Source organism: Neoarius graeffei, chromosome 28 (assembly GCF_027579695.1).
Source record: "Neoarius graeffei isolate fNeoGra1 chromosome 28, fNeoGra1.pri, whole genome shotgun sequence".
NCBI lineage: Eukaryota > Metazoa > Chordata > Actinopteri > Siluriformes > Ariidae > Neoarius > Neoarius graeffei.
In genome coordinates, this window is record NC_083596.1 from 24,865,918 (window position 1) to 24,938,006 (window position 72,089).

Sequence of the window (72,089 nt, forward strand, 5' to 3'; positions counted from 1 at the left end):
TACACCCTGGACAAGTCGCCAGATCATCACAAGGCTGACATATAGAGACAAACAACCATTCACACTCACATTCACACCTACGGTCAATTTAGAGCCACCAATTAGCCTAACCTGCATGTCTTTGGACTGTGGGGGAAACCGGAGCACCCAGAGGAAACCCACACAGACACGGGGAGAACATGCAAACTCCACACAGAAAGGCCCCCATCAGCCACTGGGCTCGAACCCAGAACCTTCTTGCTGTGAGGCAACAGTGCCACCCACTTTAAGACATGAAGTGATTTTTAATTTATAAAAGTAGAAAGCCCAATAAGAAAAACCATTGATTTAGCAGGTGTGTCCAAACATTTTACCAGCACTGTAGATACACATCATCAAATGAATCACTGAAATTGCATTTCAGTTGCACAAGTGTGAATCAACAAGTGTGCACCTGAGCTTAAAATGTGAGGTCAAATCTCTCTTCTGTGCCTTAAAACATGCGAAACTCTAGGTGTTTCAAATGCATTTTAGATGCATGTAATTATACAGTCCTAAAAAATTGTTTTGCATTTTTACATTTAGTTTTAATTAGTGTTGCTCTCAAACTTGTAAATGCTTACAAAATCATGCACATTTTAAAAACATTTTTATCTATTAATCTGTATTGTTATAAAGTGTTCATTATATAATGTACAAATATATGTTCACACTTCAAGTGAAGTGAAAAAGCTCTCCCTCATTTTTATCTCTTCATCTTTTTTCTTCCTTCACACAACATGAGGTGAGGAAACAATGCAATTACACCAATTTGCATGTGTCAATTTGTTTAATTAGTGAATTTGAAGAAAACTGGAAGAAAGACATACAGTTCCAAAAAAAGAGGACATCTTGTAGCATACCTGAAAGAAAAGTTCTTCTTTGCTCTGCTCTCAGGCAAAGCAGCTCGACACAGAGCTGCTTCCCAACACTGTTAATTGGCTTTCGAATATGTCAAGCTAATTAGTAATGCACAGTTGAGGCTTGATTAGTCTGAATGTGAGGTGTAACTTGTATTGCCAGGGGATTTTTTTTGAGACCCTTCCATCACCACCCTTCCCTTATCAAGATATGGAGATAATTGCAATTAGGATCATTTGCATACGTAAATTAATTTGTCTACTGCTTTTTTTGCAATCCCAGGCTGTGAAATAAATCACTGATAGCGTATCAGCACAGGCACATGTGTGGAGGATGGAAAGCTGCCAAGCTGCAGATGAGTGTGACAATCAGAATTAAAACTAAAAAAAAAATTGTTTTAAATTTGCATTTGCAACTCAAATTTTTCGCAACTAAAATACTGAGGGGAAACAGGAAATATTGTCCAATGTGGCTGTGCTTTATGTGATGCTGTAATTGAGTTGTGTTTCAAGTTAAAATATTCACAGACTGAGACAGTAAAATTGATTTTGCGGTTTGTCAGAAAGGAATCCATTTTTAAAACAGACTGTAGCAAGTGTTCTAGGTGGGTGGAGCACAGAGGCACGGCAGGCCAGAACTGAGTTCTCAAAAACTCGTTTATTGTAGCAGACCATCTTTGTAAATGTACAAGATGTAAGCTTTGCCCTGAGAGTCAATGGAGTAGGGGTGTAATGCAATGCCACTATTTGTATCTATATTCATTTAATGCTCAAAATATTCAAGTCTGTTTTTGTATTCAGATTTAAACCAGAAGTGGGCATGGTTTAGGATGGGCTAATGGAGCAAACCAGATGAAAGGAAAATTAATTGTACACCTCTTATTTGTGGGCGGCACGGTGGTGTAGTGGTTAGCGCTGTCGCCTCACAGCAAGAAGGTCCGGGTTTGAGCTCCGTGGCCAGCGAGGGCCTTTCTGTGCGGAGTTTGCATGTTCTCCCAGTGTCCACGTGGGTTTCCTCCGGGTGCTCCGGTTTCCCCCACAGTCCAAAGACATGCAGGTTAGGTTAACTGGTGACTCTAAATTGACCGTAGGTGTGAATGTGAGTGTGAATGGTTGTCTGTGTCCGTGTCAGCCCTGTGATGACCTGGTGACTTGTCCAGGGTGTACCCCGTCTTTCACCCGTAGTCAGCTGGGATAGGCTCCAGCTTGCCTGCGACCCTGTAGAACAGGATAAAGCGGATAGAGATAATAAGATGAGATAAGACCTCTTATTTGTATCATGTTAATGAACGCAACCTTTGTCCGGAGAGCAGGGTTGCCAGGTTCTGTGTATAATGTCCACATATTGCAGATACTGTAAATCAGAAATGCATGCACATGACTGTTGAATTAGGGGGAAAAAGCATCTACCTTTTCTTATTTATAATCATTTGGGACTAGTTACAAGACTTTTGTGTAGTTTTTAAAGTGTTGTTGGTGAGGGATCCTGACAACCCTCTCCACAAGCTTTTACAAGCTGTGCTCATGTGATGTTTTCGTTTTGTCCTGCAGGATCCTAGTCCCAACCCTCCCAGTCTCCCTAGTCACATATCTAGTCTTAGGCTTTGTGGCAAGATTTCAAAAAAAAAATTTTTTGAAAGTGGCTACTATTAATATCTGCATTTGTATTCATTTGACACACATTATCTGTGCAATCCAAATAATCTATATAATAAGCGGCAAAGTTTGTTTGTTTGTCTTGAGCTAACATCGCCATTTCTTGACGGAGTTTCACCAAATTTGACAAGTCGGTCCAGGAATGACCCGGAATTTTGCAGATATGAACAAAATTCATGTATGGGCCCCGGGGAGGTCCCTGGGGGGCACAACATCCACCCACCCCCTCCCTCAATGCTTTTCACGTTACATTCATCAACATACACTCTCGACAGATCTTCACTAAACTTGGCACATAGGTACAGGAGATAGCCACAATTTGGCAGAACTCAGAAATTCCATATTTGGGCCCCAGGGGGTCCCTGGTGGGCCCCTGGGTGGTGGATGTTTGGATTTTTGTTTGTCTTAGGTTAACATCATTTCTCAACGGATCTTCACCAAATTTGACATGGAAGTCTGGGGGCAACCCAGAATTTTGCAAAACCTGGGCAACGCTGGGTAACCTGCTAGTGCATTTATATTCAGTAACAGCTCTACCATGGAATACAATCTCAACACTTAGTTTATTATTTTTTTTTAAATCACCATACTACCTCTTTTGGATTAAGAAATTATTCAGTTTAACCCCCACTCTTCAGAGAAGAATGTAAAACAGAACTTGATTTATGTAAGAAATCACAGCTGGCGTTTACCCCTTGCCCAAACACATACACAGACCTAATGAGCTACACTTGGAACCCATTTCAGTCTGAATAAACTTTTTTTTTCTAATCATAAAATGAAATTGGAAATGAACACCTTGTGATTGTGGGCCAAATGTAGCAGTAAAAAAGTAAGGATGTTTTATCTAGCTAATTAAATAAACAAGATATAGGGGGAGGTTAATGCCAAAAAGCAATTAGAGAAACACCATAGTGAGCAAACTTCTCAAAGCTCAGCAAATCAGCTTTAATGAATGAAGGGGAATAAAGAGTGGCTGTAGATGAAGTTATGGCAACGGGGCTGAGAAGGATGAAAAAAGCTGGATTATGTCATTAGCTTTTGGAGCAGGGATAACAATGCTGCAGTAGAGAGCTTTTTTTTGTGAGCATCAGATTAAAGTCAAATTAGGTAGAAGGAAAGAAAGGAGCAGAATCCAAGCCTGGAGCACATCGCGCTCTTAATTGCATTCTGTAATGACTGAGGCTTGAGTGTTTGAATTCCATTCCTGAGGGTAATCGACCATGCTTTTCAGACCGGAGAGGTGCCCTACCTTTCTCTCTCTCTCTCTCTCTCTCTCTCTCACACACACACACACACACGTTTGTCTTACTTTCCTTGTGAGGGCCTTCTACTGACATACTTATTAATGCAGCTAATTAATGCTATACTTACACCTAAATCTAACCCTAATTTTAACCTTCACAACCAAAAGCGAACCTTTTGGCTCTTTTAGTTTTTAAGTAATAGCTGCAGGCAAATGTGTCCACAGTGTCAGTTACCTCCTACCCCCTGCCTACCACCACCACCACCCACACCCACCCACACCCATCTGTCCATAGCCTCATCAGACTCAAAAAAGCCTCATCACTTTAATAGAACAGATTTCACAAGACTGGACATATTGGTTATAGTTATTTAATAAGTACTTTTTTAACTATACAGATATATAATTTTAAATGGACTTCTGCTCAGAAACACAAAATTCAGCTGCTGAGCACACAATACAACAGTAAAAGACAATATATATATATATATATATATATATATATATATATATATATATATATATATATATATATACACATTTGTATTCTATTCTTTTTGTCTGATGTCCTAAGCAAGACATCAGTACATCAGGCCCACAGACCCACAGAAACATGAACTCCTGCCAATGATGTTAAACAGGCAAATACCAGCAATACAAAACTCACACAATCATAAGTTACGCAAACTGTGTTTTTACAGAGTATAAGCCACAAAATGTCAGGTCTCTCTCTGTTGAAAGGAAAAACAATCGGCATCATCTGTTAGAAGTAACAGCATCCTCCACTGCATTTCACTGTCAGGACTGTTTCACGTAACATCCAAGGTGTCCTCAAAAAGTGTCTTAATATCAAATGTTAAAAACAGAATTGGAAACATGGGCCTCCTTTCCTCATCCTCTGTGTTTAGGGCTTATCAGCAGGGTTCAGCTAATGCCATCCCACAGCCAACATTAACAGTAACTTGAATCTTCTCTGCTCACTCATCTTACCCTGAACATGAAGGAGGAAGCTTTTCCAGCCTCAGAGAATTTTGTTTGAAAAGACAAACTTCTATTTTCAAGCAAAGCTTTCAAGAGTCCGGTAATGTGTTCACCCACAAATGGAGGGACATCAGTGCCTCTGAAGCAAGGTAAAGATGAAGAAGATGGAGAAAAGGTGAACAGAAAAAGAAGGACAAATAGAAGGCACGCTGTGCTGTGCTGAGTCCTTGTCCCTTTAGCATACCTACAGAGAGAGAGAGAGAGAGAGAGACTTGATAGTCAGATATGTTTTAGCATTCAAATGAAATATATCTTTCATAGTCCCTTGTTTTATTGACTAGAGATATGCTAGTACATAAACAGCATCCTGTATTGCAGATGATTTGCCAACAAATAACCAATTTAAAAGGCAAAAACACTTTGAAAAGCCAATCGAATTAAAGGACCAAATGTTTTATTTCACTACCAAGTTGCTTATTTGTATAAAATGAAAAACTCCAGCATGGTCAAAGTATCTGTAATATCCATATTGTCCCTGCTGGCCACAGTAAACATATGTATAGTAACTCACTATGATGCCTCAATTTGTGCCAATATACGGTAATACACCTGAACATTTTCACACTTTAGAATAAGAGCCTCTGATTAGCTGTGATGCCTTTATCAAAGGAAAACAAATTCATGCAGTAGTTTGAAGGAAAGGAAATGTAAGCCCAATGTCTCTAGTTTCACAAGAAAGCAGAGAAGTACTGTACATTTTCTAGAGACTTTCTGCAAATAAGGTGTGCCGGCGGAGGCTCAGTTACTACTAAATACTTTAACTTCATGCCACTGTGTAAAGGAAGAAAAGAAAGTGAAAGAATATTATGTTTGTTACTGCACATTACCACATATTCACTAGCCACTGGTGGAGCTTTATACATAGTTTTCACTGACGTCACGGCATTCAACACCCTCCAGCCGCCATCTTGTGGGGCAAACAAAACGGACCATCGCTATTACCGGCTACGTTATCTCGGACGAATTTATGAAGTTATATAGTCAGTTTTCTAAAATAAAGATCAATGTCGGCAAAATCAAGCAAACGGAAGTATATAGATACATTGGACGACATCTCACGACAACGGTATGCAGCCAAACTGGCCTTGATTGGGGGAATTGACCCCTACGAAGTGGACAAAGATGCATTTTCAAGTGACTATGCAGGGCTACCATCCATATCGTACCCTGATATTGTGAACTATTTCGTGAATAGTAAAAGTGCCTACACACTTGACAACCTCAAAGCATACAAGTCGCTGGAGTCATACAATTATTTTGTCTGTGGCTGGGTCCGTTAAGTCCACCATATAAAAACAAGTGACAGTCATGTCCTAATTACAGCCAAGGTATGTAAACATTGGAATTTTAGAGCTCTCAACACTGCATATAAATATATGTGTGTATAATATCGAGTTGGTTTAAATCGGAATTGATTTAAATCGGAAAGCTGCGCACATTTGCGCGAAGCTGCGCAAATGTGCGCAGCTTTCCGATTCACTGTTTTTTTTCTCATCCTTATACTTCCTATGTTTCATGGACTGTAACGGATTTGCAATTGATTGTTTATTTAAACAACTTACCACTTATAAAATGATTGGAGCAGACTTTGCTGTGTTTGGAAGGCTGATAATCCTTGCGGTTGATTCTCGCAAGCCATAGATTTCTCCTTTGTATGCTGAGTTTCTTTGTTTGCTTGCCTTCATGCTCCTGTACAGTGGGAATTCCATAAAAGCTCCGCTTGACGTCATCATCTGGCCTATTACGACAGCCATGAATACAACAGGTGTGCACCATTGCTAGCTTTAAATAGCCTGCTTGGGTTCTTTTGAAGACTTTGTACTCGCGCGTTACAATGTGTGCTCAGTGACCCGTATGGTAAGCTTGACCCGCAAGATGGCCGCCACTAGGGAATCCCCGACTCTGTGACGTCATGTGAAAACTATCCATTCATCCCTGCTACATACAACTAGAGACCTGTGCAGGTCTGAGCTCAGCCTTTTACGTTGACGCCAGGATTTGAACCGACGTTGCAAAATCTGTTCCTTTCCTAGACAGCTCAACCATGGAGGATTACATGGTGAACTGAGGTTATGTAAAATGGCACTTACATAGTGTAGCAAAGCAAGAGAGCAGTCACCTTATCCTGCCTCGAATCCAGGTCTGCAGGGTGCCAAACCTGGGAGACCACCAAAGAGCCTGGCTCGTTGGTATGGCAGTCAAAGCACGTACTCAACTGTAGTGACGGGCACTCTGTCACACTGCCGTCCCCTTCGGGAGGCACACATGCACGCTTCACGCACACAGGTGTCCCTCACACATCCATACTTCTCCCATACCAGGGTGCCCCACACATTCATGCTTCACCTATCTCTGGGGTTTCTCGCACAGGGGCCACCTATCCTGGGGGATACCCTCATACAGCTCACACACAGGGCACACCTTTAATGGCCTCCCAGCAAGCCATCCCACTTCTGGCACCATCTGTAGCAAAGTAAGAGAACAGTCACCTTATCCTGCCTTGAACCCAGGTGTACAGGGTGCCAAACCTGCACCCTGACCACAACACCAAAGAGCCAGGCTCATTGGTATGGCAGTCAGAGCACATACTCAACTATAGTGACAGGTACTCCATCACACATAGTCAGTACACAGTGGTGCCAGACCATGACTGTGGAATCGCTACCTGAGGCTGGCATGCCAATGACCATCTTACATTCTTAAACATGCTCGAACTCGGTGAAACATACACATACAGACAGGTGTCTCTATAGGCTTCAGCCAAAGGTTAAGCCAAAAATGCTCTACAGCCACTTTGTACTTTTCAAAGTTCCCAAATTTAATCTGAGAAAGAGCAAAACATCCAGTTTAGAATTCAAAAGCCACATTTTAGCAAGTAGTTACAGTGGTGCTTGAAAGTTTGTGAACCCTTTAAAATTCTCTATATTTCTGCATAAATATGACCTAAAACATCAGATTTTCACACAAGTCCTAAAAGTAGATAAAGAGAACCCAGTTAAACAGTTTCTGGTGTGACCCCCTTGTGCAGCAATAACTGCAACAAAACATTTCTGGTAACTGTTGATCAGTCCTGCACACCGGCTTGGAGGAATTTTAGCCCATTCCTCCATACAGGACAACTTCAACTCTGGGATGTTGGTGGGTTTCCTCACATGAACTGCTCGCTTCAGGTCCTTCCACAACATTTCGATTGGATTAAGGTCAGGACTTTGACTTGGCCATTCCAAAACATTAACTTCTTTCTTCTTTAACCATTCTTTGGCAGAACGACTTGTGTGCTTAGGGTCGTTGTCTTGCTGCATGACCCACCTTCTCTTGAGATTCAGGCTACATCCACACGACAACGGCAACGAGATGTTATTTAAAAATATATCGCGTCCAAATGGGCAACGATCAGTAAAATATCAGGTCCATATGGCAACGCAATGCTTGCTGAAAACGATGCAATACACATGCCACACCTCTAGGGGCGCTGTAAGATGGTCCCTTCGGAGACACCAGAACAATAGAAGAAGTAAGGACGCATGCACATAAACTATTATGCGCGAGACTTCATATTAGCCACAAAGTCAGGAAAATCTGTTCGTAAAATTACATTATAATGACCAAATACAATGAAAAGTATTTTTCCAGTCTCACCTGTGAAAGGTAATCCCATGTGATCTCGTTTGGACGGCAAACCTGTTGGTACAGTTAAACGCAGCTAATCTTTATTCTCCGCTTTGACCTTTCCAATATGGCGGCGAGGATGACGTATGATTCTACGCGGAAGGCGGCGTCTTTAATGGTCCGGAATAAATTGAATACTACACGTTGATGGATTAATTTGTTGTTTCTCACCTGTGAAAGGTAATCCCATGTGATCTCGTTTGGACGGTAAACCTGTTGGTACAGTTAAAGGCAGCGCATGAATCTTTATTCTCCGCTTTGACCTATCCAATATGGCGGCGAGGATGACGTATGATTCTACACGGAAGGCGGCGTCTTTAATGGTCCGGAATAAATTGAATACTACACGTTGATGGATTAATTTGCTCCTCTACGCCCTTTTTGAGGAATGTACTGTAGGACTAAAACCAACATCTGAAGAGGTGAGATCGCTCCTTTTTTCCCCTATTTTTGCTGGCGGGATTGACTCTGCCCTAAGGGCAGAGTCTCTCTCTCTCTCTCTCTCTCTCTCTCTCTCACTTTGCACCATTACACAATAAATATTCACAGTGAAAATATTTTGTAAGCGCGTTTCATGAACCAAGTTATAGGATTTGTTGACAAATCGCATCGTAATGAGAAGATCATTGGCACTACTGGTGTTAAGAATCAGACCATTTCATAAATGAATATTTTGCTGTAGAGCTGCAGTGTTTGTACAATTGCATGTTTTTGCTTCAGTATTACTGTCACTATTCTGCTTCTTGCATTACTACTGTGAACTAACACTGAACATAATAATAATAATATCCAAGCTCGTGTTTCACTCTCACTAGTGCTCTGTAAGGCTTTTTCCTGGTGATATCCTGGTGATATTCGTTACACTTCTACCCGGTGTGAAGCACTCACAGTCATGTGGTTGTGACGTCATCGTAAACAAATCCGTTCTACTCATCCAGACGACTTCACAACGGCAATGTTGCCAGATCTTTCCACTCTGGAACCCGTTCTCAAAAAGATTGCGTTTTGGGCACCCAAAACGCCGGTGCCGTGTGGACGCCAGGCCTAAACGATAAGCAATTGTATCGGAGCCACCTGAATCCGTTGCCGTGTGGACAGGGCCTCAGTTCATGGACAGATGTCCTGACATTTTCCTTTAGAATTCGCTCGTATAATTCAGAATTCATTGTTCAATCAATGATGGCAAGCCGTCCTGGCCTAGATGCAGCAAAACAGGCCCAAACCATGATACTACCACCACAATGTTTCACAGATGGGATAAGATTCTTATTCTGGAATGCAGTGTTTTCCTTTCTCCAAACATAATGCTTCTCATTTAAACCAAAAAGTTCTATTTTGGTCTCGTCCATTCACAAAACATTTTTCCAATAGCCTTCTGGCTTGTCCACATGATCTTTAGCAAACTGCAGATGAGCAACAACGTTCTTTTTGGAGAGCAGTGGTTTACTCCTTGCAACCCTGCCATGCACACCATTGTTGTTCAGTGTTCTCCTGATGGTGAACTCATGAACATTAACATTAGCCAATGTGGGAGAGGCCTTTAGTTGCTTAGAAGTTACCCTGGGGTCCTTTGTGACCTCACTGACTATTAAACGCTTTGCTCTTGGAGTGATCTTTGTTGGTCAACCACTCCTGGGGAGGGTAACAATGGTCTTGAATTTCCTCCATTTGTACACAATCTGTCTGACTGTGGACTGGTGGAGTCCACACTCTTTAGAGATGGTTTTGTAACCTTTTTCCGCCTGATGAGCATCAACCACACTTTTTCTGAGGTCATCAGAAATCTCCTTTGTTCGTGCCATGATACACTTCCACAAACATATGTTGTGAAGATCAGACTTTGGTAGATCCCTGTTCTTTAAATAAAACAGGGTGCCCACTCACACCTGATTGCCATCCCATTGATTGAAAACACCTGACTCTAATTTCACCTTCAAATGAACTACTAATTCTAGAGGTTCGCATACTTTTGCCACTCACAGATATGTAATATTGGATCATTTTCCTCAATAAATAAATGACCAAGTATAATATTTTGTCTCATTTGTTTAACTGGGTTCTCTTTATCTACTTTTAGGACTTGTGTGGAAATCTGATGATGTTTTAGGTCATATTTTTGCAAAAATACAGAAAATTCTAAAGGGTTGACAAACTTTCAAGCACCACTGTATTTACCTCTTTCCAGTTTACTTCCTGTTTTTTTTTCCACTCATACCAGGTTTATGTAAAGACTTTTCTCTCTAATGTCTTACAGAAGTTTGTGACTCATCAATTCACTGCAGTTCTTGAGAGGTACAGTATCAGTGATAAGTTTTAGTCGGGATTCTAGAACCAACTGCTCTTCCAGCTTGTCCCACTTATATGTGTGGGGTCGCTGCCATGTGGACCCTATTGATCCACATGTCATATTAATTGGAGCATAGTTTTACACCGGATGCCCTCCCTGCCGCAACCCTCCCATTTCTGGCCTTGGGAAACAATCTATTCACACCTATGGACAATTTAGAGTAGCCAGTTAGCCTAACTGCATGTCTTTGGACGTGGAGAGAACATGCAAACTCCACACAGAAAGGCCCCTGCCAGCCACTGGGCCTGAACCCAGAACCGTCTTGTTGTGAGGCAACAGTGCTAAGTACTGCACCACCATGCCATCCCACCAAAATGCTCTTCTGAGGGCTTAAAATGACATTCTAATGTCCCCTGACTCAGGTGATTTCTCTGTGCTGGTATGACTTGACCTCAGATCTGCATTTGACACAGTAAATCATCATATCCTGATAAAGAGACTACATGACTAGGTGGACGTATCAGACTGCTTTAGACTGGTTGACATCTCACTGACTGAAGTTTCACAGGGGAAAATTGGTGATTTTGTGTCTGACTCCTCCCCACTATCTTGTGGTGTCCCCCATGGCTCAGTCCTAGGACTGTTACTTTTTCTCATTTACATGCTGCCACTGATTATTAACAGCTTCCACATTTCATCTCATTTATTTGCCGATGACCTCCAACTCCACTTTTCATTTTAGCCCTGTGAGGCTGATAAATTATCTATACTTCTTGATTGTCTCAGTGTCATCAGGGACTGGGCAGCAGGAAACATTTTACAGCTAAATGCAGATAAGACAGAGGTTCTGGTTGTACATCCCCGATTCCAAAAAAGTTGGGACAAAGTACAAATTGTAAATAAAAACAGAATGCAATAATTTACAAATCTCAAAAACTGATATTGTATTCACAATAGAACATATACAACATATCAAATGTCGAAAGTGAGACATTTTGAAATTTCATGCCAAATATTGGCTCATTTGAAATTTCATGACAGCAACAGATCTCAAAAAAGTTGGGACAGGGGCAATAAGAGGCTGGAAAAGTTAAAGGTACAAAAAAGAAACAGCTGGAGGACCAAATTGCAACTCATTAGGTCAATTGGCAATAGGTCATTAACATGACTGGGTATAAAAAGAGCATCTTGGAGTGGCAGCGGCTCTCAGAAGTAAAGATGGGAAGAGGATCACCAATCCCCCTAATTCTGCACTGACAAATAGTGGAGCAATATCAGAAAGGAGTTCGACAGTGTAAAATTGCAAAGAGTTTGAACATATCATCATCTACAGTGCATAATATCATCAAAAGATTCAGAGAATCTGGAAGAATCTCTGTGCGTAAGGGTCAAGGCCGGAAAACCATACTGGGTGCCCATGATCTTCGGGCCCTTAGACGGCACTGCATCACATACAGGCATGCTTCTGTATTGGAAATCACAAAATGGGCTCAGGAATATTTCCAGAGAACATTATCTGTGAACACAATTCACCGTGCCATCCGCCGTTGCCAGCTAAAACTCTATAGTTCAAAGAAGAAGCCATATCTAAACATGATCGAGAAGCGCAGACGTCTTCTCTGGGCCAAGGCTCATTTAAAATGGACTGTGGCAAAGTGGAAAACTGTTCTGTGGTCAGACGAATCAAAATTTGAAGTTCTTTATGGAAATCAGGGACACCGTGTCATTCGGACTAAAGAGGAGAAGGACAACCCAAGTTGTTATCAGCGCTCAGTTCAGAAGCCTGTATCTCTGATGGTATGGGGTTGCATTAGTGCATGTGGCATGGGCAGCTTACACATCTGGAAAGACACCATCAATGCTGAAAGGTATATCCAGGTTCTAGAGCAACATATGCTCCCATCCAGATGACGTCTCTTTCAAGGAAGACCTTGCATTTTCCAACATGACAATGCCAAACCATATACTGCATCAATTACAGCATCATGGCTGCGTAGAAGAAGGGTCCAGGTACTGAACTGGCCAGCCTGCAGTCCAGATCTTTCACCCATACAAAACATTTGGCGCATCATAAAATGGAAGATACGACAAAAAAGACCTAAGACAGTTGAGCAACTAGAATCCTACATTAGACAAGAATGGGTTAACATTCCTATCCCTAAACTTGAGCAACTTGTCTCCTCAGTCCCCAGACGTTTACAGACTGTTGTAAAGAGAAAAGGGGATGTCTCACAGTGGTAAACATGGCCTTGTCCCAACTTTTTTGAGATTTGGTGTTGTCATGAAATTTAAAATCACCTAATTTTTCTCTTTAAATTATACATTTTCTCAGTTTAAACATTTGATATGTCATCTATGTTCTATTCTGAATAAAATATGGAATTTTAAAACTTCCACATCATTGCATTCCATTTTTATTTACAATTTGTACTTTGTACCAACTTTTTTGGAATCGGGGTTGTAGCTCCTGAAAGTCATATCCCCACTATCTGTAAAAAAAAAATGGGATTTCTTTCTTCTGATGCCCACCCAAGCCTGCGAAACCTAGGGGTTATATTCGACCAGTCATCATGATTTGATAGCCATGTAAAGCAGCTGACTAGGCCGTGCTTTTTCCTTCCAAGGAACATCAGTAAAGTGAGAGCAGTAGTTTCATATACTGAGCTAGAGATGCTCGTACATGCTTTCATCTCCTCCCATTTAGACTACTGTAATTCACTGTTTTTATCACTGAAGTCTGCTCTAGATTGTCTACAGGCTATTCAAAATGCGACTGCAAGACTGCTGAAACCGACAGTCCCCTCTACTATGTTTCTTCACTGGCCCCCAGTTACTTTCAGGATCCAATTTAAAATTTTCATACAGAGCACTCCATAGTCAGGCCTCTGTTTATGTGACTGACATCCTCCGCCACTACTCAGCAGCTCGCTCCCTAAGGTCAATGTTCTACCTCTAGTCATCAGGCTTTCTGACACCATTGACTCTTTTAAGAAACTACTGAAAACACACTTGCTCAATATGTCATTTGGGTAACTGTTACATTTTTTGTCTTTTATGTATAACCCCGGGCGGCACGGTGGTGTAGTGGTTAGCGCTGTCGCCTCACAGCAAGAAGGTCCGGGTTCGAGCCCCGTGGCCGGCGAGGGCCTTTCTGTGCGGAGTTTGCATGTTGTCCGCGTGGGTTTCCTCCGGGTGCTCCGGTTTCCCCCACAGTCCAAAGACATGCAGGTTAGGTTAACTGGTGACTCTAAATTGACCGTAGGTGTGAATGGTTGTCTGTGTCTGTGCCAGCCCTGTGATGACCTGGCGACTTGTCCAGGGTGTACCCCGCCTTTCGCCCGTAGTCAGCTGGGATAGGCTCCAGCTTGCCTGCGACCCTGTAGAACAGGATAAAGCGGCTAGAGATAATGAGATGAGATGAGATGTATAACCCCAACTCCACAAATTTGGGACACTGTAAAATGTAAATAAAAAACAAAATATGACAATTTGCACATCTTGGAACCCCAATATTTTATTGAAAATAGTACAAAGAAAACATATCAAAAGTTGAACCTGAGAAATTTTATTGTTTTTTGAAAAATATATGCTTATTTTGAATTTGATGTCGGCAAAACGTTTCAGAGGCGGCATGGTGGTGTAGTGGTTAGCACTGTCGCCTCACAGCAAGAACATCCTGGGTTCGAGTCCAGCGGCCGGCAAGGGCCTTTCTGTGTGGAGTTTGCATGTTCTCCTTGTGTCTGCGTGGGTTTCTTCTGGGTGCTCTGATTTCCCCCACAGTCCAAAGACATGCAGGTTAGGCTAATTGGTGGCTCTAAATTGACCATAGGTGTGAATGGTTTTTTGTCTTTGTATTAGCCCTGCGATAACCTGGTGACTTGTCCAGGGTGTACCCTGCCTCTCACCCATAGTCAGCTGGGATAGGCTCCAGCTTGCCTGCGACCCTGTAGAACAGGATAAGTGGCTAGAGATAATGGATGGATGGAAAACATTTCAGAAAAGTTGGGACAAGAGCAACAAAAGACTGAAAAAGTTGTGTAATGCTAAAAAAAAACTTGTTTAGTTAATTGGCAACAGGTCAGTAATATGAGTGGGTATAAAAAGAGCATCCCACAGAGGCGGAGTCTCTCAGAAGTAAAGATGGGGAGGGGTTCACCGTTCTGTGAAAGACTGCATGGGCAAACAGTGCAACAATTTAAGAATAACTTTCCTCAATGTAAAATTGCAAAGAATTTGGGGATGATGTCATCTATGGTACATAATATCATTAAAATATTCAGAGAATCTGGAGGAATCTTTGTATACAAGAAACAAGGCTGCAAACTGACATTGGATGCCTGTGATCTTCAGGTGACACTGCATTAAAAGCAGATACGTGTCTGTAGTAGAAATCACTGTATGGGCTCAGGAACACTTCAGAAAACCATCGTCTGTGAAAACAGTTCATTACTGCATCCACAAATACAAGTTCAAACCAGATATAAACAATATCCAGAAACACCGCCACCTTCTCTGGGCCCGAGCTCTTTTATGATGGACTGAGGCGAAGTGGAAAACTGTCCTGAGGTCTGAAGAATCAAAAGTAGAAATTCTTTTTAGAAATCATGGACACCATGTCCTCCAGACTAAAGTGGAAAAGGTCCATCTGGCTTGTTATCAGTGCACAGTTCAAAAGCCAGCATCTGTGATGGTATGAGGGTGTATTAGTGTACATGACATGGGTAGCTTGTACATCTGGGAAGGCATCATTAATGCTGAATGATATATACATGTTTCAGAGCAATATGCTGCCATCCAGACAAACTTTTCAGCGAAAGCCTTCTTTCTTTCAGCAAGACAACACCAAACCACTTTCGGCACATATTAAAATCGCATGGCTCCATAGTAAAAGAGTCCAGGTGCTAAAGTGGCCTGCCTGAAATCCAGACCTGTCTCCCATTTCAAACATTTGGCACTTTATGAAGCACAAAATACAACAAAGGAGACCCCGAACTGTTGAGCAAAAGTGTCCCAAATTTATGGAACTGGGGTTGTATCATGGGGTGGCATGGTAGAGTAGTGGTTAGCACTGTCACCTCACAGCAAGAAGGTTCTGGGTTTGAGCCCAGTGGCCAACGGGGACCTTTCTGTGTAGGTTTCCTCCAGGTGCTCCAGTTTCCCCCACAGTCCAAAGACATGCAGGTTAGGTTAAATGGTGGCTCTAAATTGACCATAGGTGTAAATAGTTGTTTGTCCCTGTGATGATCATCTGGCGGCTTATCCCACCTCTCGCCCATAGTCAGCTGGGATAGGCTCCAGCTTGCATGTGACCCTGCACAGGATAAGCGGTTACGGATAATGGATGGATGGGTTGTATCATTGTATTTCAGTGCATTGTGCTTCATGGATTTTATATATTGTGTCTGTATCTAATGTTTCTTGTATTTTGTGTTTCTGTTTTCTTGTTTCTTGTACAGTATATTGTGACTCCTATCCTACATGTTTCATTTTATTTATTCCCTGTACAGCACTTTGTGACATTTGTCTGTGAAAAGTGCCAAATAAATAAACTGACTTACTTATGTAAAACACTCTTTTCATTTCATTTTCATTCATAGTCATCAGTGAGAGAGGTTCCATCATTCTACACATAATTTCCATCCATGTGTAGTGTTTTTGAAACTATTATATCCAATACATCATCATAATACCCGTTTCCAAGATCTCCATTAGAGATGCAGATTAGATACTTTGTTAAATCATTTTTGCAAAATATTGCTTTTGCAATATTAATATAGCAGGTGCTTCCATTATGCATATGAGCCTTTTAACAAATCACTAAATTTGTTTTTGTGTGCTGTGGGCATCCTGACTAATCTCAAATATTCCAGATGAGCATTTCTGTTGGGGTTTAGATGAATCATTTTAGCATCAAGTTATGACATCAAGAGTCCCATAAGAGTGAGTGTGTGTGTGTGTGTGTGTATATATATATATATATATATATATATATATATATATATATATATATATATATATATGTATATATATATATGTATGTGTGTGTGTGTGTATTGCAAGGCATATTACAGTCAAAGCATATAGCAATGCAAAAGGTTTAATCATATCATGCAGCCCTATCTATCATTCAAACGGTGTAACATAGATTGTATATGCTGTCGAGACTCATGCAGATTCTGTATCACCTTCTGGTCTGGCAGGAGCGTGCTGCTCTGTAGTGGAGCCAAGTGACTGCTGAGCATGCCTCCTCCAGGCCGGTCATGCTCACAAAAAATGGTGCCATTGACATAGTGGAATCTGTCCCCGGGCACCAGGCGGTTCCGACATGTAGCACATGTGAAACACTGTGATAAAAGAGGAGGAACAAGGTAAACTTAGGGCTGAAGATGCTTTTGGAGTCAGCAAAACATTGTAGTGGACAAGAACAATCAAATGATTGAATATGTAAAATAAAATTAAAGTTAGCAGTTTAGTTTTCCTGTCCTGAATTAATTAAAGGTTACTTAATCAAGATTTGTTAACTTAGTTTTTTGTTTGTTTGCTTGTTTGTTTGTTTTGGTGCCAAGCTAATTGAGATGGTTATTAGAAAGCTAGTTACCTCACCAACCATGGACAATAAAAGAATAAGCCTGTAAAAATTCCACCACTTTTTATTTTTGACTGAAAAAAAATGCAACGAGGTGCTTCTTCCATTTCTGCACTGTAGACTCACCTTCAAGTGGTAGACATTCCCCTGTGCCCTCATCACCATCTCACTGGCTGGAATTGACTGACCACATGCACTGCAAGCCCCACTGTGTCCAAACAACCTACAACATGAAATGTAATGGTCAAAAGGTGTTCTCCTACAGAAAAAGCAGCCTGAAACTCCATAATGAGCTGAAAAGGGAATGACTAAGCTTGCATCAGTAAATGTTAACCACAGTTTAAATGAAGTGCCTTAACTTCTTCCTGTACTGTGTTACCACATACTGATCCCATCATGTCTGCTCTGAAAGTACTATATCATAATCAATCAGGTTTTCATAGATCAAAAACTAAAAGTAAATGGTTAATGGCACAGCTGGAATGGTGGGGTTTTGCCAAAAAAAAAAAAAAGAGCAGGACCATAATTTGAGTACTGGAGCCTTGTAGGTCTCCATGGCAGGGTAATAATGCCCTCCAGGCGTTGCCTGCACCCTATCTGCTAATGTGGAATAATAATTGGTGGCAGTGGGTGGGACCTGGCTAAAGGGAGCCTCTGATCCACCCTTGCTGCCTAATTAGGGTACACTTGGTTCACCTACTGCCTGGGCTTGAGGTTGTTATATGAAATTTTAGGAGAATACCCAAATGAGTTCAAGGCCTACTCTTGATGAAGTAGAAAGAAAAAAAAAAAAGCTGGCATCTGTATGCAAGCACATCAAATATATAGTGTGAGATAAAGCATCATCATGCAAAATAAAAAATAAAATTCTACTAAATATATACAATTTTCAAACAATTTCATTAAATGTACAATTTAGTACTTCATGTACTGTAGAGTTTTCAGGTATCTGTACTTTACTTGAGTATTTATTTTTCTGACAGATTTTTACTTTTACCCACTACATTTTACATTTCTAATCAGGTTTGTTACTTTTGTTTTAATGCATTTGAGAGGAATTGTGAATTTTTTTTTATTTTTATTTTGTATCATTGCGCACCTTCCCAACATCAAGACCAATTTCTATTTAAATGGGGGGGGGGGGAGAGAAGAGAGAGATAACAGGTAGAAAAGACAACCCTGATTACATCACCACAACTTGGCAACCCTGACTCTGAATCAAAACATGAACTGCATTCAAATTCAGCAAACTAAGGCAAACAGGTTTTCTTTGAAACTTGAACATTTTTGTGTAACACTTTAGCTGTGTGATGTGTGCTCTACAAACTCTTCAAATAAGTTATTAGTAAGCACATAAGGAGCAGCTCGTAATGTAAGGATAGCTATAAGTTGCCGTTATATACAGCTGGGTTGTCGAAATTAGCATGCTGTACATAACTAATCGATATCAACTGCACATGCAAGTGGATTATTTATTTGTCACAAAGTATTTGGCAATTAAAATATTTGCAGTGGAGAACCTTATATATGGTATTATTTCATTATTAATTTAGGAAAGTGTGGGTTTGCCTTGTTCCATGTGCACACACTGACCTCCTGACTAACAGTTATTCCATGAAATTGAGTTGTACATGAGCTGATAGCCAACGAGGTGCATAGCACTGAGTTGGCTATAAGCCATGTATGACAAGATTGAGTGGAATAATTGTTTTATTCTATCCACATTCACTGGATATGAGCAATCGCATGCTCTGATCGGCTACTCTACTACTAGGCTATCAGCTCATATACCATGAGTAGAGAAAAACAAAATGGCAGAGTGTGTTGCTGAACCACTCGAGGAAGAAATAAAAAATCTAGTTGAAAACAAAACCCCAAAAATTGTTATCAAGTATTTAAAAGAAACAGAAATAGATAGTTTTCACATGACGTCATGGGATTCCCTAGTGGCGGCCATCTTGGGGGTCCAGCTTACCGTATGGGTGACTGACCACACATTGTAACGCGTGAGTACAAAGTCTTCAAAAGAACCCAAGCAGGCTATTTAAAGCTAGCAATGGTGCACACCTGTTGTATTCACGGCTGCCGTAATAGGTCAGATGATGAAGTCAAGCAGAGCTTTTATGGAATTCCCACTGTACGGGAGCACGAAGGCGAGCAAACAAACTCAGCATACAAAGGAGAAATCTATGGCTTGTGAGAATCAACCGCAAGGATTATCAGCCTTCCAAACACAGCAAAGTCTGCGCCGATCATTTTATAAGTGGTAAGTTGTTTAAATAAACAATCAATTGTGTTTAAGTTTGTTTTTGGAAACCAAAACATCATGTGAACAATCTCTGGAGAATGCCTAACTGGAACCGCTGAGTGTACGTTTACACTCTAATGTACACTTAATATCGCTCGTTTGTCACGTTTCTATTTGAAACTTGTCACTTCACTCATGCGAGGGTCATTTTTGAAAAACATTTTAGGTCTATTCTGTATGTATCTGTGAAGAAACTCAGTCGTCCAGGTACATAGTAATCTGTGGTTGGTTGAAGAGAGCAACTGGACTTGCTTGACGATTCTTCACAGATATGTTTCTACGCACTTTGGGATGAGATCCCTTCGACTGGTGCGGGAGTATGAGAGGACTTCCAGAAAACTGGCAGACATCTTAGCCAGAGTGGATCGTTCATTTTTGTCAACCTGGAACGACCATCATTGAACAGAGGTGGGTGTCTATGACATCTTATCAGCCACCCACAATGCAGCCATCAGCATTCTGATTTGGATTCTATGATGATCCATGAGAGAATAAATACTGGATACTCCCTAGTAGTCAGACAGAACTGAGGATGCCTTTCGGAGGAGAGGCGAAACGTTTTCAAGAATCGTCAAGCAAGTCCAGTTGCTCTCTTCAACCAACCACAGATTTCTATTCTGTATGATTTGATTTGTGTTTGGGATGCAAACAGCACGCCTTTTGGCGGATGCCGCCTGAATCGCGCAGATCCTTTTTTTTTTTTTTTGGGGGGGCGTTGGAGTGTCTGATTATGATTTCAAAGTAAATTCTGTATTAAAATTACTAAATAAGCAAATCCGTTACAGTCCATGAAACAGGAAGTATAAGGATGAGAAAAAAACAGTTTAAATCGGAAAGCTGCGCACATTTGCGCAGCCCGAGCAGTGTGCAGGACTGCGCAAATGTGCGCAGCTTTCCGATTTAAACTGTTTTTTTCTCATCCTTATGCTTCCTGTTTCATGGACTGTAATGGATTTGCTTATTTAGTAATTTTAATACAGAATTTACTTGGAAATTATAATCAGACACTCCAACGCCCCCCCTAAAAAAAAAATCGGATCTGCGCGATTCAGGCAGCATCTGCCAAAAGGCGCGCTGTAGAATATATAAAGTTGCATATATCAGACAGCCTTTAAAGTTTGATGAAGTCAGTTTTAGGCTTTGGAGCAGGCTTTGGCAGTTTCAGGCTTTGGCAGCCCTGCATAGTCACTTGAAAATGCATCTTTGTCCACTTCGTAGGGGTCAATTCCCCCAATCAAGGCCAGTTTGGCTGCATACCATTGTCGTGAGATGTCGTCTAATGTATCTATATACTTCTGTTTGCTTGATTTTGCCAACATTGATCTTTATTTTAGAAAACTGACTATATAACTTCATAAATTCGTCCGAGATAACGTACGGTAGCCGGTAGTGGCAATGGTCCGTTTTGTTTGCCGCCCAAGATGGCGGCTGGGGGGCGTTCCCTGGAATACAAGTCCCCCCCCCCCCCCCCCAATATTGCCTGTTCCACACTCCAGCCCAGTCAGTGGCGGTAATGCACGTTTAAGTTGGTTTACCAACTGCTAAAAACCCTAAAGAAGAAGAAGAAAACCTCAAAAAATACAAAAAAAAGCAACAAAATATGGAATAAAAGTATTTGATGGTAAGAACGTATCTTTTTTTAATTTTTCAAGAATTATTATTATAGCATCTCACAAATTGCTCCTGTCATTTTGCCAGTTTGTTTACATTCTAAGCGGATTTTGTTGGATGTTTTGTATAAAGTTTTTATTTATCAAATTTGCAAAAAATAACAAAAATGCTCTGTTTCTCAAAATCCAGTGAATGAGTGGAATAACTGTTTTATTCTATGCACAATCTCATCGTTCATGGCTTATAGCCGGTGCTACGTGGCTCATCGGCTATCAGCTCATGTACGACTCAATTTTGTGGAATAACTGTTAAATATATAGAGAGGATATTACATGGTGGTGTGAAGATATGAAGCTTATCTTCAAGTGGTGAATATACATATCACAAGTGAGCAAAGCAAACAAGTGATATATTTTTCAACAAGAGAAAATAAACTTCATATCTTCACACCAGGCGGCACGGTGGTGTAGTGGTTAGCACTGTCGCCTCACAGCAAGAAGGTCCGGGTTCGAGCCCCGTGGCCGGCAAGGGCCTTTCTGTGTGGAGTTTGCATGTTCTCCCCGTGTCCGCGTGGGTTTCCTCCGGGTGCTCCGGTTTCCCCCACAGTCCAAAGACATGCAGGTTAGGTTAACTGGTGGCTCTAAATTGACCGTAGGTGTGAATGTGAGTGTGAATGGTTGTCTGTGTCTATGTGTCAGCCCTGTGATGACCTGGCGACTTGTCCAGGGTGTACCCCGCCTTTCGCCCGTAGTCAGCTGGGATAGGCTCCAGCTTGCCTGCGACCCTGTAGAAGGATAAAGCGGCTAGAGATAATGAGATGAGATCTTCACACCACATCCACACACAAAAAAACAAACAAACAAAAAACCCCGCAAGTTAATCAAAAGCATTTTAATTTTGAACCGGTTCACCATTTTGACAACGCGCATCCAGTCAGCAGGAAAACACTGGGAGTGATGTCATCAGAGTGAAATATCAGAAAAAATGTACTTCAGATCTGTGATGTAATTCGAATGGAAAATGCAAGTTTTTCAACATGAGAAGATAAACTTCATATCTTCAAGCCAAAGTGTGAATTTCTTTTTATTATATAGACACATTCACAAAGTACCCAAATTTATCAAAACAATTCATCAATATCCTCACAAGTGAAATATTGAGAATTATTATACATACAGGCCACTTTTTCCATGGAATAAAAACATGTATTCTATTCCCTTCTAGTGGGTTTATTGATGGCATGCAATATTGTTATCATATCGCTTATCCTCCATGTATTATGCCACGCTCCCCAATGGAGAATGAGCGTGCAATATTGTTATAATATTGCACATTGTCAAGACAACACAACATCACACATTGGAGCTCATGCGAAGATCCATTGACAAAACTTTTCTGCTGCACATGCACACAATCATTTCTTTGTCGGCTGGGAAAGAGAGAAGATGGGATTAATCCAGTGCTCGGTTTAAGCACAAAATAAATAAACTGAAAATTGAAACTAAAAATGTGCTGAACACCCGAAAGGCTACCAAAACTTCATTATATATCCTTCGTGCATATTTACAAGAGAAAAACATACCAACGGACATCGAAAAACTGGAAAAGAGACATGCCGGAGATGTAAAATTATGTAAAAAGATTCTGCGCTTGCGAGTGACTGACAGTTTGTACACAAACATGGCTGCGAGGTTTGCTTCATTAAAAGCAGAAGATTTAGAGAGAATTTTGAAAGAGAAAGACTCGCTGAACACCGAAAGGCTACCAAGCCTTCACTGGATATTCTTCACACCTTTAATCTTCCGCATTAAATATATGGAAAAGCTGGAAAAGAGACATGTCGGAGATGTAAAACTTCCGCGCTAGTGAGTGACTGACAGTTTGTACACAAACATGGCCACGAGGCTTGCTTCATTAAAAGCAGAAGATATATTTTGAAAGGCAGACGCGCTGAACACTCAAAAGACTACCAAAATTTCACTGGATATTCTTCACGCATATTTACAAGAGAAAAACAGACCAGTGGACATGGAAAAACTGGAAAAGAGATCAATAGTGGAAATATTGTCAAAGTTCTACTTGGAGATGAGGAAAAGTGACAGAGACTTTTACAAGAGGACGTCACTCGTGGACTTCACTCAGCAAAGCCCTTTTGTCTTGAACAACTGCAATGTAACAATTAACTACGACCAAAAGTAACTTTGAACTTGAACTATCAACCTGGATAGAGCTTGTATAGAAGTTGGGTTGCTGTTCAGGGTTTTTGGACTTGTACCATTTTTATTGTTAGAACTTTGACTTTGTACATGTACATTGAATTACATTCGATTAGAATCAGCATTCAGTATTGTTAAGTTACCCCCCTGTGCTTAACTTTTTGTAAAATCTATAATTGTTCCATCAAATGTGTATGCATAATAATAATAATAATAATAATAATAATAATAATGGCTTTTTTCGTGGTCTATCAGATATATTCCATTAAGCTACTCATCTTCGACTTGTTCAATATCATGCTAGCTGAATGGAATATATCTGATAGACCACAAAAAAAGCCAGCCAATATTATTTAAATATGTCACAGATGTAGTTTCCATGTCCCGGGCGTAGCTTGTATGAAAAATACGAGTGGCGTATTTCCCAGTAAAACACTCGTGTCCATATTATCTATTATTATTACATGAGGTTCATTTAGTTTCGCACAGAAATAGCTAGTAGAAATATCTTTCAAAGGGTAACCTTTTACTTTGAGTACATTTCAGACCCTGTACTTTTGTACTTTTACTTGAGTAAAGAAGTTGAATCAGTACTTCTACTTTTATTTTTGTCTTTTTTTTTTTACACAAGTATCTGTATTTCTACTTCAGTAAAGAATATGTGTACCTTCATGACCTCAGAGTATTATAATATGTACTAAATGCAATGTGTGTATCTATGCGTGTAATAGCAATCCTTCACATACACACATATAGCATTGATTGTAATCATTTGATCTCATCATTATTTTAGATTCAATCTCAAAAGTGATTTAAAAAAAAAAAAAACACTGGTCACTGGCATCTTTTCATACTTCAAGCAGATGGCAGATTAAGCTGGGCTTATAGGCCCAAACCTGTGGAAACCTATTTTCCATCTGGAGGAAAATGTCAAAATATTTAATCAGTAAATAAAAAACTAAATGAATTTAGAAATGATTAATGCATAAAAAATAGATGCATCATGCCCGTTGTTCCCAGGAGAGATCACTGCGACCCTAACCAGAATAACAGTTACTGAAGATTATAAATAAATAATAATGAGAAAGTTTCTCATTACAAAGACTCAGTAAATAGTTATTTTTTCCTCAGGTGGTGGAAACTAGCCTTTTTATACAAAACACATCCTACGCAATTATGCAAACACAGACATTTTAAGCGACACAAAATTGTTTTGCATGTGTCACATGAAAATTTGTAATTCAACACATGCTGCACGCTGAGCTGCGCATCAGCGACACACGCACTTAATTGTGACAGAATTGAATGTAATAATATTTAATTAAAGCATTTATCCTAAATATTTTAGGATATTTCGTGAAATAAGTGAAATATGTATTAATATTAATTAATACTTAATAAAACAAGTAATAAATAATAATAAATAAATAATAATTAAATAAAGTAAAATTTTTATAGAGTAATAATTAAATAAGTTAATAAAATATGTGAAATAACTATAATATTTATGATTGTTTTGGTTATTACTAGCAGACTTGGTTTTGGAGTTGCACTAATTTATCCTGTTGTCGAATGTCAAAATCAAACGAAACTCATCATCACTCGCTAAAATGCATACAAATTTCTCAGAAGATTTCTCAGGTTCCATTTGTGTTGACATGTGTTTCATGTATAAAATGTCATGAGCCTTGAACTCCTCCCACAGCTCCTTTGCACCCAAAAGTGTCTCATCACATACACTTTTAGTCACTGATAGTCTGCTGGTCAGACCGCTGCTGCTGCCTTCCTCTTACTCTCTCCTCTTTATTCTTTTCCTATCCTCCCTCCTTACTATCGCTATCCTGGCACTGAACATAGCCACAGTAATGAATTTTTGATCTTAATCCAAACAGTAATTTAATAAGAGGGAGGCAGAAAGCAGCACTGTTCGTCCTAATTAATGCTCCCTTCTTTTATCGGACCTCAGGCTCCACGGCGCGCCATTTGGCAAAGAGTCTCTGCCCTTTTGATTAGCTACAGTACATTATACATATTTAATATACTGCAGTTTGAATATGCTTTAGTGCATGCAGGCAAGTTCGAAGATTATTATGCTGTCTCAAACCTGAAAGTACATATTTGAGACCAAACTTTCCAAACATCTAAACAAGCAGAATGTACAAGAATGTACAATCCTCACCCCAGTACTGTCCCTATTAACAGAGAGTTCATTATTAATGAAGTTATATCAAGTGGTATTGCTGTACAACTAAAAAAATGACCCTGAAAGCTACAATGTTAAGCATGGCTTAAAATGGAGCCCTCCCGCTTAGACTGTGACCGTCATGTTAAATGCTTTGTTTGTTTTTCAATAAAGGCCCGATTTGCATCTTAATCTCAGGCTGATTATGACTTAGGATCTCCATCCATGTCCGTCATTAGAACATCGGCGCCAGCCCGATGTTATCTGCCTTCTTGCACCATTTGAGCTCTTTTTTGGGAGCCTGCAAGCTTCTTTGCCCTCAAGAGTGCATGTGACCAAGCAACTAGGACACTGAGCTCAGGCAGTATACCATCAGTGTGGCAATGCCAAGCACTCTCAACATACTTGGCACTGTGAGGATCAGTGTGAGCGCCAGTGCCATACGGTCATGGGCCAATGCACCACCGCACACATCCAAACAAGTAGAGGTCAGTTTCAAAGCACCTCATAATTGCAAACAAATCTAATCTGTTCACCTCTGGAAGTCAGCGTAACACACACAAAAGAACAGAGGGCAAAGAGAACTGGGTCATCACAGTCACAGCATGCAAGCAAGTGGAAATATTCATTAACTAATACCACAAAAGTTTTGGACCTGAAAAAAGGAAGTACAAAAGAGGTCACATTTTCTAAGTGCGTATATATATATATATATATATATATATATATATATATATATATATATATATATATATATATATATATATATATATATATATATTTATTTATTTATTTAAACTCCATTTCTTGGCAATGCATTTCAGCTTCATCTCTGACTTAGTGGTTCAACAGCATTTTTAGCCACGCATTCGAACAACATGCCTTAAGCTAAACAAGCCTTGACACATGGGCAAGTCTTGAAGGTCGGGTCTTTTTGGGACAAGAACACATGAAAGGAGTGTGGGAGGCCATCAAGGGATGTGGCTGCTCCCAGGCCCATGTTGCACACACCCACACAGTTCCTGTCATGACTGAAGCATTTTATATTCTCTTGTCCTGGCTACTGTACATGCACACAGCTTGGTTCCCAACAGGAAAATAAGCTACAGATGGCTTCAGAAAGGCTACAATCCTCAGCGTGATACAACACGGATGGCCGCGTCAGCCATTAGGTCGAACATATGCATGCAATCATGCTTATGGAGGCTGATAACAAAAACAAAAACCTACTCATTTTGGTTTCGTGCTGGATGAAATCGACAGCTATGAACTTTGAAGTAATGCTGATTTCAGATGGATGGACACGCAAACAAAAAAAAATTTCCTGGACAATTGTTTGTAATAATAGTATGAACTATACTTTCTTAATTTGTTTATTATGTATATATTAAGAAGAGGTAACACACGTGTATTGTATTAATTATTATCAGTGTTTTCCATTGGAATACATCACACTGCAAATAACTTGATGATGAACATGTCATTCCATTCTCCCCCATCTTTCCCATATTTACATAGCTTCCTGATATATTTTGTGTTTCCAAATTTGCTCCCATCATGCTTGGCATACCTGATGTAGTCATTCCTGCAGAGGATCATGCCCCCTTTGCTATAGCAGGTGGTGCCGATCTCACCCAGCTGTGCCTGGCAGCACGAGCACTTCAGGCAGCGCGTGTGCCAATAGCGCTCCATGGAGAAGAGCAGGAAGCGGTCAGAGATGCGGCCACCACAGCCGGCACACGATCGGCCTGCTCCGCCTCCACCTCCACCTCCACCTGTTACAGCCACAGCTGACGACTCCACACGGCTGTTCACCATCACTGGACTGGAAACACAAAAGTGCAAGGAGTAAACACTAAATATATTGGAAATAAATTCCAACATCTGGATTAATACTCATGAGAGAAATCGACATGTCTGGCAAAACCATTAGCAGTAAACATACTGAGCAGTCTGTACTCAGTATCAAATAAGTGTTACACAAGGTAATGCTAAGTTTCACATTCCATTTTTTTTATTCCTCACTTGAATCAAACTATCATTACCACGATCCCAAAAAACATTCTTTTTAAACTTTCCGTTCCTTTGACTCACCTCCTGTAGTTGTGAATAATCTGACATAGATCCCCAAATGACTTTCTAAGAACCAGTCTGTACCTAAAAGGACTCACTTTCCTGTTTCTGTGGATAATCTCACCCATGTATGGTAGACCTTTTACCAAGAGCCACTTTAATCACAAAGGTCTGTTCTGTTCTTATCCCAGCTCTCTTACAAGATGATCATACTGAACTCTGTATCCTTCCAACACATAGAACTTTTCTGTATGTGTCTGCATTCGGGAATGAACATAATCCCACTCAGTCACTCAGAAGAGGATGGGTTCCATTTTGAGTCTGGTTCATCTCAAGGTTTCTTCCTCATATTTTCTCAATGAGAAGGTCAAGTACATGCCAGACATACAGTATAATTTTTAAACACACCGCAATGACAAAAACAGGCTGAGATGTTGTCATCCATAGTAACGGGGCTAAATCAGGCTTGAGGTTAAAACACAAATGAAGCAAGTTTGATTGACACATCATACCACAAGAACTCATGATCATGCCATGAAGCATTGTTGTATCCTTAAAACTGATGTTTAAAAAGTCACTTGGATTGGCCAAAACATCTTAAACCAATTAGACTTAGTATTACTAGACATCACTCAAAATTGCATATCTATAGGTTTTTTTTGTTTGTTTTTTAAATTGGTGTTGAGTCTTTGTGTGAATCACAATAAGATTGCTGGTACTTTAAGTGTCTTATTTTGCCAAAAGGTGAATAGATCCTTGTCTGCAAAAGCAATCCTATTATTCTGTTCCTATCCTGAATATGATCGCTTTCAAGGATCTTTTTAGCCTAAAAAATTGATCCAATGAGACATGCACAGCTTAACCTGTCATATTTTTAAAAACTGAATATTTTGATGATAAACCATGACAAAATATGACTTAATCATCATCATATAAAATTTTTAAATTGCCACAGTGAAATAACAGGTTATCACGTCTACCGGGTTACGGAAAGGGCTGAGACCATTGAGTTCTCCACATTAAGAGGCCCTGACGTGAAGCAGAGGCAAGGAGGAAAGACTTGGGCTTTATGCTTATCTCAGGCTCTTGCACATGTCGTTTCCTCTCTGTGTTCTCCTGAAAAAAGGTCAACTAGCAGCAGACAGCAGATGCTAAAGCAAGGCCAGGGGCCATGACTGAGCTTTTCTGATTGAAGAGGTCAAGCAGGGGCCAGTGGGATGATGGAAGGCAACAGGAAGGCTGCGTGTCCTGCTCCAACCAAGCGCAAACACTTTTTTTCAAGTCCACACTCTTTCCAGGCTCATTGCTGGCCACATGCTTTCCCACAACTGCATCGGACACAGAAATACAGAAACAATACCACCCACTGTTGTAAAATCAAGACAATGTGATGCGTGTATTGGCAAAGTATGAATATATTTAACCCACAAGCCATGCAAACGGTCAGGCAGTGCAATGATATCAAGCTTTCCGTCTTCAGGAACATAACTCAGGCGTCTTTTCCTCTGCCTTCTGTTGTCCATGTCCTGTGTTTCACTAGTTAAGAGCTTTAAAGCAGCTGAAGCACCTAGAGTGAAACTGATTGCCTTACCCAGAATGATTAGCATCATTGCCCTCCATTTTTTTGAACGAATATGATTCAGGAAAAAAAAAATCAACAACTGATAAAAGACAATTGTTTTTCTTCTTCTTCTTCTTCTCCAGGTAATCTTGAAGGTGTGTCCCTCTGTAATACTGCCTTACTTTCAACTGTGAGAACTGGTTAAACAGGTCTAATATCCCTGTGCAACAAGCTGCGTTAGCACTTCCTCTGCAAAAAGGGCGACACGTTCCAAATATCCTAAACCTGACATGAAGCTACACGCCTGGCTTCCTGCTGGAGGGCTGACAAGTTGCCCGTTCCAACTAATTCCAACACTATTGACTCAAAGACTGAGGAGCAGATTAGTGGCTTCATGCAGTGCAATGGTAAATTGTTATAGACAGAAACTTTCTTTTGCAGAAATATACGTATGATCAGTTCGGTTAGATATCCTAAAAAAAAAATGAAACTAAAATAAATAATTAAAATAAGTTCATACTGCTCTGATCAATCAAGAGGGATAACTGTTACTCATCTCATCTCATTATCTCGAGCCGCTTTATCCTGTTCTACAGGGTCGCAGGCAAGCTGGAGCCTATCCCAGCTGACTACGGGCAAAAGGCAGGGTACACCCTGGACAAGTCGCCAAGTCATCACAGGTCTGACACATAGACACAGACAACCATTCACACACACACCTACGGTCAATTTAGAGTCACCAGTTAACCTAACCTGCATGTCTTTGGACTGTGGGGGAAACCGGAGCACCCGGAGGAAACCCACGCGGACACGGGGAGAACATGCAAACTCCGCACAGAAAGGCCCTCGCCGGCCACGGGGCTCGAACCCAGACCTTCTTGCTGTGAGGCAACAGCGCTAACCACTACACCGCCGTGCCGCCCCATCAATGTTACTGCATTATTTTTTTTCATCTATCCCCTATGCAGCCCTATGCTTTAAATGTATTCAAGACGGAAAGAGGACGTGTTTGACACCCTTTCTGCAAAGGAAACACAGTTATTTGTGTCCAGCTGCCTGCACTATGCAAATTACCCTGCTCTTGAAATACTTTTGCCTGCAGTTAATATCATGACAAAGCAAATCCCAGGCTTTTTAATCATCCCTCTGCCGCAGACCTGAGAGTGAGAGACAATGTTCATGAATGGGACCCTGGGGGAACATCTGCTTTTTCAATGCAGAACAATTATATTACCCCTCTGAGAACTTGGGTAAATTAATCCCCCTCCAAAACACTCAAGCTACAGGTTCAAAACCTTTAGCGTTTTATCTCCTCCCTCACAGAAGTTTCTCGACTCCACACCAGCACCTCAGTGTGCGCTTCAGCCCAGCAGTGACGACAGGGGCTAAGATCAAAACCCCAGAATAAAGTGAACAAACTCATAGAAAGCCTGGAGTGTGTTTACGTAGCTGTTTTAGTTTTAGTAATACTTAAAATCAGAATAAACACAAATTATAATAAGTTTAGGGCAGCACGGTGGTGTAGTGGTTAGCGCTGTCGCCTCACAGCAAGAAGGTCTGGGTTCAAGCCCCGTGGCCGGCGAGGGCCTTTCTGTGCGGAGTTTGCATGTTCTCCCCGTGTCTGCGTGGGTTTCCTCCGAGTGCTCCGGTTTCCCCCACAGTCCAAAGACATGCAGGTTAGGTTAACTGGTGACTCTAAATTGACCGTAGGTGTGAATGTGAGTGTGAATGGTTGTCTGTGTCTATGTGTCAGCCCTGTGATGACCTGGCGACTTGTCCAGGGTGTACCCCGCCTTTCGCCCGTAGTCAGCTGGGATAGGCTCCAGCTTGCCTGCGACCCTGTAGAACAGGATAAAGCGGCTAGAGATAATGAGATAAGTTTAAACTGCGCTCTAACCAAAACACTACACTGCCATATACACTACTAAACACAGCTTGGCCGGGAGTCGATTCTTTAAAGAGTCGATTCTCTAAAGAGTCGATTCTCCAATCCTAGGCATTATTGTACAGAAGTTGACTCCGAGTCGACACAGCAGAAAAGAAAAAGAAAAAAAGACAACGACAAGCGAGAAAACAATATCCTGATATCACTATCTGAAAAATGTTTCACCTCACACCACAGTTAACAGTCTGGTAGGATTTTACTTGTCACGTTTACAGCAAAACACCTATAATAAAGCAAAACCGTCCATCACCTAGCCGGAGGAGCTAAGCTAATTTAGCTAACGTTAGCATCCTGTTATGTTGTGAACAAAAATGTCAGCTGTGTCAAAACGTCTTGTTAACCTTGCTAATGTCAATGCTAGTATACTGTACTGTTTTATCGCATGCCCTTTCATTGTGCCTTGTTTTAGTTTTGGTGTTTATGACTCTTATTTTACGAACTAGCCTACGAACAACACATGGAGTCAACACGAGTCGACTCCTCTGAAATTTTTGGACTCGATCAGCTTGAGTTTTCTGTGTGAAGAAATTATAATACTGTTTTTGAGCTTGTGTTTTCATTCAACATTCACAAAGTCCGCACTAAAACTAACTTGGGGAGTTTTGCATAGAGTTAAACAAACAAACAACTGTCAGGCTCGGAGAGAAGGACTCGGTTCGGCTCCTTCTAGACGGACTGATTAATGAAATAAGCAGGAAAACAGGGCGCGAGGTGATGAAGAGAAACACGACACCGCCCTGTGTGTGTGTGTGCGCGCGCGCATGCGCACGCACTGACTGATGGATTGCGCTTCCCGAGCGATGCGTGCTTTTGCAGAAATAAATCACATGGCATTAATGCATCAACGTGCTGATCGAGTCTGAGGACCTGGATTGGGAGATTTAAACATTTGAGGCAGCCTATGCATGAAAGAGCTTTTAAGTTAGAAGAGTTCAACAGTGATTTCTTCCCTCTACAGTGATGTGTATCAGATGGGAAAAATCATATCTGTGCTCCCTGCTTTAAATCTTATTCTGCAGACTATATAGCTTGAGGTTGTTTCAACAACAACAATGCCTAAAAACAGAAGTTTGTGGACCTTTAAAAAACAGCATTTCGAAGCATTGCACTTTATAAAGACAGAAACGAATCTCTTGTTCAAAGGTCTTGTGTTAGGTCGATTCCCTTTATACCTAACTATGTGCATATGGCAGAGTGAGTGACGCGTAATTGCCTAATTAAAATAAATAGTTGAAGTCCGAGCGCTCAGTGCAGCTTTAGTCTCTATAAATAGCAGCAGAAGGCAGTGAGCAATAAGCCGAGCCTGTTGGAGCTAAGGCACTTCAGTAATATATCCTCCTCTTTTAATAATGCGCTCTGGGGCCATAACTGCACGCCTCACCATTTCATTATAACAGCTCTCTCTCGCTCTCTCTCTCTCTCTCTTTAAATTAACACTCAGGCGATGGCTGAGATTCCCTATTGAGCATAATTTCTGCACAGGAGAGACGTGAAGTCTCCACAGAAGTGGCCTAGAAGTCAGCAAAAGTGGGTCCTCAATAGGGAGGAGAAAGAAAAGAGAGAATAAAGGAAAAAGAAATGAACTCGCACAGTAAAGTAATCCCATGTAAACGCGTCTGATCTCAGGTCATCATCAAAAACAATGGCACTGAAGTCGAGTAGAAAGTGTGCAGTGGTCTGAGTTATGAGTTGAAGAAGAAGAAATCACATGAGCAGGATATGAAACCCTGGAAGAAGAATGTGTTTTGTTCAACATACCTTTATTTTCCGATGGATGGAGACTCTGGGGAATAGCCACCAAACTGACTGCCCGAGTAAATAATTCAGATCTTTTTTTTTTTTTTTTAGGAGTAAATCACAGCGACCGATAATATAATCCGAGTTGTGTAAAAAGTAACTTCAGATCAGTTCTCCGTCTTCGGCGACGTGTTCCGTTCCTGGCCCTGATACAGTCATTACAGAGTCTGCTGACTGTACAGGGAAAGAACAGCTCACTAACAGCCTGACTGTTTTAAATGTGACGGAAGGTTGTCACATCGTTTCCCACCTACAGTAAAGACGGAACGGGTCGCTTCCCCCGTCATCAGCTTGCGCTTAAATTACAGCAGAACAAGGAGCTACGTTTGTTTGAAGACCCTCCTCTGGTGACGTGTCAGAGATGCAGCCAATCAGCTATCAGAGGGCGGGGCGGGACTCTGACAGGATGATCGATGTGTATTTGAGCAACTTTTTGCCTACTTGAGGCTAATTTAAATGGTCCATAATCACCACCACAGAGCAACAATTTAATAACTCGGTTTATGCGCTGCGTGAGAGCAGACAGACCAAATTTCTTCTTTTCCTCATCCAACATGGCTCTTTAATTCAGATAGATATTATTTGCTAAGCCTTGATATAGCCTATGCGTTCTTTCTGTAATCGTTTAACAGATGTGGACGGCTTTTAAGTGCAGCTGTAAAGAGAAAATTGCAAGTCGATCGACATCTGCGAACATCTGGCCTGGCTGGTGATTCAATTACAGCTCCGTTTTAACTAAAGCCAAAACTGTCACATTTGCCTTGATTTACATTAAAGAGGAGACTGTGGTCCCTTTCTGCTGGATCCCACTGTCTGTTTCTCTGTGCAGTGTCTCAGTAGCACCTGATTTCAAAGCTTAAATGTACTGACTGCAAAGTTGAATTCTGGGCAAAATGTTTTATTTCTATTGCTGTTGGAGTTTCAAGATGTTTCACTGCTTCACACACACCGTGTATCCTGTATGTAAATGTTTTGCCAAGATAAAATGTGTCCCATATTTTCAGGGGCGTAGCTAGGATTTTTCAAAGGGGCGGGGGCACACACTGACTGGCAACCCTATCATGGCCGTAGCCAGCTATGAGGCCACCGAGGTTCGGACCTCGGTCATTTTTAAGAGCTGAAAATACATTTGTAGGCTAAATATTCAACTGGATAAAAAAAAATAAAGAATAACATTAAAACGCCTCCGTAAAAAGTGCATTGTTAAACACTGATTCTGTCTTCTGTGTCTGTTTCGTGCGCGTGGCTCTGAGACCAAGAACACAAAAACGAATGAGCGCACGACTCGGGGGAGGAACGCAGTGCAGCAGACACGGGTTTTTCATGGTAACCATCAGCGCACTTTCATGAAGCTGTTAAATTTACATTTTCGAAGGAACGCAGTTTTGTCCTCATTGCTTGGGCCAGATCAAACCATTAAACAAGCTTAAATTATTCTTACTCTTGCCACATACATGATTTTTTTTTTCAAAACTGATGATATTCAGTTCAAACACCATTAAAAGTAATTTCAAGAATAGATCTCTTGTGTGACGTGTAATTCACCCCTCTCATTTAAATATGTCGAAAAATTTTTGGCGCGTGCTTTGTGCATCACAGACCTCGGTGATTTTAAAATGCTGGCTATGGCCCTGAGCCTGAGTACATTATGTAACAAAAAATAATTACCATTGCTAGTTTTAGGTAGCTTAGAAACCGGCTCTTCCATTATTGCTGTTTCTTCCACGTTTTCTTGATGTTGTGTTGTAGAAATGGCACACTAAAACATAGTTTTGAAGCCACAAAATGCAACTTTGATGGAAAAAATATATATAATAAATTGCTTACCTCACTTAATGTCGAAAGGAGGAAAGTTTTGCTTGTTTTGACATGGCGAATTATTAACACAAGAGGAAATACTCGTAAGTCGCAACTAAAAAGACTGCAGCTACACTGGCAGCTTGACCATGCTTTCTAGTGCGTTCATGTTGCGCTTGCGCAGAACTGTGTCAGTCCTGCACGCCTTGGCTCGTACACCTGAAGGTGCACCTCCTGCGCGCGCGCCTAACGAGCTCCGTCACGAGCGCCGTTAACAAAGAACACCTGTCTTTTTAATCAATGAACTATGTTTAGGCTATTTAAGGACTGCGCCCATGCAAAGATGATGCAAAGTATTATGCTGCATCTAGTGTGCCTTACTGAGCCTTGTTCCCTGTCCTTGTTGACTTCCTGGTTTTTCGACTCCTGTTTCTCGTCCCTTGATCTTGTATAGTTTTGCCTCTGATATTCTGTCCGCACCTCGATTGACCTCCTTCCTGTTTCCTCGATTATGACTTTGCCTGCTGTTTCGGACTGTTTGCCTGTTGTGTGCGTTTCACGCACTTTATGCTCATATTGCACTGTGTATAATTTAACATATCTGCACTTACATCCGCCTCTCCCGCACACACTCTGACAAACTGGGTTTTCGTGCCCAAACCACAGGAAGTCCTTACAAGGTTATAGAAACCCTAATGAAGCTGAGGTGACAATCTAGTTTAAAAAAAATGTTAGAAAAATTACAGTGGGCGCTTTTCTAATATTCTTATGCAGCTATTGAAAAAATGTATGGTCCAACAAAGGGCGGGTCACGGGCACCCCAGGACTCCCCCCCAGCTATGCCCCTGATTTTATGATTCCGGAGATTGCCGAAGCAAGTGAGCAACACTATTACATGACCACCGTGAGGCATGTTTGACCTACTTTTAACCAAAACAAGTCGACATGGGCAAACATGGCAGACTCCGCTCTCCCGTCAGCCAAAAGTCAGCAGAAAAGAAAAGGAAAGCCTACCTAGTGAGTGCAACTTCGAGATAGAGTAAGATTCGATGACATAATTTTTCTGGACAGATAACCAAATCATTTTAGCTAGTGCTTAGCTATCTTAGCCTTAGAATGCATGGGCTTAACCCCACGGTAGCAAGTATGAAGTTATACAGCTAATGTTTTGATCTTACACAGAAAGAAACAATAACAAAAAGCAGTAACTGAGAAAAGAGATAGTCGTCTTTTGTTTCATGAATTTATTCACGAATGTCAACCACAAATTACATACCTGTGACTCAAAGCTCTCTGAAGTCGATGTAGAGTCATGATGTTTTCCATGCATCGCCATCTTGGTGTGATGCAGTTCCATCCATCCATCCATTATCTGTAACCGCTTATCCTGTGCAGGGTCACAGGCAAGCTGGAGCCTATCCCAGCTGACTATGGGCGAGAAGTGGGGTACACTCTGGACAAGTCGCCAGGTCATCGCAAGGCTGACACATAAAGACAAACAACCATTTGCACTCATATTCACACCTATGGTCAATTCAGAGCCACCAATTAGCCTAACCTGCATGTCTTTGGACTGGGGGGGAAACCGGAGCACCCGGAAGAAATCCACGCAGACACGGGGAGAACATGCAAACTCCACACAGAAAGGCCCCCGTCGGCCGCTGGGCTCGAACCCAGAACCTTCTTGCTGTGAGGCAACAGTGCTAACCACTACACCACCATGCGGCCCCTACGCAGTTCTATAATTATGCTAATTAGTTAAAGCTCCTTGCATTTGGCTGTTTCCATAGGACCATACTGTTTACCTCAAGAGGTAGGATATTCGAGCCCAAAACAGAGGAAAGCAACTCTCAGGACATCAAAATGATCACATCTCATCCGTATGATATTGTTCTTGCAAGACATAGGAAAATGCCATGCACAATTTAAAGAAAAAAAGTTAATTTCAGATGACTCTGCAGTCAGCTCCTTTAACTTCTCTGAAATAAGTGGAAAATATTCACATTTAGGCCATTCAGATTAATCACACTATAATCAACAAACTTTGGTCATTGTAAGTCAGTAAATAGCCTCTCTTTGTGAACATGGATTATTTTTTAATGATTTCAATGCATTTTGGAACGTGATTTTGGAGAGTCCCTTCTGTTTGCCTTACCTTGACAGTAAATTTTTACACTCTTACAAGAAATATTAGTAAACTCTCCTTTTCCTTGTCATTGGATTGGTATCTACAAGAGTACCTCTTCTGTACCTTTAGTGTGTGTTTTATATGTGTTGATCATGTGAATGTACAGAAGATGTACCCTTGTGGGTCCGACTCCAGTGAAAGGTACAGTTTAGTATCTTTTTTTTTTTTTGAGTGTGTATTGTCATCATTGTCTACTTCATGCCATCACTTGTACCACATTGTTTGTGGTGTACAGTGACACAATGAAGCTTCATTCAGAGACATTGGCAAATAGACATTCATAGACATTGGCCACCATCTATCCATCTATTCATTCATTCGGCTAATGAATAGCCTAATGAATAAAATATAGTACAAAATCAATTATCAGATTTATATAAATGGTGCACACACAAAAATAATGTAAGTTTTTTGTTATTTAAAGTAGTTCTACATAAAATTTAATTTTCCATGTATAGGATGGTCTCCAGCACAACAAATAAATGTTAGAGATAATTTAAATAAGAGTCCTCTTAAACACTACACTGACCCTACACACGTGAAACACATTAGTGTGAGGAAATATATATATATATATATATATATATATATATATATATATATATATATATATATATATATATATATATAGGGGTACACAGAGTCTTGCAAAAGTATTCATCCCCCTGTTTTGACACATTATAAGCTGGAAGTAAAATAGAGTTTTGGGGGGTTACCACCATTTGATTTACACAACATGCCTACTACTTTAAAAGTGCAAATTATTTTTTTATTGTGACACAAACAATAATTAAGATGAAAAAACAGAAATCTGGAGTGTACATAGGTATTCACCCCCTTTCATATGAAACCCCTAAACAAGAGCTGGTCCAGCCAGTTCACTTCATAAGTCATATAATTAGTTGATTAACCTCCACCTGTGTGCAATCAAAGTGTCACATGATCTGTCACATGATATCTGTATAAATCAACCTGTTCTGGAAGGACCCTGACTCTGCAACACTACTAAGCAAGTAACATGAGTACCAAGGAGCACTCTAAACAGGTCAGAGATAAAGTTATGGAGAAGTATACATCAGGGTTGGGTTATAAAAAACATCCCATGGAGCACCATTAAATCCATTACAGCAAAATGAAAAGAAAATGGCACCACTACAAACCTGACAAGAGAAGGCTGCCCACCAAAACTCACAGACCAGGCAAGGAGGGCATTAATCAGAGATGCAACAAAAACACCAAAGATAATGCTGAAGGAGCTGCAAACATCCACAGCGGAGATGGAAGCATCTGTCCATAGGACCACTTTAAGCCATACACGCCACAGAGCAGGGCTTTATGGAAGAGTGGTCAGGAAAAAAATCCATTGCTTAAAGGGGAAAAAAAGAAAACACGTTTGGAGTTTACCCAACAGCATGTGGCAAACTCCCCAAACACATGGAAGAAGATTCTCTGGTCAAATGAGACTAAAATTAATCTTTTTGGCCATCATTGGAAATGCCATATGTGGCGCAAACCCATCACCCTGAGAACACCATTCCTACAGTGAAGCATGGTGGTGGCAGCATCGTGCTGTGGGGATATTTTTCATCTACAGGGACAGGAAAGCTGGTCAGGATCGAAGGAAAGATAGATGGCACTAAATACAGGGCAATTCTGGAGGAAAACCTGTTTGAGTCAGCCAGAGGTTTGAGACTGGGACGAAGATTCACATTCCAGCAGGACAATGACCCTAAACATACTGCTAAAGCTACACTGGAGTGGTTTAAAGGGAAACATTTAAATGTCTTGGAATGGCCTAATCAAAGCCCAGTTGAGAATCTGTGGCATAACTTGAAGATTGCTGTACACCAACGCAACCCATCTAACTTGAAGGAGTTGGAGCAGTTTTGCCTTGAGGAATGGGCAAAAAAATCCCAGTGGCTAGATGTGCTAAGCTAATAGAGACATACCCCAAGAGACTTGCAGCTGTAATTGCAGCCAAAGGTGGTTCTACAAAGTATTGACATTGTGGGTTGAATACCTGTGCACACTCCAGATTTCTGCTTTGTTCATCTTCATTATTGTTTGTGTCATAATGAAAGACAGCTTGCACCTTTAAAGTGGTAGGCACATTGTGTAAATCAAATGGTGCTAACCCCCAAAAAATCTACTTTAATTCCAGCTTGTCATGCGACAAAACAGGACAAACACCAAGGGGAATTAATACTTTTGAAAGACACTGTAGGTTTCATTATTTTTAAGCCATTTAAGACTTTTGCACACACACACACACACACACATATACCGTATATATATATATATATATATATATATCACATCACATCACATTATCTCTAGCCGCTTTATCCTTCTACAGGGTCGCAGGCAAGCTGGAGCCTATCCCAGCTGACTACGGGCGAAAGGCGGGGTACACCCTGGACAAGTCGCCAGGTCATCACAGGGCTGACACATAGACACAGACAACCATTCACACTCACATTCACACCTACGGTCAATTTAGAGTCACCAGTTAACCTAACCTGCATGTCTTTGGACTGTGGGGGAAACCGGAGCACCCGGAGGAAACCCACGCGGACACGGGGAGAACATGCAAACTCCGCACAGAAAGGCCCTCGCCGGCCCCGGGGCTCGAACCTAGGACCTTCTTGCTGTGAGGCGACAGCGCTAACCACTACACCACCGTGCCGCCTCTATATATATATATATATATATATATATATATATATATGGTATATGGTGTGTGTGTGTGTGTGTGTGTGTGTGTGTGCAAAAGTCTTAAATGGCTTAAAAATAATGAAATTAAATGTTTTAACATTTTAACATTAAAAAGACTATAAACAGCAGTAAGCCATAATAAATGAAACAACGTCAATATTTGGTGTGAAATAACCTATTGCTTTAAAAAAAAATAGTCTCAGGTACAGTTAGTGCAGTTTTATAAGGAAATGAGCTGTAGGTTTTACTGAGCATCTTACAGAACCAGCTACAGTTCTTCTGGACACTTTGACTGTCACACTCGTTTCTTAATTTTGCAGCAAAACCCAGTAGCCTTCATTATGTTTTCTTTTTTAACCTGAAAACTGGTCTTTTATGTAATATGCTGCTCAGATACAAAAAAAAATAATAATATTGTGCTGGAAAACAAACGTTTGGAACTCTAAAATGTTTTTGTACTGACTCAGTAATCTAGAATATATCAAATAGAAATCTATAACAAAGTTTATATGAAAAATATTAGGGTGCCTAAGACTTTTGCACAGTTCTCTGTGTGTGTGTGTGTGTGTGTGTGTGTGTGTGTGTGTGTGTGTGTGTGTGTGTAAAATGAATGAAATGTCTCCCTATGTAGTGTGCATCAAAAACAGATTCATTTGAGATTCAGTCCAGGCAATTTAATCCCAGCTCTATTCTTATAAATCTTGGTAATATTGCTCAGTCATCCTTTTATAGTCTTATATCTCAAATAAATTGCAGTTTGTTTTTTAGCCTATAAGAACAGTATCCAAAACACAGTGTGTCGTACTATATAGTGTACCTCAATAGTGTGTTAACCAGCCTCTGATCAGTTAACACTGTAGTGCCTACTATTTAAGATGATAGTGTATGGGTTCAGATGTAGCCGTAGTGTCGACCGCCATCTTGTGGTCGATAGCGGAAATGTTACAGAGACTGAGCCATTGTCGTAGCTAGTGGAGGAGAAAAACCCAACATATTATAAAAAGAATGTTATTAAAACATTATTATAATATTTAAAGTTAAATTAATATATAAACATTTAAAACAGGCCGCATAAATAAACGGCATCTTTTATTCTTACTGGTCTGTTGTATGTAGGATGTAAGTAATGCTGCTGTTATTACTAATGATTATTACCATCATTTCTAATGTTTGAATTACAGTATTGTACAGAAGTATTTGCACATGCAAAGAAATACTGTAGATTAAAGTTGCCTTCAAAAATAATGAAATTCAAAGTTTCTACATTAATTCCCAGCTTCCCCACCATACATTCTCCCATGCTTATAGACACTATCCTCAAAATTAACCCTTACCGGAAAGGTACCATATCAAGGATTTACTACACTCTTCTTGTACACAAATCTTCAGCTTCTGATGCCCTATGTACTGTTTGGTCGGCTGATCTGAATATAGAGATAGGCCCTGTGTTGTGGGAGCATGCTCTGAGATGGGTCCACTCATCCTCTGTCTGTGCCCGGCATGGAGTCTTACAATGCAAAGTAGTGCACAGGGTTCATTGGTCCAAAAGTAAACTAGCTCCTATTTACTCAGGTGTAGATTCAAGCTGTGTCCGGTGCCATTTAGGACCGGCTAGTCTTGGTCATATGTTCTGGGCTTGTCCTGTCCTTGCGCCATTCTGGAAGGGTGTTTTTGACACTCTCTCAGCTATCACGTCTACCAACATCTGTCCCTCACCATTGGTTGCCTTGTTTGGTGTCCTACCTATTGGCCATTCATTACCATCCTACTTTTGTGAACTTGTGGCCTTTCTGTCACTCTTAGCGAGGCGTGACATATTGCTACATTGGAAGACCTCTCACCCCCCCCCCACCCCCCCCACCCCCCCCCCCCCCCCCCACACACACTCTCAATGGATTAAGGATGCTCTTCATTTTATGACTCTGGAAAAAATTAAGTACTCTTTGCGTGGCTCCTCTAGTAAGTTCTGTAAGGTCTGGGAGCCCTTCTCAGAGCATGTTAGGTCTCTTCAACTAGATACTGCCACCACTGATTGAGTTGCTCCACCAACGCACCAATACCCTGTTTCAACTAGACTTTTGGTAGCACATATTAGCAGCATGTAGCACTACTCTTTTTTTGTTTGTTTGTTTCTTGGTTTATATATTTATTTTAATATTGTTTGTTTATTATTATTTATATGTTTTTGTTTGGGGTGGCACGGTGGTGTAGTGGTTAGCGCTGTTGCCTCACAGCAAGAAGGTCCGGGTTCGCGCCCCGTGGCCGGCGAGGGCCTTTCTGTGTGGAGTTTGCATGTTCTCCCCGTGTCCGCGTGGGTTTCCTCCGGGTGCTCCGGTTTCCCCCACAGTCCAAAGACATGCAGGTTAGGTTAACTGGTGACTCTAAATTGACCGTAGGTGTGAATGTGAGTGTGAATGGTTGTCTGTGTCTATGTGTCAGCCCTGTGATGACCTGGCGACTTGTCCAGGGTGTACCCCGCCTTTCGCCCGTAGTCAGCTGGGATAGGCTCCAGCTTGCCTGCGACCCTGTAGAACAGGATAAAGCGGCTACAGATAATGAGATGAGATGAGATGTTTTTGTTTACTTATTTACAGTCTTTACATTGCTCACCTAATGCAAGTGGATGTGCTTATGTGTGTGACTGTGTACAGTGTGTGTGTGTGTGTGTGTGTGTGTGTGTGAGTAGTTATGAGTGAGAGAGTTGAAGGGTTGGAGAGTGTATGAGTATAAGCTTGTCTTTTTACAATATGCCACTGCTAGCATTTAACAGCCAGTTGTTGTGTTTTTTCTTTTTTTAATTTGTTTTTTGTTTTCTTTTCTGTTTGTGTCAAATTGCTTTAGAGCAATTCCAGCGTTATGGACGTGACACTTGAACTCAAAATGGCAACAAATGACCCAGTGCATGTTTTATTGTCTCCCAGTATTTAAACAGGTGTTGCATATTTTAAGGCTGTACCATACTGGAGAAGTGATAGAACAAGAACAATTCCCATAGTACATCTAGGGCATGCCAGAAAACGCCAATAAAAGATGCTTTATGGACGTGACAGAAAAAGTATCACTTTTCTTGGGTGACTGTACATTTTTATCAAACTCTGTGAAATTGTAAACCTAATGTCGAAATGGAGATATCCATTTGATAGAGGGGTCCAAGGTGAATATTAAAAAATCTTTGTTTAAAATATTTTGTATTTCATGCAGAGTTTCGGAAGGAAAAGTCAGCGTTATGGATGTGACGAAATTCCGTTATGGATGTGACGCGTCTGAAATAGACATGGCATATGTTTAGAAAATCAGCAATTTAACCACCATAACCCTTTGAAAAACTCTCTAAATATCAGCTAAAACTATCAAAGTTCTTAAATAATATTTAGGATGGCTATTGTTTTGCTGTTTTGTGGATTTTAGCATACATTTCTGTGGCTTGTGGCAATAATATAGAATTGTACATGATCAAAATTGATTTTAGCTTGGGTTTTACATTATAAGAAAGAAAGACTGACAGTGACACATTAGGTTGGTTACAAATTGGTTCAACTTATTCACATCTGTAAAATACAGGCCTAGGTGATATCTCTGGGAGTGGTTTTGATGTATTACATGTTGCTTTATTTTTGCATGGTGAGGTTGACATTTACATGGAATTGCCCTTTAGTTGTTTGTTTGATCTGGGGGGGTGGGGGGTTGTATTGTCACTATTGTGTATCCTCACCATTTCTATGTCTCATGTATTCTTTTCATTTCTTGTCATTTCCGGAGGAAACCCACGCGTGCAAGTTTGTGCAAGTTTTGTATTGAAATTTCTATAAATAAATCATACATAAAAAAAGTTTCTACATTAACAAATTACTTTAAAGAAGGGTAAACAGTAATAAATGAAACAAAATCAATAATTGGTGTGACATCCCTTTGCTTAAAAAGAAATAGTAGTCTCAGGGACAATTAGTGCAGTTTTATAAGGAAATGAGCTGTAAGTTTTACTGAGCACCTTTCAGAACCAGCCACAGTTCTTCTGGACTCTTTGTTGTATTTGCTTCTTATTTTTCCAGCAAAACCCATCGGCATTCATTATTTTTTTGTCTTGAAAGTGGTCTTTTCTGTACTAATATACTGCTTTCTTTCCTGACATACAAACATTTAATTTTGTGCTGGAAAACTAACGTTTGGAACTCTATAATATTTTATACTGACTCAATAATGTAGAAGTCATCAAATAAAAATTGATAATAAAGTTTGTCCGAAAAAGGGGTGCTAAAACTTTTGCAGAGTACTGTATACAGGTAGTCGTCAACTTACGACCTATGCAACTTACGACTGATCGACTTTATGACCATCTGGTTATGACTGGCAAGTGTTTCCCAGCTGAGCTAGCTGAATGTACGACAGTTTCCGCCCCAGCTCCTGGTTTATGAAACGAGCAAATGCTCCCGCCAGCCCGAGCACTGCAACAGCTGATGATGATGTAGATGACCCACAGCCAAGCACCAGTGATGCCAGCGGTCACTAAGTTTTGTATTTTGCTATGTTTTATATTTGTATTTTGGTATGTCTCAAACTAAAATGTTTTCTATTTTTCATACCTGTATTTCGTATTTTTTGTTTTGCACATATTAAACGAATTGTACTGTACGCAGTGTAGTATGCAGTGTTTGACTTAAACCAAATAATGAGCCAAGGTAATGAAATAAGAAAATGTTGATAAAATAAGACTTTAAGATGATTACAATATCATTACACATCACAATATACTTACATTCATTTAACGTAGGCCGACTTACGACCAGATCGGTTTACGACCGGTCAGTCGTAACCAAACGCAGTCATAAGTCGACGACTACCTGTATATGGCCAACGGTATTCTCTAAGGGACTTTAATTCATTTATTTATTAAATAGCTGTAACAGTGGGCTATAGTGTATGACCATCCATCATTCGTCCTTCAGTATAGGATTTATAATGTATCGTACATCATATACTGATACGATCTCATAAAATTTGCCTGAGTCCACTCACTGGAGTTCTACTGCAAATTTTAAATGAAATTATAGTTGATTAAAGGAAATGTAAGTCAGGAACAGGTACAAGTGAATTGAAAATGTTATTGTACTGGAATCAGTCCAGAGCTAATTGGAAACAGCATAGAGCTTCAGCGCTCATGTTGTAAATACATCTAGTATAAAGAAATAAAAAAGTAATTTTACTGTATCTTATTGTTTACCTTAAGAGCACCTTAACAGACTCTAAAATATAAGTTTAACTCGTTCACTTTCCTAAAATTTGGATTTTTAGTAGACTACTGTATGTGTTTAATGTATTTTTCCTTTGAATGCACTTTTATGTTTTATTGGTGACACTGGGCGGCATGGTGGTGTAATGGCTAGCACTGTCGCCTCAAAGCAAGAAGGTTCTGGGTTCGAGTCCAGCAGCCAACAGGGGCCTTTCTGTGTAGAGTTTGCATGTTCTCCCCGTCTGCATGGGTTTCTTCCGGGTGCTCCGGTTTTCCCCACAGTCCAAAGACATGTGGTTAGGTTAACCTAGGGCAGCCTGAGGTTGGGCTGAAGTGGCCTGGAGCAAGGCACCTAACTCCCAACTATTCCCCAGGCGCTGTAGCATTGCTGCCCACTGCTCTGGGTATGTGTGTGTGTGTGTGTGTGTGTGTGTGTGTGTGTGTGTGTGTGTGTGTGTGTGTGTGTGTGCGCGCGCGTACGTGTGTTCATTGCTTCAGATGGGTTAAATGCAGAGGAGGAATTTCACTGTGCTTAAGTGTGCATGTGACAAATAAAGGCTTCTTCTTCTCATCGTGATTTATCTGTAATTTAATGGAATTTGTCATAGTGAAGCATAAGAAACTTCAGGCTTTTGTATGAGTAGCTAAGCTTACACAGGGCAGGATTAGAAGTTAAACCTGGCATGAAATTGAATTATTGCTTGCCTTTTTTATTTTATTTTATTTTATTTTATTTTATTTTAGTGAGTTGTATGTGATATTGTGGCTTGGCTGGTTGGTTAATGTGTTGCACATATGACAGCTGACCTCATCTGTCCTGAGTGGTCTCTGGGAAGCCAGTTCACCACAGCCATCCCACTATTTCCATTTTGATCAGCATGCTGGTTTCTAATGTGCCACCAGCAGAGAGGGCAGGGGTTGTGGAGTGGTCACAGCACAGCTCACAGCTGTTTCCCTCTGTTGGGACAGTGGTGTCACTTTCAAAAGGAGGAAACAGGAGGAAAGTATAGTGCGATTATATTCAGGCCTTGCATACAAAGGCTTCAAAAAGACCCATCCCCCAGATGTTACACACAGTTTCAGGGTTCATCTGAATAGCTCAGTCTTTGATAAGACATTGTGGAGCCCCCTACTATCTCTGTCAAATATGCCCCCAATTCCCCCCCACACATACACACATCCCTCCTGCCTTTCTCCTTAGCTCCCCAATGTTCTATTATTTCACCAACTTTCATACCTTAGCATGAGAGAGAGAGGAAATGGGAAAAAGAGAAGACCTGAATGAGGGATATGGGACAGTGGAGAGAGTGTGATAGTGTCACAGCAAGGGAGAGGAAACAGGGAGAAAGAGAGAACCGAGCATGAAAGAAGAAGTCAAGGTCCCTTAAAAGGACAGATCTGTCCTAATCTATTCACACAGGTTTTGTGAAAGCCTTGCTCTTTTTCATGCATTTGACCAGTAGAGGGAGTGAATATAAAGATTTAGGTAAAAAAGTTTCTGTGATAGTTCCCTGATGTGGGTGGAGTACAGAAGCATGGCAGGTGGGAGCTAATGTTCAGAGACACGTTTATTAAGATCTTTTCAGCTTCTCACTCGGCACTCTAGGACACCTATGTGTCTACACACACACACACACACACACACACACACACAGTCGTGCTCTGGTCCTAGCTCCCCTCCTCTCTGCTCTCCTACTCTTCTTATGCTCCACCATCACTGCAAGAAACACACACACACACACACACGCATCAATTGACAACAGGTGTAACAACTTGGCCACCCACCTTCCCTGACCCTGCCCTCCATTCACAAACTGATGCTCGGCCATGCCCCCGCTGCCATATACCCCACCGCCTGACTCAGGCCGGGGAGCTGTCCGGCCTGCAGCAGACTCCCCCCGACGGGACAGGAAGTCCACCACCACCATCTGCACCCTCGGCCTGTGGACCACCACAAATTTAAATGGCCGGAGGGCAAAATACCAACAGGTGATCCGCTCGTTGGCATCCTTCATGTGGTGGAGCCACTGGAGGGGCATGTGGTCCGAACAGAGGGTGAAAGGGCGCCCCAGCAGGTAGTATCAGAGGGTGAGGACTGCCCACTTGATAGCCAGACACTCCTTCTTGATAGTGCTGTACTTGTCTTCACACATCGAGAGCTTGCAGCTGATGTACAGTATGGGTTGTTCCTTGCCCTCCACCTTCTGGGAGAGAATGGCCCCCAGCCCCCTGTCTGATGCATCCATCTGTAAAACAAAGGGGAGAGAGAAGTCAGGGGAGTGTAAAAGTGGCCCCCCACACAGTGCAGCTTTGACCTTAAGGCCCGGTCCCACTGCACTTACGGATGCAAAGAGGATGTAAAACGTAAAAAAATCTTTGCCATCCGTTGGAAAACGCTATGCATCCGTTGTGTACTCATTGCATACGTGCTTCATACGCTCTATCCATCGAGCATCCGTCCACTGTGATTTCATCTGCGCAAAAAGTTTTGAGCTGCACAAAACTTTTAGAACGGATGAACTTTCCGCCGTGTACGATGTAAATCCGCGACATATACGAGCAACAAACGTTCTATGTCCGTTATTATCCGTTAAACGTCTGCTGTATCCTCTCTGCATCCTCTGGGCATCCTCGCAACTCACATCCGCTGCAGCTGAAAACGGAAAGAGGGAGGAAAGATAAGGTACATGAAAAGTCTATTCATCGTTAGTAGCACGGAAATAGAAAGGATGTAAGCGTATGCATCTCGTATATAAAGTATTCAAAACGGACAAAGCGTTTATATCTGGGATGTATCTTGTATATTTAGGATGTCTGGAGTATGTCTAGAGTATGTAGAAGGACACCTAGCAGACAATCGGTCTGCATCCGATATACATCCGCGCAACATCCCCTTTGTTTCCGTTAGGCGTTCATCCACTATGCATCCGCTCTTTCTGCTATGCGTCCGCTTCTCAGTTATCACCGGTAACCCCTTCGGAGCTGTCATCCACTTCCATCCGCTTTCATCCGCTAGGCTTCCTATGAACATGCGTTTAACATCCCCGCTATATACTACCCACGTCCGTTCTTTTCCGTTCTGTTTTCGCAAATTTTCGCCAATTTTGTCCATTTCTGGAGCGGATGAAAATGGATAGAGCCACCCCCGAAGTTTTGCTCGTCCGCTGTGTCCTTTTTGCATACGTTTTGTGTCCATCGGCCAGTGGGACCGGGCCTTTAGAAGAAAGCCTGTTGGCATTGCTTCATCCACTGGATCAGATCTGGTGCTCCCTTTTTAATGAGATCAGTTAGCGGGCTGGTGACGTCCGAATAATTAGGTATGAACCTTGGATAGTACCCAGCCAGCCCCAGGAACTGTCTCACCCCCTTTCTGGTCTTGGGCCTTGGGCAGGCCACAATCGCTGTGATCTTGTTAATTTGGGGATGCACTTGCCCATGACCCAAGTGGAAACCCAGATACCGTACTTCCACTCGCCCAGTTGCACACTTTTTTGGCTTAGTTGTGAGACCCGCACACCTCAGTGACTTTAGGATGGCCCTAAGGTGTTCCAGATGCCGCGGTCAATCATTGGTACAGATAATGATGTCATCGAGGTACGCGGCTGCATAAGTGGCATGAGGGCAGAGGATCTTGTCCATGAGCTGCTGGAATGTCACGGGAGCCCCAAATAACCCAAAAGGAAGCGTGACAAATTGGTGTAACCCAAACGGTGTGGAAAAGGCCGTTTTCTCTCGGGATACAGGAGTCAAGAGGATCTGCCAATATCCCTTCATTTGATCCAGTGTCAAATAAAAGCAAGCAGCGCCTAATCGATTGAGCAACTCATCAATGTGAGGCATTGGGTATGCATCAAATTTAGACAGCGCGTTGACCTTTCTATAGTCCACACAGAACCAGACCGACTTGTCGGTCTTGGGAACCAGGACCACCGGGCTGCTCCAGTCACTGTGGGACTCCTCGATTATGCCCATTTTGAGCATGGCCTTGAGTTCATCCCAGACTGCCTTTTTTTTTGTGTTTGGGTGAGTAGTAAGGGTGGCTACGCACCACCACCCCCGGGGGCATATCAATGTGGTGTTCTATGAGGTGGGTGCGGCTGGGCAGGGCCGAGAACACATCGGAAAATTCATTCTGCAACTTGGCTACCTCTGTGAGTTGGGCCAGCAAGAGGTGGTCTCCACAAGGGACCGGAGTGGCTTGAGGTGTTTGGGTTTTTTTTTGTACCTCCAGCCCAAGCTCCGCCTTATCGGGAACTGCTGACACCAATGCCACGGGGACCCCCTTGTTCCAACATTTTAACAGGTTGAGGTGGTAAATTTGCAATGCCCCACCCCTATCTGTTCGCCTCACCTCATAGTCAACGTGCCAGACTTGCCATGTGACCTCAAAGGGCTCTTCCCACTTGGCGATTAATTTGGAGCTCGACGTGGGCAATAATATGAGCACTTTGTCTCCTGGTGTGAACTCTCTAAGGCGCATGCCCCGTCATACTTGATGTTCTTGTGCCTGCTGCAAATTCTCCTGGGTTAAGTGAGTGAGTGTGTGTGGAGTTTTGTGCACAGGTCGAGAGCATATTGAATTTCATTTTTGCTAGGTGGAGGTCCCGCCTCCCAATTTTCTCATAGCACATCCAAAACGCCACATGGCTTCTGCCCATATAATAATTAGAACGGTGAAAACTCTGTGGAGGCTTGTGGGACCTCTCAAACTGCAAATAACAGGGTCTTGAGCCATTTATCCCAATTTCATGCATCCTCACTTACAAATTTCCGAATGAAGTTTTTGAGGGTTTGATTAAACCATTCCACTAAGCCATCCATTTGTGGGTGATAGACACTGGTGCAGATAGACTTAATACCCAATAACCCATACAGTTTGTGCAGTGTGCGTGACATAAATGTAGTGCCTTGGTCTGTCAGGATTTCTTTCAGAAGACCACTTCCACAATACTGCGTGCTGAGATATTGTGGAAAAGCACTGCTTCCGGATATCGCGTTGCATAGTCCACCAGAACTAAAATAGTGATATCCTTGTGCTGACTGACCTAATGGCCCGACAAGATCCATCCTAATTCTCTCAAAAGGGGTCTCGATTAGAGGAAGAGGGCGCTGTGGCAACGGGGGCATGGCCAAGCATCGGTCTGTGACAGGAGGGTGGAGTCAGGGAAAGTAAGTGGCAGAATCACTACACCTGATGTCAATTAACCTGTGTTTGTGTGTCTTCCCAGTGACTGCGCCCTATATAAAGAGAGAGAGAGCAGAGGAAGGCAGCTCTCTCTGGAACCAGTCAACTGGTGTGTTCTGTGTGACTGGATATATTTGCCTCTGAAAAGAACAAATAAATAGCATTATGGAACTTTATTCTGGCCTGCCGTCTTTCTGTGCTCTTCCCCCTCCTATGAGCTGCCACAGTGGTGCCGAAACCCGGGACGGAGCACAGGAAAAGAACAGCCCCATGGAGTCCTCCCCCTTTGCGGACCTGGTCCATGCCCTTGCCACGGCCCAGCAGAGCCAGAACCAGGCGCTAATCACCCTCCGGAAGGAGCAAGAGCGCCAGTTCGAGGCCCTGGTGCTGGCGCAGCAGGAAGATCGTCAGGCATTCTGGCACCTCCTCGCGTCGGCGGGGTCCACCAGCGCTCCCACCATGGGCCCGTCCCCCCTCATCCTAACCAAGATGGGCCCGCAGGACGACCCCGAGGCATTCAACACGCTCTTCGAGCAAGTCGCGGAGACCTCGGGGTGGCCGATGGAGCAGCACGCGGCGCGCCTTCTCCCCCTGCTAACGGGAGAGGCGCAGCTGGCCGCGCTACAGCTCCCCACCGACCGCCAGCTGGCCTACGCTGACCTTCGCCGGGCCGTCCTCCAGCGGGTGGGGCGCACCCCCGAACAACAACGACAGCGCTTCCGCGCTCTGCGGCTGGAGGAAGTCGGCCGGCCGTTCGCGTTTGGCCAGCAGCTCCAGGACGCCTGCTGGTGGTGGTTGAGGGCCAACAACTGCGACGCCAAGGGAATCCTCAATCAGGTGGTGCTGGAGCAGTTCATCGGCGCACAGGGGGTGAAGGTGTTGTGTGTGCATGGGGATGTTCACAGCTACCCGTTGGTGTCGGTCCACATTTTGTTCCGAGGGGAAAAATTTATAGTAAAGGCGGCAGTTAATCCTCGCCTCACCCACTCGATAATTTTGGGGACTGATTGGCTGGGATTCGGGGAGTTGATGAGTTATCTAGTTGTTAGAGTTTTGCTGGGATTCGAACCTGGTTCGCTGGTGTGATAATCCAGCAAACCCCCCACTAGGCCGATGACTCAAATACACAAACTAATTAAGGACAGGGCGGGGCAGGAAACAGGCAATAAGACAAAAACAAAACACAGAACACAGTGGTGACCTCTAGAGGCCAAAACAAACATGACCAGAAAAGGAAATAACAGCGGCCTCTAGAGGCCAAAACAGTCCCAGTCCTAACAGGACCCCCCCAGGAGCGTCTCCTGACATTCCCAGAACGATCAGGATGGGCCGAATGGAAGTTCCGACAAAGTTCTTTGTCTAGTATGTCCCGAGCTGGGACCCAGCAGCGCTCCTCAGGGCCATAGCCCTCCCAGTCCACAAGATATTGGAGATGCCTGCGAACCCGGCGGGAGTCCAGCAGGTGGCACATGGTGAAAACAGTCTGACCCTGAAAGATGCAGGGGGGCGGGAGGTTCCTAGGGGCAGGGGCATACGTGGATGTCAGTACGGGCCGCAACAGGGAAACATGGAATGTGGGGTTAATCCTTAGCGTACGTGGTAACTGGAGCCGGTAGGAGACAGGGTTAACTCTGCGTACAACCTTGAAGGGGCCAATGTAGCGAGGAGCAAGCTTGCGGTTCTCCACCCGCAGCGGAAGGTCCTTGGTGGACAGCCAAACCCGCTGCCCAGGGCGGAAAGTGTGGGCAGGTCTCCTATGGCGGTTGGCCTGAGTCTGGTTGGTACTAGAGGTCTGGATGAGTGTCCTCCTGACCTTGCTCCAGGTCTTGCGACACCATCTCACGTATTGGTTGACCGAGGGCACCCCAGCGTCCTCCTCCTGGTCCGGGAACAGAGGTGGCTGAAACCCAAATTGGCACTGGAACGGCGACAGCTTGGTGGCCGATGACTGCAGGGTGTTGTGGGCATACTCAGCCCATGGCAGCCAGGTGCTCCATGATGTCGGGTTATCCATAGCCAGGCCTCGCAGGGTGGTTTCCAGGTCTTGGTTGAGCCTCTCCGTCTGGCCATTGGACTGGGGATGGAACCCAGAGGAGAGGCTGGCAGTGGCCCCGATGAGCTTGCAGAAGCCGTGCCACACTCGGGAGGAGAACTGGGGCCCCCGGTCAGAGACAATGTCCTGTGGAAGACCAAAGACTCGGAAGACGTGATTAAATAGCAATTTAGCAGTGTCAAGGGCAGAAGGGAGTTTGCACAGTGGTATAAAGCGGCAGGCCTTGGAGAATCTGTCCACAATGACCAAAATGACAGTGTTACCTTGAGACTCAGGGAGACCCGTGATGAAGTCGACCGCCACGTGGGACCAGGGATGACGGGGAATAGGCAGAGGATGCAGGAGACCCTGGGGACGCTGTCGCGGGTTCTTGGTTCTGGTGCAGACCTCACAGGACAGGACGAATGACCTTACTTCCTTCTCCATGTTAGGCCACCAGAAGCGTATTTTCAGGAAGTCCAGGGTCCTCCGAGCTCCCGGGTGGGTGATGAGAGGGGAAGAGTGACCCCACTGGAGAACCTTGGCCCGGGCTTGACGAGGGACATACAGGAGGCCCGGTGGCCCCGTCCCAGGATCAGGGTCCCGGCATTGAGCTTGTCGAACAGTCTCCTCAATACCCCAGCAGACAGGAGCCACAATCCGGGATACAGGGATGATAGGCCCAACTTCACTCTCCCTGTTGTTGGGTGAGAACAGCCTGGAGAGCACGTCCGGTTTGGTGTTCTTAGAGCCCGGGCGGTATGATAGGGTGAAATTGAAACGGCTGAAAAACAAAGCCCACCTAGCCTGCCGTGGGTTCAGCCTCTTGGCTTGCTGGAGGTACTCCAGGTTCTTATGGTCCGTCCACACCAGGAATGGATGTTGCGCTCCCTCCAGCCAGTGCCTCCACTCCTCAAGGGCTCGTTTAACCGCTAGCAGTTCCCAATCCCCCACATCATAGCGGGACTCCGCAGGGCTCAGGCAGTGGGAGAAGTAAGCGCAGGGGTGCAGCTTCCCTTCCAAGCGTTGAGAGAGCACCGCGCCGACACCACTGTCCGAGGCGTCCACCTCCAAAATGAATGGTTGGGAGGTGTCCGGGAGAACCAGAATAGGTGCCGTGCAAAAGCGGTGTTTGAGGTCATTAAATGCCTTTTCCGCCTGAGGGGACCAGACATAGGAACCACCAGTCCTTTTGGTGAGGTCCGACATAGGTGCTGCTACGGAGCTGAAGTTCCTGATGAACTTGCGGTAGAAGTTAGTGAATCCTAAGAACCGCTGAACCTCCTTAACGGACTTGGGAGTAGGCCAGTCCCGGACAGCCAGGGTCTTGGCTGGGTCCATTTGGAGTTGCCCCGTTCGTACGATAAATCCCAGGAAGGAGACCTCGGGGACATGAAACTCGCATTTCTGGGCTTTAGCAAACAGATTATTCTGTAAAAGTCTCTGGAGGACTTGGCGGACATGGTGGCGGTGCTCCTGTAAGGTCTTGGAGAATATCAGGATGTTGTCGAGGTAGACGAAAACGTATTGATTAATCATATCCCTCAAGACATTGTTGATAAGGGCCTGAAAAACAGCTGGTGCATTGGTGAGTCCGAAGGGCATGACCTGGTACTCGTAGTGCCCTGACGGGGTGTTAAAGGCGGTCTTCCACTCGTCTCCCTGTCGGATACGGACGAGATGGTATGCGTTCCGTAAGTCCAACTTGGTGAAGATGGTGGCGCCTTGGAGCACGTCGAATGCTGTGGACATCAGCGGAAGGGGATAGCGGTTGCGCACGGTGATCTTGTTCAGGCCCCTATAATCAATACATGGCCGGAGCCCCCCATCCTTCTTGCCGACAAAGAAGAAGCCGGCACCAGCGGGTGAGGTGGAGGGTCGAATGAACCCAGAGGCCAAGGCCTCCTTGATGTACTCCTCCATGGCCTTGCATTCTGGCTGAGAGAGGGAAAACAGTCTGCCACGAGGAGGAGTAGTCCCAGGGAGCAAGTCGATGCCACAGTCGTAGGCACGGTGCGGAGGGAGAAGGGCGGCCCTGCTCTTACTGAAAACTTCCTTGAGATCCCAGTACTCTGTGGGAACTTGAGATAACTCGGTGAGATCGGGAGGCTCGGCAGAAGACACAGGAGAGCTAGAGAGCAGACAAGAGGCATGGCAAGCAGAACCCCACTCCACAACCTGGCTAGTGACCCAGTCTATAGGAGGGTTGTGGCGGGTAAGCCAAGGAAGACCTAGAATAACTGGGAACTCAGGTGAAGGAATCAGGTGCAGGGATATTTCTTCCTTGTGACCTTGAGACTGGAGGAAGACTGGAGAAGTAACTTGGGTGACTCTTCCATCACCTAACGCTTGGCCATCGAGGGCAGACACAGACAGTGGGACTTCAAGAGGTGCAGTCGGGACATTGATGCTTTGGGCGAAGTGGATATCCATAAAGTTTCCAGCCGCCCCTGAGTCTAACAAGGCTTGACAAGAGTGGACGGACTCACCCCAGGAGATGGAGACCAGGATGTAGATTCCTTGGCCAGGGAGTCCGGGAGAGAGGGTAGGCCCCGTCACAACCCTCCCTCGGCTGGACGGGGCGGTCCTTTTCCCAAGAGCTCGGGACATGATGCTCGGAAGTGACCAGGCTTGCCACAGTAGATGCAGCACTTGTCCCTCCTTCTGCGCTCCCTCTCGGCTATGGAGAGACGAGTACGGCCAAATTGCATGGGCTCTGGACAGTCACTGGAGGAGGTAGATGGGCTCCAGGTAGAGGCAGGGAGGCCGGGGAGGCTCAGGACTTGGCGGCGTTCTCTCATCCTGTTGTCAAGGCAAGTAGAATGTGAGATCAGAGTTTCGAGGTCACTTGGGCATCCGATAGAAGCCAGACCGTCTTTGATGGGGTCAGACAGACCATGGTGGAAGGCTGACACCAGGGCAGTCTCATTCCATCCACTTACTGCTGCGAGGGTCCGGAACGAGATGGCGTAGTCTGCAATGCTTCCCTCCTGTCGGACAGACATGAGCTTCCTGGCTGCATCTTTACTGATGTCTGCCTGATCGAAGACCCGAAGCATCTTCTCCGTAAATAGCTTGAAGTCAGAACACTCGGGTCCCTGTCTTTGCCAGATGGCCGTTGCCCAAGCTTGTGCCTTACCAGCTAACAAGGTTATCACAAAGGCAATCTTGCGGCGATCCGTAGTGTAGGTGGTAGGTTGGAGCTCAAAGGTGAGTTGGCACTGGGTAAGGAACTCCCGGCACTCACCATGCTTGCTGTCATACCTCTGTGGTGCAGGAAGGCTGGGTTCGCTAGGTGAAGGAGACAGCGTGGCGGGAGGCACTGGAGCGGGAGCCGGATCAGGATGAGGAGATGCAGGCAGAGGTGTCAGCTGTGCCAGGGTTTTCCCAATTTGCTGAAGCAGTACCTCGTGGTGAGCAAGGGCCTCACGTTGGCTGGTGAGCATTCGTCCATGAGCGTCCATGGTCGCTCCGAAGTGTGTCAAAGCTGCCATAATTCCCTGAAGGTTGGCCAGGTAGACAGTTGAAGTAGCCTCTGCTGAGTCGGTCATGACGGAGTCTTTCTGTTAGAGTTTTGCTGGGATTCAAACCTGGCTCGCTGGTGTGATAATCCAGCAAACCCCCACTAGGCCACCAGGGGGATGACTCAAATACACAAACTAATTAAGGACAGGGCAGGAAACAGGCAATAAGACAAAAACAAAACACAGAACACAGTGGTGACCTCTAGAGGCCAAAACAAACATGACCAGAAAAGGAAATAACAGCGGCCTCTAGAGGCCAAAACAGTCCCAGTCCTAACACTAGTGAAGAGTGGGTCCTGCCATAGGTCAGCAGGGGGAGGTCCCGGTGTCGCTTTGGCGGGAGCAACTGTCGCAGAGCTGTCCACGTCATCTTCGTGTCAGAGTGAGGAGCCACAGGCTCCTCCTCCCTCTCTCAGGGAATCCCTTGCGGATTTCCCGTTAGAGCAGTCGCGAGACGAGACTCTGCGGCATGCGTTTGACCAAGTGAGAGTAATCGATGGTCAAACACTCCCGCTGAAGGCCACCCCGTCCTTCCCCTATTTTTCTATTATGAAAGATAGATTATACCGAGTGATGCAGGACACTCAGACGAAAGAGCAAATCACCCAGCTTTTGATTCCAAAAAGCCGCCGGGAATTGGTATTCCAGGCGGCTCACTTTAATCCTATGGCTGGACACTTAGGGCAGGATAAGACACTAGCCCGAATAATGGCCCGATTCTATTGGCCGGGGATTCACGGCGATGTCCGTAGGTGGTGTACGGCGTGCCGCGAATGCCAGTTAGTAAATCCAGCGGCCATTCCAAAAGCGCCTTTGCGCCCCCTACCATTAATCAAGACCCCGTTCGAAAGAATTGGGCTGGATCTCATCGGGCCATTAGATCGGTCAACACGAGGGTACCGCTTTATATTAGTTCTGGTGGACTATGCAACGCGATACCCAGAAGCGGTGCCTCTTCGCAATATCTCAGCACACAGTATTGCGGAGGCACTCTTCCGCGTCATCTCCCGAGTTGGAATACCAAAAGAGATTCTGACTGACCAAGGCACCTCGTTTATGTCACAAACACTGAGCGAACTGTATGGGCTATTAGGTATTAAGCCAATCCGCACCAGCGTTTATCACCCACAAATGGACGGTTTAGTTGAACGGTTCAATCGCACCCTGAAGAATATAATTAAAAAATGTGTAAGTGAGGATGCATGTAACTGGGATAAATGGCTCGAACCCTTGTTATTTGCAGTGCGAGAGGTCCCCCAAGCCTCCACGGGGTTCTCCCCGTTTGAATTGTTATACAGGCATAAGCCATGCGGCATTTTAGATGTGCTGCGAGAAAATTGGGAGGAGGGAGCTTCACCCAGTAAAAATGAAATTCAATACGTTATTGACCTGCGCACAAAACTCCACACGCTCACACACCTAACCCAGGAGAATTTGCGGCAAGCCCAAGAACGGCAAACCCGCCTGTATGACAGGGGTACGCGCCTTAGGGAGTTCGCACCGGGAGATAAAGTACTCGTACTGTTGCCCACATCGAGCTCCAAATTGATCGCCAGGTGGCAAGGACCCTTTGAGGTCACACGGCGAGTCGGGGACGTCGACTATGAGGTGAGGCGAACGGACAGGGGTCGGGCGCTACAGATTTACCACCTCAATCTTCTCAAACTCTGGAATGAGGAGGTCCCCGTAGCGTTGGTGTCGGTGGTTCCGGAGAAGGCGGAGCTGGGGCTGGAGGTTCAAAAGGGCGCATTGGCATCGCATACCTCTCCGGTCCCCTGTGGAGACCACCTCTCCCCGACCCAACTTGCGGAGGTCGCCAAATTACAGACCGAGTTTTCGGACGTGTTCTCGCCCCTGCCCAGCCGCACCGACCTCATAGAGCACCACATTGAGACGCCCCCGGGGGTGGTAGTGCATAGCCGCCCTTACAGGCTGCCCGAACACAAGAAAAAAGTGGTTCTGGAAGAACTCGAGGCCATGCTCGAGATGGGCATCATCGAGGAGTCCCACAGTGACTGGAGCAGCCCAGTGGTCTTGGTTCCCAAGGCCAACGGGTCGGTCCGGTTCTGTGTGGACTACAGAAAAGTCAACGCGGTGTCTAAATTCAACGCGTACCCAATGCCTCGTATTGATGAGTTGCTCGATCGGCTAGGCACGGCTCGCTTTTACTCGACACTGGATTTGACAAAGGGTTATTGGCAGATCCCCTTGACTCCATTATCCCGAGAAAAAAACGGCCTTTTCCACACCGTTCGGCTTACACCAGTTTGTCACACTTCCTTTTGGGCTGTTTGGGGCGCCTGCTACTTTTCAGCGGCTGATGGACAGGGTCCTCCGCCCCCATGCCACCTATGCGGCCGCATACCTCGACGATATCATTATTTATAGTAATGACTGGCAGCGGCACTTACAACACCTGAGGGCCATCCTTAAGTTGCTGAGGCGAGTGGGTCTCACAGCCAACCCAAAGAAGTGTGCGATTGGGCGGGTGGAAGTACGGTATCTGGGCTTCCATTTGGGCAACGGGCAGGTGCGTCCCCAAATTAACAAGACAGCAGCAATTGCGGCCTGCCCGAGGCCCAAGACCAAAAAGGGGGTGAAACAGTTCCTGGGGCTGGCTGGCTACTATCGTAGGTTTATACCTAATTATTCGGACGTCACCAGCCCGCTGACTGATCTCACTAAAAAGGGGGCACCAGATCTGGTCCAGTGGACGGAGCAATGCCAGCGGGCTTTGTCTGAGGTAAAGGCTGCACTGTGCGGGGGGCCACTATTACACTCCCCTGACTTTTCTCTCCTTTTATGTTACAGACGGATGCATCGGACAGAGGGCTGGGGACCGTGTTGTCCCAGGAGGTGGAGGGGGAGGATCGTCCCGTGCTGTACATCAGCAGAAAGCTGTCGGTACGCGAGGGGCGCTACAGCACGATAGAAAAGGAGTGCCTCGCAATCAAGTGGGCGGTCCTCACCCTCTGCTACTACCTGCTGGGATGCCCTTTCACCCTCTGGTTGGACCACGCGCCCCTCCAGTGGCTCCACCGCATGAAGGATGCCAACGCGCGGATCACCCGTTGGTATCTGGCACTCCAACCCTTTAATTTCAAGGTGATCCACAGGCCGGGGGCGCAGATGGTTGTGGCGGACTTTCTCTCCCGTCAAGGGGGGGGGGGGGGGGGGGAGTCAGCTGCAGGCCGGACAGCCGCCCGGCCTGAGTCGGGCGGTGGGGGTATGTAGCAGCGGGGGCATGGCCAAGCATCGGTCTGTGACAGGAGGGCGGAGTCAGGGAAGGTAAGTGGCAGAATCACTACACCTGATGTCAATTAACCTGTGTTTGTGTGTCTTCCCAATGACTGCGCCCTATATAAAGAGAGAGAGAGCAGAGGAAGGCAGCTCTCTCTGGAACCAGTCAACTGGTGTGTTCTGTGTGACTGGATATATTTGTCTCTGAAAAGAACAAATAAATAGCATTATGGAACTTTATTCTGGCCTGCCATCTTTCTGTGCTCCTCCCCCTCCTACGAACTGCCACAGGCGCAAAGGCACTTTTGGAGTGGCCATGGGATTTACTAATTGGCATTTGCAGCACGCTGCACACCACCAATGGACATCCCCGCGAATCCCTGGCCAATAGAACTGGGCCATTATTCGGGCTAGTGTTTTATCCTGCCCTAAGTGTCTGGCCATGGAGTTAAAGTGAGCCGCATGGAATACGAGTTCCCTATGGCTCTTTGGGATCAACAACTGGGTTACTTGTTCACCGGTTTGAGTGTCCTGCATCACTCAGTACAACCTATCCTTAATAATAGTGAAATAGGGGAATGCCGGTGTCGCGCTCAGCTGGAGAGTTTGACCATTGATTACTTTCACTTGGTCAAATGCATGATGCAGAGTCTCGTCTCGCAACTGCTCTAACGGGAAATCCTCAGGGGAATCCCCGAGAGAGGGAAGAGGGGCGGGCTGCTCCTCACTCCTCATATCACCCTGACGCAGTGTTGACGTAGACGGCTCTGTGACAGCCTCCCCAGCCAATGCCACCCCAGGACCTTCCCGTGATGTATTAATGCAGGACCCACCTCTTACTAAGTGTTCCATCAGTTCTTTAAACCCTGGCCAATCAGTCCCCAAAATTAGTGAGTGGGTGAGATGAGGATTAACCGCTGCCTTTATTCTATGCTTCTCTCCCCGAAATAGAATGTGGATGGACACTAATGGGTATTTGTGAACATCCCCATGCACACACAATACCTTCACCACCTGTGCTCTCCCCAAAGCCTCACCTTGCACCAGGCTGTGGTGGATTGAGGTCTGGTTACAGCCAGAATCCACCAAGGTGTGATACGTATCCCCTTGTATACTTACCGGTATATGATAGGCTCCGGCCCAATCGAGGGCAGTCTCTGGCATGTCAGGGATCTGGACCACTGCTCCCACCTCCCACCTCTATTGCGGAGCATTGACCTTGAAGATGTCCCAGCTCCCCACAGCACCAGCACACCGGCCCAGGCTCTCCCTCTGCACCGGTGTTTTGGGCATCACTCACCTGAGGGGGAGAATACACAGACACGGAAGGGGAAAATGGGAGGACACCACGGGTGCATCAGGTCGGCTGGGGGGGAGCCAGCCCCTGCCTCCGTGGTGGGGGAACAGGGCGGGGATGAGAAGCAAAGAGAGAGAGAGAGAAGAGGAGAAGAGGCAGCACGTCCTCCTGCATGTCCTCCTGCCGTCGGAACCGCCGCCACGTGGTCCTCTGCCAGCTTGATGGCTTGTTCCAGCAATGCCGGGCAATGACACTGGACCCACTCCGCCATTCCTTCCGGAAGTCGCGCGATGAACTATTCCAGTGTCACCAGGTTGATAACTCCCTTGGCATCGCGGTTATCTGCCTTCAGCCACCGCTGGCAGGCGTCCTGGAGCTGTTGGCCGAACATGAATGGCCGGCCAACCTCCTCCAGCTTCAGCACCCGGAAGCACTGATGCTGTTGTTCCAGGGAGTGGCCGACATGCTGCAGAATGGCTCGCTTTAAGTCGGCATAAATGTCGGTGGGGAGCTGCAGCGCAGCAAGCTGTGCCTCGCCAGTCAGCAGAGGAAGTAGGCGCGCTGCTCAACCGGCCACCCCCATGCTTTGGCTGCCTGCTCAAAGAGCACGAGGAAGGCTTCTGGATCGTCGTGCAGACTCATCTTTGTTAGGTTGAGGTGGGGAGGGTCCGCTGCGGTGGTGGTCGAGGACCCCGCCGACACGAACAGGTGTCGGAACGCCTGGCGATCTTCTTGCTGGGCCAACATCAAGGCCTCGAAGCGTTGTTCCTGCTCCTTCCAGAGGGCAATCAGCACTTGATGCTGGTTCTGCTGAGCGGTAACAAGGGCATGAATGAGATCCTTGAATGGTGAGGACTCCATGGGCGGGCTCCCTTCTGTATTCCCGGGTTTCGGCACCACTGTGATAGTTCCCTGATGTGGGTGGAGTACAGAAGCACAGCAGGTGGGAGCTAATGTTCAGAGACACATTTATTAAGAGCTTTTCAGCTTCTCACTTGGCACTCTAGGACACATGTGTCTACACACACACACACACACACACACACACACAGTCGTGTTCTGGTCCCAGCTCCCCTTCTCTGCTCTCCTACTCCTCTTATGCTCCACCATCACTGCAAGAAACACGCACACATCAATTAACAACAGGTGTAACGACTTGGCCACTCACCTTCCCTGACCCCGCTCTCCATTCACAAACTGATGCTCAGCCACGCCCCCGCTGCCACAGTTTCATTGGTTGATGTAATAATTCATTTACTTGCACTCACTTTCAGTAACCACTTTATCCTGGTCAGAGATACAACACCTATCCCAGGAACACTGAGGTTGGAAAATACCCTGGATCGCATGACAGTCCAGTGCAGGGTAGCACACACACTATTCAGCCAGTATGTATATCTACCAGCATGTGGGAGGTGGGAAGAAACCTGGAGGTAACACAAAAACACACGCACAGGAACGTATTGAGGTATTTCACCTGACGTCACAGGGTCACATGACGCCCCGGTGTCCGCCATTTTGAACGTCAAGCTACATACTAACGCTGCAGACAGAGAGGGAGAACCGGCTTGAAAAAAAACGTGTTACAGACACCTAGAATAGATTAATTTGTCAGTAAGCACTCTATAAATAACCATGGTGTTTGCTTGTTGTGCTGTGGGCTGCCACAACAGACAGGGACAGCGTGCAGGACGCTCCTTTTACCGGTTTCTAGTGATGGGAATTTCGGCTCTTTTTCGGGAGCCGGCTCTTTTGGCTCTTCTTACTATAAGGAGCCGGCTCTTTCGGCTCCCAAACGGCTCCCAAACGGCTCCTGAGATTTTATTTTTGATTTAATTCCTGCAATTAACTAGTTAATTAATTACATTATTTATATTTTATCAATAGGATGTTTTCCATTTTATTTTTTAGTTTTTGTAGCCATTGTAAAGCTTTGTAAAGTATAGCAGTGTAACAATGTTCTAGCTATAGAAATAAAACTTACCAATTAATAAATTATTTTCTCACAAACATAATGCAAAACTGTGTTATATTACCAATATAAAATACACAGCTGATTTTCCCCTCCTCAGGTGCCTCACAGACTCCTCTCCCCTGTGCTCCACAGCTTTAAGCATTACACCAATTTTCGTATTTTCGCAGCTGTGAATGACATCAACCAAAAAAAGTAGGCGCACACCATGCTACTTTTTTTCCTTTGAATGGTAATAGACAACACAAAGACGCAATCAGACAGCAACTTTTTTTGTGAAAGTCTCTCTCTCTCTGAGGCACCTAAGGACAAAAATATAATTCGGCTCCCCAACTCGGCTCCCACCGAAGAGCCGGCTCCCGTCGTTCACTTCAAAGAGCCGGCTCTTTGAACCGGATCGTTCGCGACCGACACATCACTACCAGTTTACTACTGACCCAGACAAGAGGGATTACAGCTGTGAAAAGACAGGATTGGGAGCCAACAGAGTACTCCAGACTTTGCAGTGATCATTTCATTTCAGGTTAGTTTATCAGTTAACGCAATTTTGATAAAATATATAGCAAAAAGTAAATGGGTCAGTGTTTGTTAACCCATCTGAGCAGTGAAACAAGGCAGTGTTAATTTGTCTAGGGTTGCATGTAGCAGACATCAGACATAAAACGCAATAACAGAGGCTAGAAAGAAACGGGACACATAAATAAACAGGGAAATGAAGTAAAAAGAGAGAAAAAAAAGAAAAAAAAAGAGCGCGGATCTCCAAACACATGAGAAGCCTATCTTACGCACATATCACGCGGACTCCACACACGCATCGCGTCTGAAGTCATAACTCATCAGGGGAAATCGTGTCCGCATTGGCATGTTCAAAAAACAACCTCGCGTCAACAATGATACCACACGCAAGAAAAAAAAAAACAGTCAGGCTATTCAACAACCAACCTTCCAGCAGCAGTCGTTGTCATGTAAACACAACACTTCGGATATGCAAATGCTTCCCATTACACACGATTGCTATGTCAATAAACATAATTTTGCCAATATTTTAGAGACCCCCCAACATTTCCCAAATCATGTTTTCAAAGGATCTCATGTCTGTTTCAGGGGATCTCGGATCCCCCGAGTAACAAGACAGTGTTGTGAACATAGCCTACCTTGTACCGTTTCAAACTGCTGGGGTCATCCTTCATCAAACTGACTTCTGTCGACAACCTTGGCTCCATACCAAGGCTGAGTACAGTGTTTGTGATAAAAGACAGATCCAATTTAACACGAATCACAGCTTACTTTCTTGTTAAAATGTGCAAAGGTCTCCACCATCTCATACCGCCTTGCACTGAAGGACTTAAGCGTGCCGTCCAAAATGGCTGCATTACGTGACTTGGTCACGTGGGTGAAATACCTCAATACACAGAAATTCCACATGGACAGTCACCTGAACACAGGGTCAAACTGGGGACCCTGGAGCTATAAGATGGCAACACAACCCACTGTGCCACTGTTCCATCCATTCACTCATTAGTACATTCATATTCAATACTTGCTTCATCCTGGTCACCATCATGATGGATCCAGAGCCTAACTCGGGAATACTGGGTGCGAGGCAGGAATGCAACCCAAATGGGACGCCAATCCCACTCTACTTTATCCTGTTCAGAGCCATGATGGATCTGGATCCCAGAATCACTGAGCGTGAAGTGAAAATATACCCTGGATGTGATCATCTCAGGGCATCATGAACACACACACTCATTCACACCTCAGGACAGTTTATCTGTTGGGAGGAAACCAAAGACTTCTGCAGAAAGACTGAAACTGCAGCTACACAGAGATCCGTTGAAACTGTAAAATAAATAAATAAATAAAATGTTTGTAAATTTGTAGCTCTAACACAATAATTAATCATTCATTGATAAAATGTTGCTTATGGTCACATGTTAAATATTTATAGTTTATAAAGCAGGTACTGATGCATGGAATCTCGTGGTTCCATATAATCATAGTAGTTCTTATTGGTTATACTAAGTCACATGACCAGTACAAATACGTGAAGTGAGTGGTATTACTGTGATGATGACACTCCCTGTCTCAACTTCTGCAGTGTTTAGAATACTAAAATGTGTCTTATTTTTCTTTTTGTAGTTAAGACATGTGCTCACAAGCAGTCTGTATGAGCTCGAAATACACCCTTTAGTGAATCATTACATTACAGGATTTAGCAGACTCTCTTATCCAGAACAATGTTTAACAGGACCCTGACATACCCACAGCAGTGGGCAGCCCGGGGGCCAATTCAGGGATAGGTGCCTTAGACAAGGGCACTTCAGCCATTCCTGCTGGTTCAGGGAATCAAACCAGTGACCTTTTAAAAGCTGCAACTCTAACCATTAGGTCATCGCTTCCCCATCTTCACAAACTCAACAATAGCCTCTTACCCACCAGCCCTTTGCAATATTGTCTAATTCCAACCACAGTACATGAGTTTGTCAAGTGTGTAGAGCAGCATGCAACAACCTTAATGAGGTGAAATGTATATTAAATGTGTCTTAAAGTGCTTGTTTTCATTTATGTAGGTTGCTTTTGGGTAATATTAAAGTTGTAACTTCAGTTTAAAAACAAACAAACAAACAAACAGTAAAACAGAGTTTGATTGATCACCTAATTTCATCTATGTCAGTCCTGCATGTTGTGGTGTGTGCACCGGAAGGCGCGCCTCAGGTTGCGTGCACGCTGAGTGGACTCCAGCACGCACGCCGTGAACAATGCGCACCTGAATGCAATTAAGGAACTATGTACACACCTACTTAAGGACTGTGCTGATGCACATTCATTGTGAAGTAGTACGCTACATCTGTACGCATTACTGAGCCTTTCTACCCATGTTCTTGATTTCCTGTTTTCTTGATTCTTATGCCTGTTTCTCGTTCTCTTTCCCATTCTCGGTTTGCCTCTGATATCCTGTTTGCGCCCCGCCCGACCCTTTTGCCTGTTTCACGTTTCTGATCTAGCCTGCCGATTTGGATTGTTTGCTTGTGTGTATTTGATCACTGTATATAAAGCTCACTATGATTATTAAACTGAAACTTCTGCACTTACATCCACCTCCCTCGCGTACCTGACAGAATATTTCGCCGTACTATGGATGTAGCAGACATTTTTCAGTACACGATTCCACACCGCTTCTGGGTTTCCCTGTCTCTGCCTCTAGCCTCGTTTTCCACCAGCGTACCGGTGCTTACACTCCCACACCGTATGATGGAGAGTATCACCTGTGTGGATTCAGCATCCAGTGTGGCGTCTTCTATGAGGACCTCCAAGAGCCCAAGTCACCTGAATCCATCTGGGTAAGCTTCATCCTAATGTTTATTTCTGGATGAACATGCCAATGCGTGGATTACTTGATCCGCGTTGAGCACCCATGCCTCCGGAGTTCACAGACTTTCTTTGCCATGCTCAAGTTCATTTTTGAATCTTTGGAAAAGGAGGAATCCCATGGAAATTTTTGGGGAAGGGCAATCATTCCGATGGCTGACGCAGTGGAGGAGGCCGTCACTCCAGAGCTCCCTTCAGTGGCCGACACAGTGGAGGAGGCTGTCACTCCAGAGCTCCCTCCAGTAGCCGATGTAGAGACAGCAGAGGAGGCTGTAGTTCCTGAGCCCCTCTTAGAGGCTGTCTCTCCAGAGCTGGTTTCTCAGCCAGAAGCAGTACATGAATCAATGCCTGAACCAAAGTCTGTATCAGAACCCATGCCTGAACTAGTGCCAGCATCTGTTCCAGTTCCAGCGCCAGTGTCTGTTCCAGTGCCATTGCCAGTGTCCGTTCCAGTGCCTGCTCCAGAACCAGTGCCAGAGTCAGAGTCAGTGCCAATGTCTGCTTCAGAACCAGTGCCAGAGTCAGAGTCAGTGTCAATGTCTGCTCCAGTGCCAGCACCAGTGTTGGAGTCAAGTCAAGTCAAGTCAAGTTTATTTGTATAGCGCTTTTAACAATAAACATTGTCGCAAAGCAGCTTTACAGAATTTGAAAGACTTAAAACATGAGCTAATTTTATCCCTAATCTATCCCCAATGAGCAAGCCTGTGGTGACGGTGGCAAGGAAAAACTCCCTCAGACGACATGAGGAAGAAACCTTGAGAGGAACCAGACTCAAAAGGGAACCCATCCTCATTTGAGCAACAACAGACAGCCTGACTATAATATTAACAGTTTTAACATGAGGACAGTTTCGTTGATGTTATAACTCTTCATTGATGGAAAATTGAGTGCAAAACTGTTCATGATAACTGCAGTCCTAAAGTTAGCAAGACAACTGTAGTCCTCAGCCATAAAAGCATTACTGTAAGAGTCCAGAGCATCCTCCAGGTATAACCCTCAACTGTCCTCATGGGGCCGTCCTTCACAGGAGCGGTGCAATAAAACTCCGACCAGACACAGGGCACCAGGATGGATCAAGCAGGTCTGAGGGGCAGAAGAGGCCAGCATCTCAATCCCAGGACCAACATGTAACTCAGAGGGACAGATTGGGGGGGGGGGGGGGGAAGAGAGAGAGAAAGAAAACACATGTTGTTAGGTATGCCCTAAAAATGACAAGTATTAAATCTGTGTGGTAGGCTCGCAGAGACGAGAGTCTTTACATCAGGCATAACACACAACAATGGCATGTTAATATGGTAAAAAATATCATGACCTCCTCTGGCTGGATGCTTGATTGGGTGATGGGAGCACACTCCTCAGCAATGATGAGATGCAGATGGGATCCTTAGGGCTGGCCAAGACAATTCAGTTACATTTCACCGGGTCTGGGACATGCGACAGAAAGTCTGATGGCCGATTCCCTGCAGGCTACGATAGCCAGTTGAGGTCTCCACCCTCTCCACCAAAAGATTTCCTGGAGTCAGCCCCAGTGCCAGAGCCAGCATCAGAGCCTGTGCCAGTGTCTACTCCAGAACCTGTGCCAGCGCCGGAGTCAACTCCCATGCCAGATCGTGTGCCAGTGTCTACTCTAGAACCCGTGCCAGCACTGGAGTTAGCTCCAGTGCCAGAACCAGTGTCAGAGCCTGCGTCAGTGTCTACTCCAGAGTCAGTTCCTGTGTCAGGTAGAGCATCAGAGCCAATGCCAGAGCCGGCGCCTGCACCAGCTTCAGTGCCGATGCCAGAGTTAAGGCCAGTGCCAGAGCCTGAGCCTGTTCCAGAACCTGTGTCAGAGGACGTCGGCACAACCTCTGCCTCAGCTGACTATGAAGGTGTCAACGTCGTTGTCCCGCCGCTGCCCAGCTATGAAGATGTCGTCGTCCCCCCGCCGCTGGCCGGCTATTAAGACGTTGTCGTCCCACTGCCAGGTCCTAACCAGGACCAAAATAACACGCTGACAAAGTTTAAGCCCATGCCTGAGTCCAGTTCCAAATCTAAGCCAAGTCAGAAGTTCGAACTAGAGCCAAGTCAGGAGTTCAAACTAGACCTAAGTCCTGTGTCCAAGTCAAGTCCCGAGTCCAAACTATATCCAGAGTTTGAATTAGAGCCAAGTCCTGAGTCCAAGTCAAGTCCACAGTCCAAGTCAAATCCAGAGCTCGAGTCCTCTATGGAGCCCAAATACAGCCTGGAATCTGAGTTGAAGCTCGCTTCCTGCCCTGTGTCCAAGCCAGTTCCAGAATTCCAACCTGAGTCATATCCAAAGCTTGAGCCAGAGTCCAGAGCTCAGGCCATCTCCAGAGCTTAAGTCATCCCCAGAACCCAAGTCATCTTCGGAGCTCGAGCACAATTCCAGCCTTGTGTCCAAGCCAGTTCCAGAACTCCAGTTTGAGTCATCTCTTGAGCTGGAGCCAGAGTCCAGCCCAAACCTCAACTTGTCTCCAGAGCTCGAGCCCAGCCCCGAGTCCAAGCCTGAGTCATCTGCTGAGCTGGAGCCAGAGTCCAGCCCAAAACCCAAGTCGTTGCCAGAGCTCAAATCCAGCCCAGAGCTTGAGTCCACCTTCAGTCCTGGATTGGAGCCAAGTCCAAGACCCAAGTCAAGTCCAGAGTCTGAGCCTGATTCCAGCCCAGAGCCCAAGTCCCGAGCTCAAGCCCACTCCTAGTCAAGAATCCAAGTCTGATCCTGAGCCTGAGCCCGAACCTCCACCGGGGCCAAGTATGATGGATTTTCGCTACTAGTGGGAGCTCTTTGGGAGGGGGTTCTTCTTTCAGTCCTGCGTGCTGTGGCGTGCGCACCTGAAGGTGTGCCTCGGGCTGCGCGCGTGCCAAGTGGACTCCAGCACGTGCGCCGTGAACAGTGCGCACCTGAATGCAATTAAGGAACTATGTGTGTACCTGCTTAAGGACTGTGCTGATGTACAATCATTGCGAAGTAGTATGCTACGTCTGTATGCATTACTGAGCCTTTCTACCCGTGTTCTTGATTTCCTGTTTTCTTGATTCTTGTGCCCATTTCTCGTTCCTGTTCTCGCTTTGCCTCTGATATCCTGTTTGCACCTCACCTGGTCCTTTTGCCTGTTTCACATCTCTGATCTAGCCTGCCAATTTGGATTGTTTGCCTGTGTGTATTTAATCACTGTGTATAAAGCTCACTGTGATTATTAAGCTGAAACTTCTGCACTTACATCCACTTCCCTTGTGTACCTGACAATCAACAGCTTACAAATTTAACAGGTAGCTTCTCAAGAGGATATACTCTACATAGTTTGCCATGACACACAATTCCTGTTGTTGGTGTGATTTTGCAAAACTTTGTTCTTGGTAAAGTGACTGATTCATGTTCCGGTAGAAAAGCGTCACACAAGCATTTGAGTGAGTAATGACACACAGAGTTCCAGACAGTGATGTGTTCAAAGTGTATGGTTTTAAACCTGCATACTCATGAAGTGCATCATACAGTGTCTTGCAAAAGTATTCATCCCCCTTGATGTTTGTTGTGTTTTGTTGCATTACCAGCTGGAATTAAAATGGATTTTTGAGGGGTGTGGTATTTCCCTGATGTGAGTGGAATACTGAAGTGCAGCAGGTGGGAGATGATGTTCACACACAACTTTATTTTAATGATTTTTTAATTTCCAGCTTCACTTCATGTGTTTGTGCACATGCGCGCACACACACACACAGACACACACACGCACGTGTCCTGATCAGGAGAGCTCCCCTCTCGTCGCTCTCTCCCTCCTTTTCTACCTTCCATCTTTACTGCAAAACACACAGACACAACACCAGTTGACAACAGGTGTACTGACTTTGCCACTCACCTTCCCTGACCCCACCCTCCAGTCACAAACCAACGGTTGGCCACACCCCGTTGCCACAGGCGGTTAACACCATTTGATTTACACAACATGCCTACCACTTTAAAGGTGAAAATTGTTGTTTTATTGTGACACAAACAATAATTAAGATGAAAAAACAGAAATCTGGAGTGTGCAGAGGTATTCACTCCCAAAGTCAATACTGTGTAGAGCTACCTTTTTCTGCAATTACAGCTGCAAGTCTCTTGAGGTATGGCTCCATTAGCATAGCACATCTAGCCACTGGGATTTTTGCCCATTCCTCAAAACAAAACTGCTCCAACTCCTTCAAGTTAGATGGGTTGCATTGGTGTACAGCAATCTTCAAGTAATGCCACAGATTCTCAACTGGATTAAGGTCTGGGCTTTGACTAGGCCACTCCAAGACATTTAAATGTTTCCCTTTAAACCACTCCAGTGTAGTTTTAGCAGTATGTTTAGGGTCCTTGTCCTGCTGGAACATGAAAGTTCATCCCAGTCTCAAACCTCTGGCCGACTCAAACAGGTTTTCCTCCAGAATTGCCCTGTATTTAGTGCCATCTATCTTTCCTTCAGTCTGGACCAGCTTTCCTGACACTGCAGATGAAAAATATCCCCACAGCATGATGCTGCCACCACCATGCTTCACTGTAGGAATGGTGTTCTCAGGGTGTTGGGTTTGCGCCACACATGGCATTTCCCATGATGGCCAAAAAGATCAATTTTAGTCTCATTTGACCAGAGAATCTTCTTCCATGTGTTTGGGGAGTCTGCCACATGCTGTTGGACAAATTCCAAGCATGTTTTCTTAAGCAATGACTTTTTTTGGCCACTCTTCTATAAGCCATACACTCCACAGAGTGGGGTTTTGAAGTGGTCCTATGGACAGATTCTCCCATCACTACTGTGGATCTTTACAGCTCCTTCAGTGTTATCTTTGGTGTCTTTGTTGCATCTCTGATTAATGCCCTCCTTGCCTGGTCTGTGAGTTTTAGTGGGCAGCCTTATCTTGTCAGGTTTGTAGTGGTGCCATATGCTTTCCATTTTGCTATATTGGATTTAATGGTGGGTGGCACGGTGGTGTAGTCAGGGCTCGAAATTAACTTTTTTTCTTTGTGTCCCCCAGTGGTCCCGAATTCTGTGTTGTATTGTCCCGAATGGAAGCAATAGTGTCCCCGTTTTTTTCCTCTCTGAAATAACCAGTGGTTAATATTATCATATGAAGTTACTATTATATTTGTAACTATGCGATTTTGAACCCTTTATATCATTTTTACAATAAGTCACAAAACACAAGTGACACATGTCCTATACATCATCTACTTCAAAATTACAGTTATTGCATTTTCAGTTTATTAAACTTTGGCGATCTCACTGTATGAATAGATACCCGTTTATTTAAAGGGGCCAACTAGCTCATTCAGAAAATGTTTTAACTCACTACATCTGCAGTACACTTTAGTTGAAAATAAGACCCCTTTTATGTTCATTTCATCTACTTATACCTTGAATATCTGTTGGCATATATAAGGCCAACTTATCAATTTCACCATTACCGTTATCCATTTTTATGTAATATACCTGTAGCGAGAATAACGTGTGGGTGGAGCACAGAGGACGGCAGGACAGAGATCAGGGGGAACAGAAGGCTTTATTGCCGTACTTTTCAGTCGGACAATTTAAATCAAGCATCAGAGAGACACACACACACGCGCGCTGTAGTCTCCTCTGGGGAAGCTCCCTTCCGCTCTCACTCTCCCTCCTTAAATAGGGAGCGGTTTACTGGGGAAAACACACACAAAACACAGGTTAATTACCCTCAGGTGTAGCGATTCTGCCACTTACCTTCCCCAACTCCGCCCTCCTGTCACAGACCGGCGCTTGACCATACCCCCGCTGCCACATACCCCCACCGCCCGACTCAGGCCGGGCGCCCGTCCGGCCCGCAGCCGACTCCCCCCCCCCCCCCGACGGGAGAGGAAGTCCGCCACGACCATCTGCGCCCCCGGCCTGTGGACCACCTTGAAGTTGAAAGGTTGGAGTGCCAGATACCAACGGGTGATCCGCACGTTGGCATCCTTCATGCAGTGGAGCCACTGGAGGGGCGCGTGGTCCAACCAGAGGGTGAAAGAGCGCCCCAGCAGGTAGTAACGGAGGGCAAGGACCACCCACTTGATGGCCAGACACTCTTTCTCTATGGTGCTGTAGCGCCCCTCATGCACTGACAGCTTCCGGCTGATGTATAGGACTGGGCGATCCTCCCCCTCCACCTGCTGGGACAAAACGGCCCCCAGCCCTCTGTCCGACGCATCCGTCTGTAACAAAAAAGGGAGAGAGAAGTCAGGGGAGTGTAAAAGTGGCCCCCCACACAGTGCAGCCTTTACCTCAGAGAAAGCCCGCTGGCACTGCTCCGTCCACTGGACCGGATCTGGCGCCCCCTTTTTAGTGAGGTCAGTCAGCGGGCTGGTGACATCCGAATAATTAGGTATAAACCTACGATAGTAGCCAGCCAGCCCCAGGAACTGTCTCACCCCCTTTTTGGTCTTGGGCCTCGGGCAGGCCGCAATCGCTGCTGTCTTATTAATTTGGGGACCCACCTGCCCGTTACCCAAGTG

At 44.3% G+C, this 72,089-nt stretch overlaps 1 protein-coding gene across 2 annotated transcripts; it reads right to left on the minus strand.

Moving 5' to 3' along the window:
• Positions 1–4,217: 4,217 nt before the first annotated feature.
• On the minus strand, positions 4,218–33,367 carry lmo4a (LIM domain only 4a). 2 transcript variants are annotated; one of them, XM_060912196.1, is made up of 5 exons: positions 29,345–29,598; positions 27,251–27,505; positions 17,490–17,586; positions 16,963–17,121; positions 4,218–5,005 (listed from the first exon to the last, which is right to left on the minus strand). In XM_060912196.1, exons 1-5 carry the CDS (start codon positions 29,371–29,373, stop codon positions 4,997–4,999), a joined length of 549 nt encoding a protein of 182 aa, XP_060768179.1. In that variant the 5' UTR covers positions 29,374–29,598; the 3' UTR covers positions 4,218–4,996. The 2 variants fall into 2 exon arrangements, with proteins under 2 accessions (XP_060768179.1, XP_060768180.1); XM_060912197.1 differs by lacking the exon at positions 29,345–29,598 and adding an exon at positions 33,018–33,367 and having other exon boundaries at positions 4,219–5,005.
• Between the last annotated feature and the right edge of the window lie 38,722 nt (positions 33,368–72,089).

Bases quoted from the DNA above. Each gene is read 5' to 3' on its own strand.
- lmo4a (XM_060912196.1), bottom strand. From the start codon at position 29,373: ATGGAGGGCAATGATGCTAATCATTCTGG. The intron at 17,587-27,250 runs GTATGCCAAGCA...TTCATGTTGTAG, and splicing joins TGCAGGAATGACTACATCAG to GTTGTTTGGACACAGTGGGG. The intron at 17,122-17,489 runs GTGAGTCTACAG...CTTTTATCACAG, and splicing joins GGAATGTCTACCACTTGAAG to TGTTTCACATGTGCTACATG.